Source organism: Miscanthus floridulus, chromosome 3, assembly GCF_019320115.1.
Source record: "Miscanthus floridulus cultivar M001 chromosome 3, ASM1932011v1, whole genome shotgun sequence".
Lineage (NCBI taxonomy): Eukaryota > Viridiplantae > Streptophyta > Magnoliopsida > Poales > Poaceae > Miscanthus > Miscanthus floridulus.
The window spans coordinates 65,755,473-65,827,561 of NC_089582.1; the positions used below are offsets into that span (position 1 = coordinate 65,755,473).

At 45.2% G+C, this 72,089-nt stretch overlaps 2 protein-coding genes and 1 non-coding gene across 10 annotated transcripts; 2 read left to right on the top strand and 1 right to left on the bottom strand.

Moving 5' to 3' along the window:
• Nucleotides 1–29,380: 29,380 nt before the first annotated feature.
• LOC136547668 (small nucleolar RNA R71) lies at nt 29,381–29,489 on the top strand. The gene has a single exon (XR_010781631.1). It is a non-coding gene; the product is annotated as a small nucleolar RNA R71 (small nucleolar RNA).
• Nucleotides 29,490–32,662: 3,173 nt separating this feature from the next.
• On the top strand, nt 32,663–33,963 carry LOC136545896 (peptidyl-prolyl cis-trans isomerase CYP19-3-like). The gene is made up of 2 exons (XM_066537870.1): nt 32,663–32,793; nt 33,201–33,963. Exon 2 carries the CDS (start codon nt 33,230–33,232, stop codon nt 33,755–33,757), a length of 528 nt encoding a protein of 175 aa, XP_066393967.1. The 5' UTR covers nt 32,663–32,793; nt 33,201–33,229; the 3' UTR covers nt 33,758–33,963.
• A 4,183-nt stretch (nt 33,964–38,146) lies between these two features.
• On the bottom strand, nt 38,147–58,903 carry LOC136541753 (F-box protein At5g49610-like). 8 transcript variants are annotated; one of them, XR_010780453.1, is made up of 5 exons: nt 58,818–58,903; nt 57,426–58,735; nt 57,031–57,256; nt 45,584–45,722; nt 38,147–38,613 (listed from the first exon to the last, which is right to left on the bottom strand). XR_010780453.1 is itself a non-coding variant. In XM_066533828.1 (2 exons), exons 1-2 carry the CDS (start codon nt 58,863–58,865, stop codon nt 57,524–57,526), a joined length of 1,260 nt encoding a protein of 419 aa, XP_066389925.1. In that variant the 5' UTR covers nt 58,866–58,903; the 3' UTR covers nt 57,264–57,523. The 8 variants fall into 8 exon arrangements, 1 of the variants encoding a protein (XP_066389925.1); XR_010780457.1 differs by lacking the exon at nt 45,584–45,722; XR_010780458.1 differs by lacking the exons at nt 38,147–38,613; nt 45,584–45,722 and adding an exon at nt 56,475–56,929.
• Nucleotides 58,904–72,089: the final 13,186 nt, after the last annotated feature.

Sequence of the window (72,089 nt, forward strand, 5' to 3'; positions counted from 1 at the left end):
AAAGTGTTGAACCAAAAATAAGATGCAGAGATCAGAAGTGAACCATTTCTCTCAATTCCAGACAGTGAGAGTGTCAAGCATTGGTTTAAATTAGAAATTTCCCAATCTCTAGCTTTCTTTTTAGATACCCTATGGAACCAATCTCTCCATCCTTTAGGCATTTTGGGCTAGTTTCTAAAAGGAGTTTTGGTGTTCCAAGAAGATAAATCTATTACAGATTGTTTGAAGGGGATTTAATTAGTTTCTTGGTTGATAAAATCAGATGGATCAGGATCACCCATAGGTCCAAGATAATAGGCATTAGGCACAACAACTAATGGAATCAAAAATTTCAGTCCTCATTTCCTAGAAACCAGATGGGATGAATTTGAGAAGAAAGAAAAACACAGAGTAGCGGCTAATACTTGAAAGACATAAATCTGAAGGCATAAATGAGGAACATGGTCGCTGGTCGCCATTGTAGCTAAAATAGATCTAAATCTGAGAAAGGTTGTAGAAAGGTCACTAAACAGCAGCTTGGCAGAGCAGAAGATTTGCTAGGGCTAAGGCTTTGGTGGTGGTGGCTTAGACTGTTGAAGCTTGCTCGAGAAAGAAGGAGAAAGTAAGCAGACTGAGCAAGTTGGAAATGATACTGTTGGGGTATTATATAGAATTCGGCCCTAGAAATCAGGAGCCATGCCTATACTTTGGAATGAGCAGTTGCAACACGGTGAATAGATAAATAGAGATTTTGGAATAAAATTATTTTTATCCCAAAATTAGGGGCATGTTTTTACACCAAAATTTAGAAAGAAGAATGCGGGAACTCGAAGCTTCTAAGATTGTGTCATCAAGGAATCAATTAGATGTGAATCAGTATCGGCTGATTTGGATATGATATCAAAATCGGCTATTTTATAGATGACGTCAGCAGATGGCGTCCATAGGCAATGCTTGAATGGCGTCAGGAAGATGTGTTGGGCTCTACAATTAAGGAAAAATTAGGGTCCAAGTTATTGTTAAGTTAGGAAGTTTTCTTTTATTCCAAGAATTATAATGAGTCGCATTTGAGTAGATTCATATTTAGGTTCCAGGTATAAATATTAGACCCCGGTTATTGTAGAACAACACGAAAACTCAATAAATACAATCTTTCTACCTTTCGCCATCGCATTAGGAGTAGGAGTACTATAGATCTCGACGAGTTCTTCAGCAAACAGGGCAGGATCGACTGATCGACCTCCAGCTTGCTTGTGAGTACCATCATGACGTGTATTGTGCTTATAAAGCTGCATCAGCTGATTAATATTTTATGAGATATAATATAAGTTAGTTATCGATCCATATCATTATTTGTAAGGCTGCATCAGTTGAATGATCTCTTACGAATCATAATATAGATCAAAGTGATCGATCTTACATTAAAGAACTTGTTGTTTAATATAATATCACCAGTTATCGAATCTGCTAAGATTAGTAAGATTTTCCTTGCTGCTTTTGGTTGATTAATCAGTTATCGATCTTATTGTAATTAATGTTTTATTAATTATAACAAATCCCTTGATTGAGATAGAGGTAGATCGACATCATATCATCTTAATTGGTGAAAGGTCCAAATGGCTAGAGGGGGGTGAATAGCCTATTAAAAATTTCTACAACAACACTCAACAAATCGGTTAGACAATTATGAGGCGAAGCAACTATTGCGCTAGCCTACTAAAAAGCAAGCCACCTACTACAATTCTAGTTTATATAGTTTCTATCCATACAATAGCTATGACACTACACTAAGTTAGTGTGCTCTCAAAAGCTAACTAAAGAGCCACACTAACCAAACTAACAAGCTCTCACAACTAGCTATGCTAAAGAGCTTGACAACTAGTTTGCTGTAATGTAAAGAGAGTGAGCAAGAAGGTTATACCACCATGTCGAGGAAGGAGCCAATCAATCACAAGAATGAATAACAATGAAGACCAATCATCTTGGAATCAAATGATGACACAATGATTTTTTACCGAGGTTCACTTGCTTGCCGGCAAGCTAGTCCTCATTGTGGTGATTCACTCACTTGGAGGTTCACGCATTAATTGTCATCACATGCCAAACCCTCAATAGGGTGCCACACAACCAACACAAGATGAGGATCACACAAGCCATGAGCAATCCACTAGAGTACCTTTTGGCTCTCCGCCGGGGAAAGGTCAAGAACCCCTCACAATCACCACGATCGAAGCTGAAGACAATCACCAACCTCCACTCAATGATCCTCACTGCTCCAAGTTGTCTAGGTGGTGGTAACCACCAAGAGTAACAAGCAAATCCCATAGTGAAACACAAACACCAAGTGCCTATAGATGCAAACACTCAAGCAATGCACTTGGATTCTCTCCCAATCTCACAAAGATGACGAATCAATGATGGAGATGAGTGGGAGGGCTTTGGCTAAGCTCACAAGGTTGCTATGTCAATGCAAATGGCCAAGAGAGTGAGCTTGAGCCGGCCATGGGGCTTAAATAGAAGCCCCCATGAAATAGAGCTATTGTACCCCTTCACTAGGCACAACACGGGGTGACTAGATGCTCCGGTCATATCAACCGGATGTAGGACCCCAGTGTCCGGTCGCCTAATGCTTGCCACGTGTCCCCTCTCTTGAAATACTGAGCGCCCAATCCTAACGGTGAAGTGATGACCGGGCGCACTGCTGCGAAGTGACCGGACGCTGGACCTCAGCGTCCGGTCTTTTCTAGTAAGCATCCAAAAGCGAGAAATCACGACTGGACTCACCCAGCGTCCAGTCACTCGATGTCTCCTCTATGCGCTGCCACATCAGTAGGACCGGACGTAGCCCTCTAGCGTCCGGTCACTAAGTGACCCAGCGTCCGATCAGAGATCGACGCCAGCGTCTTCGCTGCTTCTACTAATTAGACACGCCGGTCCTTCTGAGACTAGCGTCCGATCACTCACAGTGACCTCTGTGTTTTCTATATAGGGCGCCGGTGGCATAGTCGGACTGTCCGCACTCTATGAGCGGATACTCCATCGGTGAAGTTCCTAACCCTTGCTCAAATGTGCCAACCACCAAGCGTATCACCTTGTGCACATGTGTGTTAGTATATTTTTACAAACATTTTCAAGAGTGTTAGCACTCCACTAGATCCTAAATGCATATGCAATGAGTTAGAGCATCTAGTGGCACTTTGATAACCACATTTTCATATGAGTTTCACCCCTCTTAATAGTACGGCTATCGATCCTAAATATGATCACACTCACTAAATGTCTCGATCACCAAAACAAAATGGCTCCTACCATTTATACCTTTGCCTTGAGCCTTTTGTTTTTCTCTTTCTTCTTTTCAAGTCCAAGCGCTTGATCATCACCATGGCATCACCATTATCATGATCTTCACAATTTCTTCATCACTTGGAGTAGTGCTACCTATCTCATAATCACTTTGATAAACTAGGTTAGCACTTAGGGTTTCATCAATTTACCAAAACCAAACTAGAGCTTTCAATTGGGTGTCCTTTCATCTGGTCACGCTTTAAATCTTATAAGTAATGGCTTAATTCTGCTAGATTGGTTGTTTTATCTCTATTCCAATCAAACATAGTATGCATCCAAAGACATGCCTCAATCTTGAATAAACTCAGTAGTTAATGAGATCTAATCTAATAACACTACCATAGCTGCATCGATCTAGTCGAACCTCACTAGTAAGACTTAAGATTGGAAATCATCGATTAGTGGTTTTATTCATGATCAAGATATATACTCTGTTTGTTTGCTATGACTGCATCGGCTATTTAGCCGATTGCCTATACTCTCACGCATATAGCATGTTTTTATGAATTTGTCAACATATAGATGGTTTCATAGATTCTTTGAATTTAGTTTGTTATCATTATCATAGCTGCATCGATCCGATCAAACCTCACTGTTGATGATAATAGATTAGATTCAGGACTATTTGTATATTCATTTAGATTAGACAATCGATTTGTTTGCATGTTATACTCTTTTTCATCAAACTTATCGGCTCGACACTTTATACTGATCATGTTCCATTTAGCCGATGATGTTTTCTTATATCACTTCTTTGTTGGTTACCAATTCTGTAAACAAAGGCTACATCAATTGACTATTTGGTAGCATATATTGGAATCTTAAGGAAGGATCTTCTAAATTTTCTATTTGGGTGTGTTGTACTTGTTTTTGTCTTGATTAATCAGTCACCATAAATATGCTATGATCCATCGGCATTGGTTATTTTGATTTACGTCATCATCATTTAACATTAGCCGATCATCCTTAATCTAAAGATCTTCGTTTCATGAATACGTTGGATATCGACTATTTAGTCGATAGCCTTATTGAAGTGGCTACATAGCCACATATTTAGAACTGTCCGGAGAAACACCAACATGTTCCACCTTAAATTACTGATAAGATTTCTTCTCCTTGTCAATTGTAGGTCAAATTGACTAGCACGTCGTTGGGTTTTCAGAATCGGCTGGTTCTATGTTGAAGCCAAGCAGATCTCTGGTCTTATTCCGCTCAAATCTTCTAGCTTGCTATGTGTTGATCACATCATCACATTTTTGTGTCAACACTGGTCTAGACAGGGACAAGGGGAAGAATCTAACTTTTGTGCTTCCTCAACAGATGCTTCTCCAAGCTGAACGAGATAGCTGCTGATATGCTCAATGGTTGTCATCTCATCTACCCCAGTAAATTTGGAGAAATCTAGGACTCTATGTGGTGGGAGTTGCACAAGGTCATACCAGGCAGGGTATGGGCGCTGGTAAAAGCCAACTTGTCCTTTAGGCTTCAGACTAAACTGGCTTTGCATCATAACAGTTATCCGGTTGACAAACTCTTCAGCAACCATGCCAATAACTTCTTGTCTAGACTGCCCTTGAGCCTGAGCCTGAGATCCTTGTACTTGGACTTGTTGATTCTAAGCCGAAGACTGCTAGAGTTGATGTGCATTATAATTGTAAGGGTTCTGATTCATAGGATATGGCATAAGCTCATATGTACTGACATTAGAAACCAAGTGGTATCCCTTTGGATAGTCAATCTGGGCATTATGAGTTGCGCATCCCTGCAATCGACTATTGAAGTAATTAGGATCAACATTCCTGATGATCCTTTGCACCGATGGAGCAATTCTTTGGGCCAACTGAGGCGTTTGATAGGAAGTGTTGAATCTTCCCTGAGCCAGCTGTTGCACAACTTGCTGAGTAATTGGGGAGGTTGGCTGCTAGACTATCTACGTGATAGGGGCACTTGGTGATTGCTGAGCTAGTGGCTGCCCCCCTGTCATCTAAACTTTCACCCCTGCTGTTGGTAAGGCTTGACCTTGCCCCTACTGTTTGTAGGGTCTGATCTTAAGCCTATCCTCCTAGAAGCTACTGCACTGGTGGCTGCTGGAACTGCCCACCATTCAGCTGCTGACTAGTATTAGGTATGTTGCTTCCCATAGCCGAAGGATTCAAGCCATTAGAGTATGCTGGTCCAACTTGATCAACTGGCGCTCCAAAGAAAACCTCTTTCATAATGTTTCCAATCGTGTTAGCCAACACCTTATTATGGTTTGTGAAGGCTTCATGGATAGTCTTGTGGACCAAATGAGCAGTGGTCCTTGCTTCAACATCTTTGCTTTGACCATGTAGGAGAACGCATGGCAGGGGAGTCTTTTGAATTACTGAATCACGTGTCCTACTATAAGATAGCAGGCACTTTTCTCTGAATTGCTCTGTCGCTTGCTCAATGAGCACCTTCTGGTCATTAGGCAAGTCTTCAAGGTTGACCTTAAGGATCGTCTAAGTATCCATGCTGACAATTATGGTTGACTTCTGATCAAACGATTATGGTCCCACCGAGCGTGCCAAGATCGTGTGGATGGCAAAAAGTGATGGGGTTGTTCCCCACCGTCACACGAAGCAAGTCGAGAGAAACCACGTGGAGCAGATTCAAACTCTCTTTGGGCTTAAGGGGAGAGTGTCAGACCGGATGGTCATGACCAAGGGTGTGCTAGTCAAATTGACCCTGCAATTGACAAGGAGAGAAAGTTGATTAGTAATTTAAGGTGGAACATGCCAGTGTTGGTCCAAACAGTTCCAAATGTACAGCCAAGTCACCAGCAATATATGGCTATCGACTAGAGAGTCGATATCCAGGATATTCATGATGTAATGTAAACAAAACATGCATATCGACAATTATTATTTACTCAATTGCATGGATCTATCTTAATCGATGATCATGAAAGCATACGAAAGATGTAAGAATAGACATGTAAGCAAGCATGTGAGAGACATACTAGCTTTTAACTAGGATAAGAACAAGTAAAAACATGTAAATAGCCAGAACATCCTCAACAAATCGGGCTATCGGCTAGAACAGTCGATTCCAATGATTATGCCGTACGCCATATGATCACTCATACATTGGATACAAATAAATCTATAAACGACTAGACTTAGTCTATTGTACCACCAACAGGCCGAGTCATCTGATGCAGCATTGATGGTAGGACCCTAGATCATAGACCAGCAATCGATAGATCTACCTACATCACAAAAGAGTCATGAAAGCATGTCGTATGTGCTAGAGCTCAGACCATCAACTAAATAGTCGATGGAGACATAGCGGGTGATTGACGCCATGCTCTTATTAATAGATAGATCTACTAAGCGCTAATGTTCAATCTGACATGCTATCAATAGATCGAGTCATCTGATGCAGCATTGATAGCGGAGTCATACCGGATACTGACGATCAATGGATCTATCTCCTAATGGAACATGACTTCAAACACCCACCATGTATGATCTGGGCTGAGATAGATTGGTCATTGAAATAGGATCTAATGTCAGGAATTGAATTTGATCGTGATAGTAATCAGTGGACGATAGATCAAAATAGATAGGACCAACGAATCTCAATCTAGATCGTGCAATTGGTGATATTGTATTAAACAGTGGACTATCTAACACAATATCGATAACTTTGATTAATACCAATGTTTACAAGAGATAAGTCATCTGTTGTAGCCTTGTAAAAGTTGATATGAATTGATAACTAATCTATACCATGATTTGTAAGAGATTAGTCATCTGTTGTAGCCTTACAAATAACAATATAGATCGATAACTATCTTATACCGTGACTCGCAAGAGATCAGTCATCTATTGTAGCCTTGCAAGTAACAATATAAGTCATGATAGGTGGGGCCCTGCCTCTTGCAGTCTTCTTCGGTGTGGAGTCCTCTAGTGTCCTTTGGAACCTTCTAGAGCTATTTTTGTTATGGATAAGCGCGATTAATTCTGACATTTGGGTCCACCTTGATAGTTTTCTGAATAAACCCTACTGAAAATATAGATTCACCAAAACTCATGGAATTTGTTAGTTTAAACCCCTAAACCTTTGTTGGTGATTATTTTCATGCCCTTATACAAGTTATATTGATGGTTTATAATGGTTGTTAACTACCATCAACAAACCCCCCAAGCTTAACCTTTGCTCGTCCCTGAGCAATGCTAAACTCAGCAATGGATAAGTAGTTTCTTCAATGTTTTCACTCCTCAAAAGTACACATGCGTTCAAACAAGAATTCTCCTCCAAATTAAAACAAACTATTCTGACTTTCAAACTTACCCATATTACCTTCAACCATGGGGCTTCTTAGCCTTCACTTGGGTCTTGAGCAGTTGAAAGACACAACGATCAAGTCAAGCACTATGTCTCAAGTTCTTTGTTCAATCATTATTCTAGAGGTTTTATAGGTTTTCAAAATAAAACTTAGAGCTTACATTGTATGACACTCTCAAGTTTCTCAATATATGTGGTATTTGTAGATCCTGCCAAGGCAATAGTGATGTTATGCCTTTCTCTTCTTACAACTAAGGCTTATGTGGAGCTCATAGGTAGGGAAAAAACATGAAAGAGCATACTTGCAACACATATATTGTAAAGTCAAACCTCAGATCCAAAGAGAGTTGAGTCATATAATCAAATCAAGATGTGCACGTGTGTGGATGTATATGGTGGATATATATGGTGGCTAACCTAATTCTACTATGCTCCTTGAAAACATATCTCTCTTTTGAACTTGGAAATACTTTGCAAGAAAACATGGCTATCTTATTCATCTCTTTTCTTTTTTTCAGGCGGCCATCTGAGTACCTATTGTTTTCAATATCTCGGACACTTGTCCATTTTTTCTCTCTTTTTTTCATGAATAACTTTTGCATAGCCACATGCTTCTTTTGACTGCAACAAAAATTTTTGAGAGATAGCAACAAGAACTTAGAGCATTTATTTGGTGAAAAATCCTATCAAACATATTTTTGGTGTTTACTCCTAGTGTAGGAGTGAAACATTTTATGTGGATCTAGATGGAATGGCATGTTTTTGCGCCTACCCCTAGTGTAGGAGTAGTGCATATGTGGGTGGTGTGTACGTGATCTTGATTTTAAGAGCATGACAAACCTCTCATAAGGGTCAATAAAGCTTGACTAAACTCAATACAAAATAAGAAGCATATATGAGTGGAAGTTTCCCCAATCTAAATAACATATTTGGTTCTGGTAGGAATTCAAACTTTGTCATACAGGAACTCATCATGTAGCATTTTATGTTTTTCAAAAGACAAATCTCCAGAACTTTAGTATCAATTGAAACAAGATAAATAGCAGCTCAGACCTTCTTATATCATATCCATCAATTATCTAGACTTCGATCAAGCATATGCTACCCACGAGTTTCAAGTTTAGAGTAAATTCTTATATCAAAACAGTCTTATCCAAAACTCAGGAGAATTCAAGGCTGAAAACTAGGTACTAAAAAGGAATTACAACGGAGCAACTATTCATCATTTTCATTTCAAGAGATTATCTTCAAAGTCCTTTTATTTATCTCTTTAAACAAAATCAAACTAGACACAAACTTTTTATTTTATTTTCATTTTTAGATCACACCATACTATTATATATTTCTGACAAAGACAAATTTTTATTTTGCTTTTAGTTATGCATCTTTTTTAACTAATATATATAGCAAACTTATAAATAGTAAAATAAAAGGGAAAGAAATACTTATCTCATACACAGGGGATGCCCTTCCCCCAAGCTAGATATTGTCGTGGTCGAATGTTGTAATTGAATGATCCTTCTCAAAGCAAATTTTGCCAGCTGATGTCCTTCTCATCCATGAGTGGAGTTAGGTTCCTTTGAGAGGTTGTACTCCATGTGGAATGAGATGAAGTTGACCGGGTGAAGTTGCTCATGACCATCCTGCAAAAAACTTCAACAAGAACAACAAAACTCATGGAGCGGATTAGGATAAAAGGATTAGCGATTAGCCATCCTAAGATTAGTTGTTCTTGAGGTTGGAAATATTTTTGAAGTGGTAGAATTCAGCAGGATTTTTATCTAGTATTTTTGGATTTTTCTTATTTATTCATAATGCAATATAACTAAATGTATGCATGATTTTTATTTTTATGCCACCACGGTAAATGTTACTTTGAGGAATTATTCACATGGGGCTTAGGATTTTAAAATGCAATGATGATATTTTTATTTTCTTTTCTCAATGCAATGCTAATGCAAAAAAGTAAATATGCTAAAGTAAAAAATAATTCATGCAATGTAAAAAGTAAATATGGATAACTACCGAGTTTACCTCCCGGTGAGGGTTTGGATTTTTAAGTCCTTTGGACAGGACTTTTCTCCAATCTTGTGTATTCTTTGGGTGCATTTGTTGGTCCTGAAGATGGAGACCTTAAGGGTTGCACCTCTTGTGATGGTGACTCTAATGATGATGTTACCTTTTCTTTCCACACCTACTTGGTCTGTGGACTTGATTTTGGCAGAGTAGGTTCATCCTTCATAGATTCTTCATTTTTCTCCCATTCATTCTTGGGGAGTTGATTCTTTCGGCATCAGGATGATCAATGTCTCCTCTTGGAGCGGGTCTTCTTTGGCTGTTCATAAGTGGTATAGCTATTGAAATAGCAGCATACCTTTTCTCCTAAAAATTGGAAGTGGACTGGTCTAGATCCGACGTAGATGTTAAGGAACGGTCTTCCAAGGATGATGGGTACGTCTTCTTCTTCTTCTCCCATGTCAAGAACCATGAAATCGGTAGGTGCATAGTGATCATGTATTCTCACTATGACATCTTTCGCTATTCCCTCTAGAAATCAGATTGATTGGTCTACCATCTGCAATTGTATATATGTAGGGAACAAAGGTTCATCACTAAATAAGTATTCATACGTTACCTTGGACATTATGTTGATACCTGATCCGATGTCACAAAAGGTGTTGTGGAAGATTCTTTGTCCAATGGTACACTTGATCGTTGGTACACCAAGGTCTTCCTTCTTGGCAAGCAATGGTGAAGTGAGGAGGTGGTCGTACTCTGATCGGAGTGTGTTGATCATCTTAACTGATTCTTCTTGTGACTTCCTAGCCCTGTTCTTCCTTCTTCTCCTGTTGTTTTTCTTCTTGGTCACTGTTGTCTCTTCGGGCAAGTACAGCGTTTGTGGATGTCCAAGAGATTGCAAGATACGATTCTTAAAAGTGAATTTCTCTTTCTATCCTTGATTGTGAAGCAAATCTTGGCACTATCCGCGTAGATAATGGCTTTCGCGGTGCTTAGGAAAGGTTGACCCAAGATAATGGGTGCCCTTACATCTCCACCTATTTCCAAAACCACAAAGTCTATGGGTACATATAATTGTCCAACTCAAACAATGGCATCTTCAAGAATTTCCTTGGGGTAGCAGAGTGACTGATCTACAAGCTTTGGCATAATGTTAACACTTGCTCTGAACTTATAGACAACTTCTTGGAATATGTGAGGTCCAATAGCTATGGAGATGACAAGTCTTCCGGGATCACCTTTCTTGTCAGGCAAGGAATAATCTATCCATCTCCCCATCAATGGCTCCATGTAGAAGTATGCTGTATTATGAATACCGACAAGATTTGTAGTTTCTAGATCTTCTGGTTGCCCCAGAATCTTACCTTTGATTCATATTTAGGTTCCAGGTATAAATATTAGACCCCGGTTATTGTAGAACAACACGAAAACTCAATAAATACAATCTTTCTACCTTTCGCCATCGCATTAGGAGTAGGAGTACTATAGATCTCGACGAGTTCTTCAGCAAACAGGGCAGGATCGACTGATCGACCTCCAGCTTGCTTGTGAGTACCATCATGACGTGTATTGTGCTTATAAAGCTGCATCAGCTGATTAATATTTTATGAGATATAATATAAGTTAGTTATCGATCCATATCATTATTTGTAAGGCTGCATCAGTTGAATGATCTCTTACGAATCATAATATAGATCAAAGTGATCGATCTTACATTAAAGAACTTGTTGTTTAATATAATATCACCAGTTATCGAATCTGCTAAGATTAGTAAGATTTTCCTTGCTGCTTTTGGTTGATTAATCAGTTATCGATCTTATTGTAATTAATGTTTTATTAATTATAACAAATCCCTTGATTGAGATAGAGGTAGATCGACATCATATCATCTTAATTGGTGAAAGGTCCAAATGGCTAGAGGGGGGTGAATAGCCTATTAAAAATTTCTACAACAACACTCAACAAATCGGTTAGACAATTATGAGGCGAAGCAACTATTGCGCTAGCCTACTAAAAAGCAAGCCACCTACTACAATTCTAGTTTATATAGTTTCTATCCATACAATAGCTATGACACTACACTAAGTTAGTGTGCTCTCAAAAGCTAACTAAAGAGCCACACTAACCAAACTAACAAGCTCTCACAACTAGCTATGCTAAAGAGCTTGACAACTAGTTTGCTGTAATGTAAAGAGAGTGAGCAAGAAGGTTATACCACCATGTCGAGGAAGGAGCCAATCAATCACAAGAATGAATAACAATGAAGACCAATCATCTTGGAATCAAATGATGACACAATGATTTTTTACCGAGGTTCACTTGCTTGCCGGCAAGCTAGTCCTCATTGTGGTGATTCACTCACTTGGAGGTTCACGCATTAATTGTCATCACATGCCAAACCCTCAATAGGGTGCCACACAACCAACACAAGATGAGGATCACACAAGCCATGAGCAATCCACTAGAGTACCTTTTGGCTCTCCGCCGGGGAAAGGTCAAGAACCCCTCACAATCACCACGATCGAAGCTGAAGACAATCACCAACCTCCACTCAATGATCCTCACTGCTCCAAGTTGTCTAGGTGGTGGTAACCACCAAGAGTAACAAGCAAATCCCATAGTGAAACACAAACACCAAGTGCCTATAGATGCAAACACTCAAGCAATGCACTTGGATTCTCTCCCAATCTCACAAAGATGACGAATCAATGATGGAGATGAGTGGGAGGGCTTTGGCTAAGCTCACAAGGTTGCTATGTCAATGCAAATGGCCAAGAGAGTGAGCTTGAGCCGGCCATGGGGCTTAAATAGAAGCCCCCATGAAATAGAGCTATTGTACCCCTTCACTAGGCACAACACGGGGTGACTAGATGCTCCGGTCATATCAACCGGATGTAGGACCCCAGTGTCCGGTCGCCTAATGCTTGCCACGTGTCCCCTCTCTTGAAATACTGAGCGCCCAATCCTAACGGTGAAGTGATGACCGGGCGCACTGCTGCGAAGTGACCGGACGCTGGACCTCAGCGTCCGGTCTTTTCTAGTAAGCATCCAAAAGCGAGAAATCACGACTGGACTCACCCAGCGTCCAGTCACTCGATGTCTCCTCTATGCGCTGCCACATCAGTAGGACCGGACGTAGCCCTCTAGCGTCCGGTCACTAAGTGACCCAGCGTCCGATCAGAGATCGACGCCAGCGTCTTCGCTGCTTCTACTAATTAGACACGCCGGTCCTTCTGAGACTAGCGTCCGATCACTCACAGTGACCTCTGTGTTTTCTATATAGGGCGCCGGTGGCATAGTCGGACTGTCCGCACTCTATGAGCGGATACTCCATCGGTGAAGTTCCTAACCCTTGCTCAAATGTGCCAACCACCAAGCGTATCACCTTGTGCACATGTGTGTTAGTATATTTTTACAAACATTTTCAAGAGTGTTAGCACTCCACTAGATCCTAAATGCATATGCAATGAGTTAGAGCATCTAGTGGCACTTTGATAACCACATTTTCATATGAGTTTCACCCCTCTTAATAGTACGGCTATCGATCCTAAATATGATCACACTCACTAAATGTCTCGATCACCAAAACAAAATGGCTCCTACCATTTATACCTTTGCCTTGAGCCTTTTGTTTTTCTCTTTCTTCTTTTCAAGTCCAAGCGCTTGATCATCACCATGGCATCACCATTATCATGATCTTCACAATTTCTTCATCACTTGGAGTAGTGCTACCTATCTCATAATCACTTTGATAAACTAGGTTAGCACTTAGGGTTTCATCAATTTACCAAAACCAAACTAGAGCTTTCAATTGGGTGTCCTTTCATCTGGTCACGCTTTAAATCTTATAAGTAATGGCTTAATTCTGCTAGATTGGTTGTTTTATCTCTATTCCAATCAAACATAGTATGCATCCAAAGACATGCCTCAATCTTGAATAAACTCAGTAGTTAATGAGATCTAATCTAATAACACTACCATAGCTGCATCGATCTAGTCGAACCTCACTAGTAAGACTTAAGATTGGAAATCATCGATTAGTGGTTTTATTCATGATCAAGATATATACTCTGTTTGTTTGCTATGACTGCATCGGCTATTTAGCCGATTGCCTATACTCTCACGCATATAGCATGTTTTTATGAATTTGTCAACATATAGATGGTTTCATAGATTCTTTGAATTTAGTTTGTTATCATTATCATAGCTGCATCGATCCGATCAAACCTCACTGTTGATGATAATAGATTAGATTCAGGACTATTTGTATATTCATTTAGATTAGACAATCGATTTGTTTGCATGTTATACTCTTTTTCATCAAACTTATCGGCTCGACACTTTATACTGATCATGTTCCATTTAGCCGATGATGTTTTCTTATATCACTTCTTTGTTGGTTACCAATTCTGTAAACAAAGGCTACATCAATTGACTATTTGGTAGCATATATTGGAATCTTAAGGAAGGATCTTCTAAATTTTCTATTTGGGTGTGTTGTACTTGTTTTTGTCTTGATTAATCAGTCACCATAAATATGCTATGATCCATCGGCATTGGTTATTTTGATTTACGTCATCATCATTTAACATTAGCCGATCATCCTTAATCTAAAGATCTTCGTTTCATGAATACGTTGGATATCGACTATTTAGTCGATAGCCTTATTGAAGTGGCTACATAGCCACATATTTAGAACTGTCCGGAGAAACACCAACATGTTCCACCTTAAATTACTGATAAGATTTCTTCTCCTTGTCAATTGTAGGTCAAATTGACTAGCACGTCGTTGGGTTTTCAGAATCGGCTGGTTCTATGTTGAAGCCAAGCAGATCTCTGGTCTTATTCCGCTCAAATCTTCTAGCTTGCTATGTGTTGATCACATCATCACATTTTTGTGTCAACACTGGTCTAGACAGGGACAAGGGGAAGAATCTAACTTTTGTGCTTCCTCAACAGATGCTTCTCCAAGCTGAACGAGATAGCTGCTGATATGCTCAATGGTTGTCATCTCATCTACCCCAGTAAATTTGGAGAAATCTAGGACTCTATGTGGTGGGAGTTGCACAAGGTCATACCAGGCAGGGTATGGGCGCTGGTAAAAGCCAACTTGTCCTTTAGGCTTCAGACTAAACTGGCTTTGCATCATAACAGTTATCCGGTTGACAAACTCTTCAGCAACCATGCCAATAACTTCTTGTCTAGACTGCCCTTGAGCCTGAGCCTGAGATCCTTGTACTTGGACTTGTTGATTCTAAGCCGAAGACTGCTAGAGTTGATGTGCATTATAATTGTAAGGGTTCTGATTCATAGGATATGGCATAAGCTCATATGTACTGACATTAGAAACCAAGTGGTATCCCTTTGGATAGTCAATCTGGGCATTATGAGTTGCGCATCCCTGCAATCGACTATTGAAGTAATTAGGATCAACATTCCTGATGATCCTTTGCACCGATGGAGCAATTCTTTGGGCCAACTGAGGCGTTTGATAGGAAGTGTTGAATCTTCCCTGAGCCAGCTGTTGCACAACTTGCTGAGTAATTGGGGAGGTTGGCTGCTAGACTATCTACGTGATAGGGGCACTTGGTGATTGCTGAGCTAGTGGCTGCCCCCCTGTCATCTAAACTTTCACCCCTGCTGTTGGTAAGGCTTGACCTTGCCCCTACTGTTTGTAGGGTCTGATCTTAAGCCTATCCTCCTAGAAGCTACTGCACTGGTGGCTGCTGGAACTGCCCACCATTCAGCTGCTGACTAGTATTAGGTATGTTGCTTCCCATAGCCGAAGGATTCAAGCCATTAGAGTATGCTGGTCCAACTTGATCAACTGGCGCTCCAAAGAAAACCTCTTTCATAATGTTTCCAATCGTGTTAGCCAACACCTTATTATGGTTTGTGAAGGCTTCATGGATAGTCTTGTGGACCAAATGAGCAGTGGTCCTTGCTTCAACATCTTTGCTTTGACCATGTAGGAGAACGCATGGCAGGGGAGTCTTTTGAATTACTGAATCACGTGTCCTACTATAAGATAGCAGGCACTTTTCTCTGAATTGCTCTGTCGCTTGCTCAATGAGCACCTTCTGGTCATTAGGCAAGTCTTCAAGGTTGACCTTAAGGATCGTCTAAGTATCCATGCTGACAATTATGGTTGACTTCTGATCAAACGATTATGGTCCCACCGAGCGTGCCAAGATCGTGTGGATGGCAAAAAGTGATGGGGTTGTTCCCCACCGTCACACGAAGCAAGTCGAGAGAAACCACGTGGAGCAGATTCAAACTCTCTTTGGGCTTAAGGGGAGAGTGTCAGACCGGATGGTCATGACCAAGGGTGTGCTAGTCAAATTGACCCTGCAATTGACAAGGAGAGAAAGTTGATTAGTAATTTAAGGTGGAACATGCCAGTGTTGGTCCAAACAGTTCCAAATGTACAGCCAAGTCACCAGCAATATATGGCTATCGACTAGAGAGTCGATATCCAGGATATTCATGATGTAATGTAAACAAAACATGCATATCGACAATTATTATTTACTCAATTGCATGGATCTATCTTAATCGATGATCATGAAAGCATACGAAAGATGTAAGAATAGACATGTAAGCAAGCATGTGAGAGACATACTAGCTTTTAACTAGGATAAGAACAAGTAAAAACATGTAAATAGCCAGAACATCCTCAACAAATCGGGCTATCGGCTAGAACAGTCGATTCCAATGATTATGCCGTACGCCATATGATCACTCATACATTGGATACAAATAAATCTATAAACGACTAGACTTAGTCTATTGTACCACCAACAGGCCGAGTCATCTGATGCAGCATTGATGGTAGGACCCTAGATCATAGACCAGCAATCGATAGATCTACCTACATCACAAAAGAGTCATGAAAGCATGTCGTATGTGCTAGAGCTCAGACCATCAACTAAATAGTCGATGGAGACATAGCGGGTGATTGACGCCATGCTCTTATTAATAGATAGATCTACTAAGCGCTAATGTTCAATCTGACATGCTATCAATAGATCGAGTCATCTGATGCAGCATTGATAGCGGAGTCATACCGGATACTGACGATCAATGGATCTATCTCCTAATGGAACATGACTTCAAACACCCACCATGTATGATCTGGGCTGAGATAGATTGGTCATTGAAATAGGATCTAATGTCAGGAATTGAATTTGATCGTGATAGTAATCAGTGGACGATAGATCAAAATAGATAGGACCAACGAATCTCAATCTAGATCGTGCAATTGGTGATATTGTATTAAACAGTGGACTATCTAACACAATATCGATAACTTTGATTAATACCAATGTTTACAAGAGATAAGTCATCTGTTGTAGCCTTGTAAAAGTTGATATGAATTGATAACTAATCTATACCATGATTTGTAAGAGATTAGTCATCTGTTGTAGCCTTACAAATAACAATATAGATCGATAACTATCTTATACCGTGACTCGCAAGAGATCAGTCATCTATTGTAGCCTTGCAAGTAACAATATAAGTCATGATAGGTGGGGCCCTGCCTCTTGCAGTCTTCTTCGGTGTGGAGTCCTCTAGTGTCCTTTGGAACCTTCTAGAGCTATTTTTGTTATGGATAAGCGCGATTAATTCTGACATTTGGGTCCACCTTGATAGTTTTCTGAATAAACCCTACTGAAAATATAGATTCACCAAAACTCATGGAATTTGTTAGTTTAAACCCCTAAACCTTTGTTGGTGATTATTTTCATGCCCTTATACAAGTTATATTGATGGTTTATAATGGTTGTTAACTACCATCAACAAACCCCCCAAGCTTAACCTTTGCTCGTCCCTGAGCAATGCTAAACTCAGCAATGGATAAGTAGTTTCTTCAATGTTTTCACTCCTCAAAAGTACACATGCGTTCAAACAAGAATTCTCCTCCAAATTAAAACAAACTATTCTGACTTTCAAACTTACCCATATTACCTTCAACCATGGGGCTTCTTAGCCTTCACTTGGGTCTTGAGCAGTTGAAAGACACAACGATCAAGTCAAGCACTATGTCTCAAGTTCTTTGTTCAATCATTATTCTAGAGGTTTTATAGGTTTTCAAAATAAAACTTAGAGCTTACATTGTATGACACTCTCAAGTTTCTCAATATATGTGGTATTTGTAGATCCTGCCAAGGCAATAGTGATGTTATGCCTTTCTCTTCTTACAACTAAGGCTTATGTGGAGCTCATAGGTAGGGAAAAAACATGAAAGAGCATACTTGCAACACATATATTGTAAAGTCAAACCTCAGATCCAAAGAGAGTTGAGTCATATAATCAAATCAAGATGTGCACGTGTGTGGATGTATATGGTGGATATATATGGTGGCTAACCTAATTCTACTATGCTCCTTGAAAACATATCTCTCTTTTGAACTTGGAAATACTTTGCAAGAAAACATGGCTATCTTATTCATCTCTTTTCTTTTTTTCAGGCGGCCATCTGAGTACCTATTGTTTTCAATATCTCGGACACTTGTCCATTTTTTCTCTCTTTTTTTCATGAATAACTTTTGCATAGCCACATGCTTCTTTTGACTGCAACAAAAATTTTTGAGAGATAGCAACAAGAACTTAGAGCATTTATTTGGTGAAAAATCCTATCAAACATATTTTTGGTGTTTACTCCTAGTGTAGGAGTGAAACATTTTATGTGGATCTAGATGGAATGGCATGTTTTTGCGCCTACCCCTAGTGTAGGAGTAGTGCATATGTGGGTGGTGTGTACGTGATCTTGATTTTAAGAGCATGACAAACCTCTCATAAGGGTCAATAAAGCTTGACTAAACTCAATACAAAATAAGAAGCATATATGAGTGGAAGTTTCCCCAATCTAAATAACATATTTGGTTCTGGTAGGAATTCAAACTTTGTCATACAGGAACTCATCATGTAGCATTTTATGTTTTTCAAAAGACAAATCTCCAGAACTTTAGTATCAATTGAAACAAGATAAATAGCAGCTCAGACCTTCTTATATCATATCCATCAATTATCTAGACTTCGATCAAGCATATGCTACCCACGAGTTTCAAGTTTAGAGTAAATTCTTATATCAAAACAGTCTTATCCAAAACTCAGGAGAATTCAAGGCTGAAAACTAGGTACTAAAAAGGAATTACAACGGAGCAACTATTCATCATTTTCATTTCAAGAGATTATCTTCAAAGTCCTTTTATTTATCTCTTTAAACAAAATCAAACTAGACACAAACTTTTTATTTTATTTTCATTTTTAGATCACACCATACTATTATATATTTCTGACAAAGACAAATTTTTATTTTGCTTTTAGTTATGCATCTTTTTTAACTAATATATATAGCAAACTTATAAATAGTAAAATAAAAGGGAAAGAAATACTTATCTCATACACAGGGGATGCCCTTCCCCCAAGCTAGATATTGTCGTGGTCGAATGTTGTAATTGAATGATCCTTCTCAAAGCAAATTTTGCCAGCTGATGTCCTTCTCATCCATGAGTGGAGTTAGGTTCCTTTGAGAGGTTGTACTCCATGTGGAATGAGATGAAGTTGACCGGGTGAAGTTGCTCATGACCATCCTGCAAAAAACTTCAACAAGAACAACAAAACTCATGGAGCGGATTAGGATAAAAGGATTAGCGATTAGCCATCCTAAGATTAGTTGTTCTTGAGGTTGGAAATATTTTTGAAGTGGTAGAATTCAGCAGGATTTTTATCTAGTATTTTTGGATTTTTCTTATTTATTCATAATGCAATATAACTAAATGTATGCATGATTTTTATTTTTATGCCACCACGGTAAATGTTACTTTGAGGAATTATTCACATGGGGCTTAGGATTTTAAAATGCAATGATGATATTTTTATTTTCTTTTCTCAATGCAATGCTAATGCAAAAAAGTAAATATGCTAAAGTAAAAAATAATTCATGCAATGTAAAAAGTAAATATGGATAACTACCGAGTTTACCTCCCGGTGAGGGTTTGGATTTTTAAGTCCTTTGGACAGGACTTTTCTCCAATCTTGTGTATTCTTTGGGTGCATTTGTTGGTCCTGAAGATGGAGACCTTAAGGGTTGCACCTCTTGTGATGGTGACTCTAATGATGATGTTACCTTTTCTTTCCACACCTACTTGGTCTGTGGACTTGATTTTGGCAGAGTAGGTTCATCCTTCATAGATTCTTCATTTTTCTCCCATTCATTCTTGGGGAGTTGATTCTTTCGGCATCAGGATGATCAATGTCTCCTCTTGGAGCGGGTCTTCTTTGGCTGTTCATAAGTGGTATAGCTATTGAAATAGCAGCATACCTTTTCTCCTAAAAATTGGAAGTGGACTGGTCTAGATCCGACGTAGATGTTAAGGAACGGTCTTCCAAGGATGATGGGTACGTCTTCTTCTTCTTCTCCCATGTCAAGAACCATGAAATCGGTAGGTGCATAGTGATCATGTATTCTCACTATGACATCTTTCGCTATTCCCTCTAGAAATCAGATTGATTGGTCTACCATCTGCAATTGTATATATGTAGGGAACAAAGGTTCATCACTAAATAAGTATTCATACGTTACCTTGGACATTATGTTGATACCTGATCCGATGTCACAAAAGGTGTTGTGGAAGATTCTTTGTCCAATGGTACACTTGATCGTTGGTACACCAAGGTCTTCCTTCTTGGCAAGCAATGGTGAAGTGAGGAGGTGGTCGTACTCTGATCGGAGTGTGTTGATCATCTTAACTGATTCTTCTTGTGACTTCCTAGCCCTGTTCTTCCTTCTTCTCCTGTTGTTTTTCTTCTTGGTCACTGTTGTCTCTTCGGGCAAGTACAGCGTTTGTGGATGTCCAAGAGATTGCAAGATACGATTCTTAAAAGTGAATTTCTCTTTCTATCCTTGATTGTGAAGCAAATCTTGGCACTATCCGCGTAGATAATGGCTTTCGCGGTGCTTAGGAAAGGTTGACCCAAGATAATGGGTGCCCTTACATCTCCACCTATTTCCAAAACCACAAAGTCTATGGGTACATATAATTGTCCAACTCAAACAATGGCATCTTCAAGAATTTCCTTGGGGTAGCAGAGTGACTGATCTACAAGCTTTGGCATAATGTTAACACTTGCTCTGAACTTATAGACAACTTCTTGGAATATGTGAGGTCCAATAGCTATGGAGATGACAAGTCTTCCGGGATCACCTTTCTTGTCAGGCAAGGAATAATCTATCCATCTCCCCATCAATGGCTCCATGTAGAAGTATGCTGTATTATGAATACCGACAAGATTTGTAGTTTCTAGATCTTCTGGTTGCCCCAGAATCTTACCTTTATTGGTCGGAGGAACATCGGTCGCCAGCTGAGCTATTTGTTAAAGCTATGCTGGTTTTTAATAACAGAGGAGAAACTATCCATTCTATTATTTATGTTTTCTAAGATTTTATCATTGGAAACTAATTTTCTAGATAAGCCCTCCATAATTTTAGCTTGGCTAGAAATTAGTTCTCTCAAGGGTGGTTGATTATTGAAATTATTGTAATTATTACTTTGATAGTTACCTTGGTAGTTGGGCATTTGTTGCTGATTCCATCCTTGATTCTATTGAGGACAATAGTTGTTATTGTTGATGAAGTTCACATCCTCATGGGTTTCAGGATAGTTGTTGATGAGGACATCACTCCTTTGGATGTACCAGCTGATCCTCCAACCATCATGCAAGGTCCAATGACCCGGGCTCGAATGCGTCAACTCAATTTACAGGTGAGCTCATTCTTAAGCGATCCTTTTTATACTTTTGAGAATAGACTAATACCTAATGATGTTATCTTGCTTAGGAACATTGGAGAGGGTCAAGAGGGACTAAGAGGACATGGAGGAGGTGATGATGACCAGCAAGGACGTCCAACACAAGCTGGAGGCCCAGTCCAACATGAATTCGAGTCTGCCTCGGCCTCCAGGACCAGTCTACCTTAAACTGATCGCCCAGGACGCATCCGGACTCTGTTTTTGATGATCCACAAATGGATGGAAAGCTAATTTGATAAGGAAGCCAATCCAAGTGGTTTCACATCAAAAGTTGTTCAGAATCAATAGGAATCATCAACACAATTCAGCATCCAGAATCTGCCAGGGTGCTGCAACACCGTCTTTTGGTCCGTTGGACCATGTATCGAGTTTGGGCCCATTAGGGGCGCATCCAGGGGTCTTGCACAACCCTAGAGTCTTCATAAATAGCTGCCGCCCCTCCATTAGGGTTTGGGTTTTGCTTAGATTATTCTGTCAAGAAACAGTTTTGCCGTTCTTCGGTTTGTGAGACCCCAACTCGTAAGATTAATCTTTCATCTGTAATTTGGTAGCGTTCTTTCTTGTTCTTGCTTGTGTTCTTCGTTGTGCAGGCAGGGATTAGCCTTCTTGGCGAGGTCAACCTGGTCCGTGACTTGGTTGATAACCAGAGGAGCTGTGGTGCTAAGATTGCAGGGTTCGATCTTTCGATCTGAAGCCGGATCGGTGTGTCATTCTCCGCCACAACGATAGTTACCATCACCTGACGGAAGATCGAGATCTCCATCCCCATTAAGTGGTAATCAGAGCTAAGGTATACCGTCAGGTTTACTTTTATTCCCTAGTTTGAGAGTTTCGCATTCGTCCTATAGTCCAGTGCCATACTTTTATTTCCTATCCTAGAACCTTCCGCGCCGTAGCCTTTGCATATTTCAGTTTCAGAGTTCGTCGTGTTGAGTTTGTGTCCTGGTCGAGGTCTTGTTGCTGGTTAGGTCATGTTAGAGTCCAGTTCGTGTGTTTTCCCCCATCGTTTCCATCAAATCTTGGCTGTTGTGACCAATTTTGCACACATTGTTCCCGTTTTGTCCTCTAATTCGGAGCCAATTCTTAAAACTGGTCCAGTTTTCGCATACGAACTCCGTTTTCGACATTCTATATATGCAAATCGATCAGAAAAAAATTTCGGATCCATCCATCCTTGTCGTGTTGAGGTTCGGAATTTTTAGATTGCCCAAAAAGTGGTCACAAGATCCTTGTTTCGTGGTCATAAGGTTTTTGTCAATTTTCATCCAGTTTTCTGAAAATTCCACAGGCCACGTCTTACACTTGTTTGAGCTCATATTTTCTGTGGTTACTGCTTTTGTGCTCCTAAGTAAAGGAAAAATATCAAAAAAATAAAATAAAAAAGTCAAAATTTCCTAAAAAACAACGACAGCCCAAAAAATAGAAAAAAAGAGAGGGACAAAAGAGGAACAATATCTAGAGGAGCATATAGAGAAGCCTAAAGTGAGCTGTGTTTACATGTGCTGTCTAGTTCCTTGTTTGTGTTGCTGTTTTCATCCACTATACTTGTTTTTCTCATACCTATCACCTTACTATCCATCATACTTTTGTCACAACCTGGTACTTGCAACACTTTAGACCAGCAACGAGAACAAGTACTTTAGACTATAATTCAGTATTACTTTCTATTACTGACTTGTGTGCTAGATATACATATTACTCTTTGTTTGCCTTTCAAGCTCCACAAATTCTTTAGATCAGTACAGACAAAGGGCCTTGCAATCTCAGTACCACTATCTCACAGGTATCACGAATCAGCCGCCGGTTGTACCGCTCACTGCTTGCATTGGTAAGAACTTGGTAAGAGCTTGGTAAGACGCTTCCACTTGCTGTGAAAAGTGACACCACTACAACCACGTAGTCATTTGGTTGGGATAACTTTCACCTGTTTGTTCTTGTTTTTGTGTTTTCAATGGTAGGAGGTGAACAGACTGCAGATAACAATCCTAAGGGTTTCAGCGAGTGTGTTAGCCAAGAGCAACTACAAGCTGTTGTAGAGGATGCCCAAAAAAAGATGAATAAGGCCGTCAGGAAGGCCATCACTGACGCACTCATTAAACTCAACATTGGCAATAGCATGGAGAGATTGGACAAGCGAATTTCCACGCTAACCGACAAGGTTACTGAGTTGGAAACCTTTGTGGCGGGCAACAACAACATTTCCAGCAGCAACACCAATGGTCAAGACACGGTGCATGATGCCACTGGAAACATAGGTCGAGCAGCTATCCGACAAGAGAGATTACGGCAACGTCTTTGCCGCAACACGATAGGTATGGGTGGAGTCCACCACCACCACCATCAAGGTAATAATCACTGTGTGCCTGATGATCCTTATGCTAAGATTAAGTTCACAATATCATCTTTTTTGGGTCATTATGATGCTGAGGGATATCTTGATTGGGAGATGATGGTAGAACAAAAGTTTAGTGCCCACCTTGTACCTAAGCAGCATAGAGTTAGACAAGCTACTAGTGAGTTTAAGGATTTTGCCATTATTTGGTGGAATGGGCTAGCTGCACAGGATGCTTTACCTGGTACATAGGAAGAACTTAAGGTAGCTATGCATGATCGTTTTGTTCCTCCTTCTTATCATAGAGACTTACGTAAGAAATTGATGCGTTTAGAACAAGGAGATAAATCTGTATAGGATTACTATGGTGAGCTCCAAAAGGGATTGATGCGCTGTAGTGTTGTAGAGGGAAACGAAGATGCCATTTATCATTTTTATTCTAGTTTGAGGCATGACATTTAGGACATTGTTGATTATAAAAAATTTAACACTGTCAACCAGTTGTTTCAGTTTGTTATGCTTGCAGAAAAGGAATTGTAGGGGCGTGAACAGCAGGGCAAGAGCAAGGCCAGCACCAGCACATACACGCCACGCTCGACACCATCTTCGGGGTTGACCAAGCCAACCACTTTTCGGATGCCTCCACCAGTGAGCAAGCGACCAATAGCCTCTGGAGTTTCCGCTACACCTAAGACACCTCCCGCATGACCTTCAGATTCAGGTAAAAATTCTTTGCAGGTGCCTACCAAGAGTTCCTCATCCGTTGCATCGACAGGACGCACTTCGAGTATTCAGTGCCACCGCTGCCATGGCATTGGCCATGTGCAGAAGGACTGCCCAAGTCAGCGGGCATATATTGCTACAGAAGATGGTTACATCAGCACATCTGACATTGAGGATGAAGAAGACCAAGATGCAGATGAGGAGGACGGCGAAGTCCTTGGTGATGAGGCCACGGCATCCTATAGGAGCATTATTGTACAGCGGGTGCTCAGCTCACAAGTCCAGCAACCTAAGAAGCTACAACGCCATAACTTGTTCCAGATTTTCTTCGTCATCAGCGACCATCAAGCACGTGTCATTATTGATGGAGGTAGCTGCAACAATTTGGTGAGTTCTGATTTGGTCAAGAAGCTTAGCTTGACCACACGCCCACACCCACGTCCATATCATATTCAGTGGCTAAATGATTCTGGTAAAGCAAAGGTAATACAAACTTGCAGAGTTTTATTTTCTATTGGTTCTTATGCTGATTCTGTTGATTGTGATGTGGTACCTATGCAAGCTTGTTCACTTTTATTGGGTCATCCTTGGGAACATGATAATGATGCTACACACCATGGTAGAAGTAATAAATACACTTTTGTGCATAAAGGAAAGAAAATTACTTTGGTACCTTTGACCCCTGCTCAAATTGTACAAGCTGATAGAGAACGCGTTGCTAGTTTGAATGATGTTCAATCTGAAAATCAGCAAGTTGCTAATTCTATTTTCCCACCTAAAAAGGATAAGTCTACATCTATTTCTAAGGCTGAGGGGATTAAATTGAAGGGTGGTGTTATGCTTGCAACAAAATGTGACTTTGCTGAAATTTTTGATGATGATATTTGCTATGCTTTGGTATGCAAACGAGCTATGTTTTCACTTGATAATATTGTTAGCTCGGTACCTCCTGCTATCACTAACCTTTTGCAGGAGTATGAGGACATTTTTCCAGCTGAGATACCCCCAGGGCTGCCACCTATGAGAGGGATACAGCATCAAATCGATTTGATTCCGGGAGTGACCTTGCCCAACCGAGCTACATATCGAACCAATCCTGAGGAGACTAAGGAAATTCAGTGGCAAGTCCAAGACTTTTTGGACCGCGGGTATGTACGTGAAAGCCTTAGTCCTTGTGTCGTTCCTGTACTTTTGGTTCCTAAGAAAGATGGAAGTTGGCGTATGTGTGTTGATTGTAGAGCCATCAATAATATTACTATTCAGTATCGTCATCCTATTCCTAGGCTAGACGACATGCTTGATGAGTTGTGTGGTTCTATAATTTTCACTAAGATTGACTTGCGAAGTGGCTACCACCAGATTAGAATGAAACTTGGAGATGAATGGAAAACTGCATTTAAAACCAAATTCGGGTTGTATGAGTGGTTAGTTATGCCTTTTGGTCTGACAAATGCACCTAGCACTTTCATGCGCTTAATGAATGAGGTTTTAAGATTTTTTATTGGTCATTTTATGGTAGTTTACTTTGATGATATATTGATTTACAGCAAGTCTTTTGATGAACATATGGATCACTTACGTGCTGTTTTTAATGTCTTACGTGATGCACGTTTATTTGGTAACCTTGAGAAGTGCATCTTTTGCATGGATCGAGTTTCTTTTCTTGGCTATGTTGTAACTCCATAGGAAATTGAGGTGGACGAGATGAAAATTGAAGCCATAAAGAGTTGGCCGGTTCCCCAAACCGTCACACAGGTGAGGAGTTTTCTTGGTCTTGCAGGATTCTACCACCACTTCGTCAAAGATTTCAGCACCATTGCTGCCCCATTGCATGAGTTGACGAAGAAAGGAGTGGTGTTTCATTAGGGAGAGGCACATGAGGAGTCCTTTGACACTTTGAAGGACAAGCTTACACATGCACCATTGCTGCAACTTCCAAATTTTGGTAAGACTTTTGAGCTAGAATGTGATGCTAGTGGAGTTGGCATTAGTGGTGTTTTGATGCAAGATGGTAAACCTATTGCTTACTTTAGTGAAAAATTACATGGTCCTGTTCTTAATTATTCCACATATGATAAAGAATTGTATGCACTTATCCGTTCTTTAGAGACGTGGTGTCATTATTTGTGGCCTAAAGAATTTGTTATTCATTCTGATCATGAATCGCTTAAGTATCTTCGCTCTCAAAATAATCTGAATCATAGGCATGCTAAATGGGTTGAATTTATTGAGTCTTTTCCTTATATTATCAAACACAAGAAAGGGAAGGATAATGTGATTGCTGATGCTTTGTCTAGAAGATATACATTGCTGTCTCAACTTGATTGCCAGATTTTTGGTCTTCAATCCATTAAAGAACAATATGCGCTTGATCCTGATTTTAAGGATGTGTTGCTTAATTATAGAGAGGGACGCACATGGAATAAGTTTATGATCAGCGATGGGTTTTTGTTTAGAGCTAACTGCCTATGCATTCCAGTTGGTTCCGTTTATCTTTTGTTGTTGCAGGAGGCACATAGAGATGGATTGATGGGACATTTTGGTGCCAAGAAGACGGAGGAGGTGCTGTCCACACACTTCTTTTGGCCTAGGATGAGGCATGATGTGGAGCGGTACATGGCTCGGTGTGCCACATGTCAAAAAGCTAAGTCGCGATTGAACCCATATGGTTTGTATATGCCTCTTCCTGTTCCTTTTACTCCTTGGGCAGATATATTTATGGATTTTGTGTTGGGATTACCAAGGACTAAGAGGGGGAGGGATAGTATTTTTGTGGTGGTTGATCATTTTTCTAAGATGGCACATTTTATTCCTTGTTATAAGAGCGACGATGCTGTTCATATTGCTGACCTTTTCTTTCAAGAAATTGTTCGCTTGCATGGTATGCCTTCTACTATTGTTTCAGATCGTGATGCAAAATTTTTGAGTCATTTTTGGCGCACGTTGTGGAATAAATTGGGGACCAAGCTGCTGTTTTCTACAACATGTCATCCCCAAACTGATGGGCAAATTGAGGTTGTGAATCGAACATTGTCCACCATGTTGAGAGCCATTTTGAAGCGCAATTTGAAGATGTGGGAAGAGTGTTTGCCGCATGTGGAGTTTGCATATAACAGGGCGAAACATTCCACCACCAAGGTAAGTCCTTTTCAGGTAGTGTATGGTTTTAACCTCCGTGCTCTTATTGATCTTTTGCCTTTACCTACCACTGAGAGAATACATAGTGATGCTAGAGAGCATGCTGATTTTATTCGTAAGTTGCATGAAACAACTAAAGCAAATATTGAAAGCATGAATGAAAAGTATAGAATTACTAGTAGTAAAGGTAGAAAAGAGATTAAACTTGAACCGGATGATTTGGTTTGGTAACATTTAAGAAAAGATAGATTTCCTGAGCTACGTAAGTCTAAATTAATGCCAAGAGCAGCTGGTCCTTATAAGATTATTGAGAAAATAAATGATAATGCATACAAACTTGAGTTGCCACCCGAGTTCGGGGTTAGTCCCACATTTAACATTACAGATTTGAAACCTTATTTGAGAGAAGAAGATGAGCTTGAGTCGAGGATGAATCCAATTCAAGAAGGGGAGGATGATGAGGACATCACTCCTTTGGATGTACCAGCTGATCCTCCAACCGTCATGCAAGGTCCAATGACCCGGGCTCAAATGCGTCAACTCAATTTACAGGTGAGCTCGTTCTTAAGCGATCCTTTTCATACTTTTGAGAATAGACTACTACCTAATGATGTTATCTTGCTTAGGAACATTGGAGAGGGTCAAGAGGGACTAAGAGGACGTGGAGGAGGTGATGATGACCAGCAAGGACGTCCAACACAAGCCGGAGGCCCAGTCCAACACGAATTCGAGTCTGCCTTGGCCTCCAGGATCAGTCTTCCTTAAACTGGTCGCCCAGGATGCATCCGGACTCCGTTTTCAATGATCCACATATGGATAGAAAGCTAATTTGATAAGGAAGCCAATCCAAGTGGTTTCACATCAAAAGCTATTTGGAATCAATAGGAATCGTCAAAACAAGTCAGCATTCAGAATCTGCCAAGGTGCTACGACACCGTCTTTTGGTCCGTTGGACCATGTATCGAGTTTGAGCCCATTAGGGGCGTGTCCAGGGGTCTTGCACGACCCTAGAGTCTTCATAAACAGCCGTCGCCCCTCCATTAGGGTTTGGGTTTTGCTTAGATTATTCTATCAAGAAACAGTTTCATCGTTCTTCAGTTTGTGAGACCCCAACTCGTGAGATTAATCTTTCATCTGCAATTTGGTTGCGTTCTTTCTTATTCTTGCTTATGTTCTTCATTGTGCAGGCAGGGATTTGCCTTCTTGGCGAGGTCAACCTGGTCCGTGACTTGGTTGATAACTAGAGGAGCTGTGGTGCTAAGATTGCAGGGGTCGATCTTTCGATCTGAAGCTAGATCGGTGTGTCATTCTCTACCACAACGATAGTTACCATCACCTGACGGAAGATCGGGATCCCCGTCCCCATTAGTTGTTCCTGGAATGCCCAGTGTTTCCACATTCTTCATAGGTCATGCAAGAATCATGAATGTGCATAACTTCTTGTTTATCATTAGCTCAGTCTTTAAGCTTCTTCATGAGCAAGTCCATCTTGGCAGACAGCTTGTTTACCTCCTTGAGTTGATGCATACCTCTACATCTCTTGTGGGTCTAAAGATGTTCTTCATTCCAACCTTGATTGGAGGCCATCTTCTCTATAAGAGCTATTGCACTTGGGATTGTGAGTGATAGGAAAGCACCTCCAGCAGCAGCATTCATATTCTCACAGGTACTATTTGTCAATCCATGGTAGAAAGTCTACATGAGTAGCCAATTCTCCATCCCATGATGAGGACATTCTAATATATAGTCTTAAAAGTGTTCCTATGCCTCAAGGACAGATTCATCATGTTGCTACTGAAAACTTGAAATTCTTCCACGTAGAGCATTGGTCTTGCCTATGGGAAAGAACTTTGCTAGGAAGGCAGTGGAGAAGTTCTCCCATGTAGTATTTCTATCTTTGTTGGCATAGAACCATTGCTTTGCTTTCCCCAAAAGTGAAAATGGGAAGAGGCGAAGTAATATGGCATCTCTAGAAACTCCTTTGATGGTGAAAGTGTTGCAAATCTCTAGGAAGTGTTGAAGATGGGCACTCGCATCTTCATGTGCCTTTCCACAAAATTGGCTAGCTAGCACCATGTTGATGAGAGCTAGATTGAGCTCAAAAGCATTGTCTCCAATGTTGATAGACAGTCCAGTATGGATGTTGGCCGTAGTTGGAGCAGAGAACTCACGGAGGGTCTTGTCAGCCATGGCTTCAAAGACTGGTGTTAAGCTTCGCCTTGTCTGGTTGTCTTTTGATTCTAAAGCTAGAACTTTCTTGAGTTTAGCTCTAGTCCTCCTGATTAATGCTTCTGGATCTTCAACGTAGTTTGTCGGAAGGTCAAAACCGGTCATACATTACCCTGCATAAGATATAAAAGTAGACAGAACAAGGGTAAGCCTGTTTGAGCAGAGGTCAATGGTTTTCCTTGATCACATCAATAAGTACAAGTTTATCAATATTCCTTTTTGCCTAGCAACCTTCCACGACAACGACGCCAGAAATGCTTGTTGGTATTTATTAACTTGTCACTTGTTTACATAGCCACCTAATGTTGTTGACATTTCTTAACATCACTTTTGCTAAGTTATCATCCCTAGCTATGATGCCAGAAATGTCGATTGGTACTTCCTAGCATCATTACTAGAATGATAATAAGAAGTACTTTAGTATTTTATGTGGCTAGAAAGAATATATATGTAAATGGAAAAGGATCTACAAGCGCACATATAATTATATCATTGTAGCACTTCACCCGGGAGTATTCCAGGTATCGTTATTTATATTTTTACCATAGAGAAGGACGGGTAGTTGGAATATATTGATAACTTATACATATGATGGACAGATAAACCATAACCAAACTTCTACTCACAACAGGGGTATATCAAGAGATAAATATGATAAGTAATGATAAATGATCACTTAGAGTACTCATTTCTATGGCATTAGCATTACTAAGTAGAAATTAGAGGAATAATTCCTAAGTTATTCTTAATTACAAGTCAAAGCATACGTTGATTAGTGCAACTTAGTAGCCATGGCTATGATCAACTTCATATCTACACATAAGGGATATTACTAAGGAAGATTAAGAACATAGCTTGTCTTTCTTCGTAATTAGATCCTACTTGTCCTATATTTAGGGAGTAGACTACAAAGGACTCAATAAGAGTGTCACATCCGTGATCTACCATATGGCCCGAAAATATAGGGTGCATCCGCAGGTAAATAGCGTATAAGCACCGCGCTTACACAATGTCGACCACTCACCCCTTGTACTTTGGAGCGAGCGCTATACGAACTTATGCTTGAACATGATGATAATCTAACTATACTAAGCATATAATCAAAGTAGACGATGAACATGATAACTAGAAACATGAATAATATTAAGAACAATGTCGAATCAATTGTAGCAAATATATGAATAATGAAAGATACAAAAGAGAATACAAGGGGCTAGCCACGCTCTTGACACGATCAGGAATCATGTCTCCCTCTAGATCTAGCCTTGCTAGCTATGCCCTAAAATATGGTGGAGCTCTAAGGATTATTAGGGTTTCTGTCTTCTCAAATGACTTGATGATTAGGGTTATTAATGCTAGGGGAGGGGGCAGGGGCTGGTATATATAGTTTGTAGCATCTATTTTGAGCCCTCGGATCAAACCGACTTGAAAGGACGGCGTAGATGCAAACCCTAAGGCGGTGGAGAACCAACATTACAACGGGGAGCTGACTAGTAGGCCCCAGGGGCCGGCCGGCCTACAGGTGGGCCCTACCTCTTATAGTCTTCTTCGGTGTGGAGTCCTCTGGTGTCCTTTGGAACCTTCTAGAGCTATTTTCGTCGTGAATAAGCACGATTAATTCTAACGTTTGGGTTCACCTCGATGGTTTTCTGAATAAACCCTGCTGAAAATATAGATTCATCAAAACTCATGGAATTTGTTAGTTTAAACCCCTAAACCTATGTTGGTGATTATTTTCATGCCCTTATATAAGTTATATTGACGATTTATAATGGTTGTTAACTACCGTCAACAAAGACAAAGAGGTCTACTAGGCTATCTGATCTCTAGTTTTCACGCCGCAGGGTGGGGGTACGTGAGGATGCCAGGAGGCGATATTTTTTTATTTTTTATTTGCTTTTACAAAATATCCGTCTAAATCAGAAAATTGCAAAACTACACTAGTATCGCCAATTGAAGCGGTGGGGAATTACATATCGCTGGTTCAACTGACAGAATACCTGTTACCATTTTTTTCTGCCAGGTTATCTTAAAAAATCATAACTCTTGTACATGAGCTCGGATGAAGAAAAAATATGAAAGTTTTAGAGCAAAAAGAGATCTACAACTTTATAGTTTATATGATCATTTCATTTGAGATCATTATGAAATCTAAAACATTATATCGATTATTTTGGTATGCTTCAAATAGAAATATTGTGAACTTAAAGGTGGTAGATTTCATCATCAAATACAATTCTTGAAGAAATTTTATCTTCATACGTGACTATGAAAAATTTATAATTTTTGAAGATGTGCTATGTAATGGTGTGAATAAATGATGTATCAATTTTTGGGTATCAAAATGATCTTAAATGGAAAATCCATGAACCGTAATGTTGTAAATATCTTTTTTTTCTCAATAACTCTCATATAAACTTATTCCTCCGATACAACAGGCAGCAGTAATATAATTTTGCAATTTTTCTATTTAGATTAGACAAAATATTTTAGGAAAAAACGAATTTGCCAGAGGCTTTAGTCCACCGAATCCCACAGGGGTTGGGCTGGGCCAGCACGGCGCCGGATCTCGCGGAACCTGGGTAAGCGACCTTCGTCACTTCCGAGCTCTACTACGCGCCAGGCTGATCAAACAAGGGGTGATTTATGCTAGGGGAGGGGGCAGGAGCTCTACAACAAGGGGTGATTTAGATCGGGGCCTTCTCTGAAATAATTTCAGCTTGTTCCCAGGAAAATGGCGGCCCATTAAAGCCCACCTCCTCTTCACTCAAAAACCCTAAACCCCTCCTCCCTTTCCCTTTATCTTTGCTTGCCTCCCCTGCCCACAAGCCACAGCCGCCGCCGCCTCCTTTTCTTCCCGGCGCCGCCAAGATTCCAAGACCGGCGACCTGTTGAGCTGAGGTGAGCTAAGGTCTCCTTCCTCCCCTTCCCCTCACCTTATCTGATGGGTAGATATTCTGGTACTCTGTTCCTTTCTCGTAGTTAATTTACTGTCGTGTACGTTTCGTCCGAGATTTGATCTCGAACTGTAAGCACATATCGAAGGCTTTCTAGGCGTCAATCGGCCTATTGAGCTCAAAGCTTGTGCCATATGAATCGTCCTCGTCATCTCCACTTCAGATTGACATGATCTCCTGCCACCTTACGTGGAGGCCAGGACTCTCTTGGTCATGTCATATTTAGGATGACGCTGCACACTTTGGTTCCCTTGATGAACAGCAAATCTTTGATTTGATTTCTCCCGGATGCTTTCTTTAACCTGCTTCCGACGATGACACGACACTCCCCTTTGCATTGACGCTTGACAGAGCAGAGCAAAGCCTAGAAGGCATCCGCCATGGCCAAGAACCCCAAGGTGTTCTTCGACATCCTCATCGGCAAGTCCAAGGCCGGCCGCGTCGTGATGGAGCTCTTCGCCGACAAGGTGCCCAAGACGGCCGAGAACTTCCGCTGCCTGTGCACGGGCGAGAATGGCCTGGGCTCGTCGGGGAAGCCGCTGCACTACAAGGGCTCCGCCTTCCACCGCATCATCCCCAGCTTCATGTGCCAGGGCGGCGACTTCACCCGCGGCAACGGCACCGGCGGGGAGTCCATCTACGGCGCCAAGTTCGCCGACGAGAACTTCAAGCTGCGCCACACGGGGCCCGGCGTGCTCTCTATGGCCAACGCGGGGCCCAACACCAACGGCTCCCAGTTCTTCATCTGCACCGCGCAGACGCCCTGGCTTGACAGCAAGCACGTCGTCTTCGGCAAGGTGGTCGATGGCTACGCCGTCGTGCAGAAGATGGAGGCCGTCGGCTCTGGGTCCGGTGCCACGGCCGAGACCGTACTCATCGAGGACTGCGGCCAGCTAGCTGACGACTGAGCCGGGATGGCTCTTTTGTATCGTTTGCATCGTGAAGAAGTACTGCTGCTGGTTGGATTGTGTGAGAAATATTAGTCCGGCTGGAAATTTACGATCGGTTACGACAAGTCACAGCCAAACGAACATGCCATCGGTCATCGGTGTTGAGCCGAGTTTCATGTAGCCAAATGAACGGATAAATAAATTTGATTAGATTAGATTTGTTTTATGATGATGCTCAGACTTTTTATACCACATCGGCATCCGTTGGAAACATTTAGCACCCTGTTCGCTTAGTATCACTCATGTTTATAAGTTATGGTACAGTGTTTTTCTCTTACAACGAAATAGCATCGGTCGGTTTATAAGCCACAGAAACGATCAAGCGAACATGATGACTATTATCTAGAAAAAGAATGCTTTTAGACTTTTCATACCACGTCGGCATCCGTTGGAAATATTTAGGCCTCGTTCAGCTTACCTTCTAATCTGTACTATTTAGCCTATTTTTTCAGTCGGAACAGTGTTTTCTTTCACAATAATTCAACTATAATAATATTTTTCAGTCAATTCAGCTAAGTTTCAATAAACCGAACGGAGCCTCAGTAGTCTCCATCGTTTTAAACCTTCAGCCGAGAGACCGAGGTGCACCGATGGCCCGCTTTGTATCTCCGAGTAAATCACTGTTTAACGCCGCTAAAATCTCCGTTTCCTGCACCGTGCATCGCGCACTCACGCAGCAGCCTCACGCGGCTGCTCTTAATCGTGCGCTCCCTTTTTCTCCCCCAATTTCTTTCCCGCGCCCGCAAAACCCCATTAGATGTCTGTCATCTGTGAAACTCAGCATCCGTGCATCAAAATTTCATTGGTGCCACTTCTCAATTTCGTTTTCAATTTTGTCATGGTCAAAGGAGGATGACAACGTCTGGGTACCTCACCGCATCTTCTTTCTCCACCTCTAATTCATGCTGGATTAGATGCTTGGATTAGAGATTGATTTGAATGAACAGCCACCTGAATCTGGCGATTTGTATCCCATAGATTGGGATGACATCGTTGAGTATGATGGGCCAGCACACGAGCTTGAGATTATGACATGGTTTAGGATGATGGAAGCCAAGGTGCAAATCTACCAATATCTTTATTTTGCCTTCTGTTACTTCTGTCTTTGAATTTATTCTTTCTTTTCATGTGTTGCAACATTTGGTGAGCAAGGAGATGAAGGTGATGATGCAATAGGAGTGCAACTACCTGAAGCCGATGGTGAGCAAGGAGATGAAGGTGATGCTGCAACAGGAGTGCAACTACCAGAAGCCGATGGTCAACAAAATGGGTGATGCTTCATGTATAATTTGTCAGACAACCAATAGTGCCTGCACTTTGTAGCCTGGTTTTAGAGTAGTCCGGTTAGTCTTTTGTCGGAAAGCCAATAGTGTACATATTGTCTGTTATTCAGTGTGCTTTTTTTTCAATAATCAGTGTTTGCACACTCAGTTTAGTCATGTGTCTGCATATTCAGTTCAGTCACCTATTTGCAGGTTCTAGAGAGAAAAAAAGAAAGTTCTATCCTGATGATCTAAAGATCGTCATTTACCTAGAGTTGTTAGCGAGAACAGATCCTCCTATTCTTCGTCCTGGAGTTTCAAAAGCAGTTTCATGTACCTCTGACCACTTGGGAGTCTGGCACCTCGGTGTCGCCGGCAAATGAATCGGCCACAAAACGCACCTCACTCTCAGGCATGTCGATCGTTTCCTCTCCCCTATAGCGGCCAAGTACTCATCGCCACAGACAATCTGGCCAACGTCGTAGTCGTCTTCTTTGTCGCAAGAATCCGGAGCCCAGTTTACTCCACGCACGAACTCCTTCTGAACAGGGACCCTTTGGTGTTCCATCAACTGAGCGTGTTTGGTGAGGGGATTTAGTGGTTGTATCCGCCCCCAATCAAGGGTTTGTGAGAGTTTTTTATTCTATCTCGTGAGAAGCAAAAGGATACTCTAGTAAATTGCGTGTGGCTTGCTGAAGTGCCTCTCTAGTGTGGTTCTTACGGTGCCCATAGTGTGGGCTTGGTGTGTGATGCCAATTAGCACATGAATCACCTAGCTTGGACTCGCCACAACGAAGACGTATGTTGCTGCCAATCAACCAAACCTCAGGGATAAATCTTGGTATTCATATCTTTCTTGCTCAGTTTGATATAAAGCTCTACACTTATAATTCAATTCATTAGTACACTTGTGTAATGCTTGTTTGCTTGTGTAGCTTGTAGTTGTAACTAGTTGTAGTTAGCTCTCTAGTGTAAATGTGTAGTTGATGTGCTTGTGTGATACAACCTAGAGATATGGGTCTGTTCGGCTGGTATTAAAGCCGGCTGAAGCTGTTTTGTTGTGAGAGAAAAATACTGTAGATTCTAGCCGATAAGTTCAAACGAACAGGCCCTATAGGAGGCTTGCTTGCGGTGAATTAGAGCTAGAGCGAGTAGATTCATATGCGTCGTCTTATTTACTAATAAACCTTTGCTCTGGTGTTTTGTGAGATTGTATGAAAATTTTACAGGCTATTCACCTTCTATAGCCATTTAGTTCCTATGACCTGGTGGCATAGGGCAGTGGTGCTTGAGGTCTGCATCACCGACAGCACGAGGTTCTGTGTCTCCAGGAACCAGACGTGGCGTTGCAGCGCCCCGTATTCATGAACAGCGCCGGGATGTATCGCACAACTGTATTTACTTCATGTCGGGGTCGTACGCCGATGCCCACTAAGCGCCCACGAAGCCCGCGAGACCGATGACAAGCACGGACGACGCCCCGTCCTGCTGCAGCGTGGCGCTGCACCGTACCTCTCGCTCCACGCAACGCTCGCGTACATGACTGCGGCGAGGAGGATAAGCCCTGTTTAGTTTCCAAAATTTTTTTACCTCCTATAGTAAAAAAGAGCATGTTTGGACACATGCATAGAGTACTAAATGTAGACGAAAAAAACAAATTGCATAGTTCTTGGTAAAATCGTGAGACGAATCTTTTAAGTCTAATTAGCCCATGAAAACTTAAGTGCTACCGTAACTCACATGTGCTAATGATCGATTAATTAGTATCATTAGATTCATCTCGCGGTTTTCTGATAGGTTCTGTAATTTATTTTTTTATTAGTATCCAAAAACCCCTTCGACATTTTTCTGACACATTTGATGTGACACCTAAAAGTTTTCACCTCTCCATCTAAACACACGGGCGTCGTAGGCTGAAAGAGTAGGAGAGCAGGGACGAGTATTGCACGGCAAAGAGGACGACAAGCGCGAGCATGGCTCGCAGCAGGTGCGAGGACGCCACTGCCCAGACCTTACCTCTGCGACATTTCTCTGCTGTTTCCTCCACTCTGCGATCACAACCACCGAAGCCTCTGCCGAGACGTTCTCTCCATTAATTTAATTTTACTAATTTTCTTTCTTAAATTAATTGTTTGTCAAAATAAAAATAGAAAGTATCTAAAAGTACTATTACTTTCCAACCATCTAAACATATAAATATTAATGTATTTATATATATTTTGTCAAAGTTAAAGTTTTAACTCCTCGGAAAACGAGAACAACACTTATTTTAGGACGAAGGGGGTATTAAGGGGATGCTTAGCAAGACTCCTCTGGAGGAGCCGAAGCCGTTTTAGAGGAGCCACAATTTGTGGCTTCTCAAAACAGCTCCAACTTCTCTGATTTTCATTGGAAAAACGGTTTTTCCTACAAAACGTTTGCTAAAGCTCCTCTGAAAGACCAGAGTCCAAAAGAAACCCTACTAAACAGGACCCGAGTATTGACCCCGTGTCCATAGTGATCTTTGTGCAAGAAGAAAAACAGACAGCAGGAAAAGTGAAAAAGTGCACGTAGCAAAGATAATCAGTCAATCTGGATTGCACAACTGAGCCCCCACCGGCATTTTGACAAGCGGAGTCCTCCCGAAGATAATCAAATAGCTACCAAAAAAAAAAGATAATCAAAGTGTCAGGTCGCTTAAATTGCCTAAATACCTCATTAAGAAACGTGGCCCAAAATATCCACAGTTAGTATAGCTGAAGAGATTAGAAATCAGATGCGATAAGTTCCATTCACTGGTTGTTCCGTTGAGGTTCCTTCTTGATCCCATTGGTTGTTCCAAAGTTCTCATCTTCAGATGACTATTTTTTTTCCTCATAAGGCAACCAGATAATTAAATATTGGAATTTGTCAAACTATGAGCAGTTTGGCATCCTAGCTCAATTGCATGCACATGCAAAAAAAAAGGGCTCATAACCAAAATATTCTTTCAGTACAAACGTGAGCCATGCAATAAGATGGTGATACCTTCTGACTTCTGTATATGCTCCATAGCTTACGCGACATTCAGTCTCCAACATCTCAAAACGTATGAAATGGGGTTTCATTTCTGTACTTGTTTCCTGTACTTTCAGCATTCTGCCTCGAGGATGCCAAGGCTCTAATCTACAGCTTAATTTGGAGAATATCCAACAGAAAAAAAAGTAAAACTTTTGGTGCTAGAGTTTCTGGTGAAGCACCTTCAAAATTGACAAGTATCATACTGCAGAGTGTAGACATAGCTAATATGTGCAGTTGTACATTTTTTTTTTTGAAGTACCTGGCTCAGCTATAGATTTTGTAACAAAGAACAATAATTGTCAGTGCTGAAAGCAAGTAATCAGCGTCTACAAGCAAGTTTGTTTCTGGCTGGAAGTCTCCAATTACAATGAACCAGTTGTTCCCCAGCAGCATAGTGAAAAACATCAGCTAGGGGGCAAAAAAGAGAAATGTGACAGCAACATCCTACAGGTATAAATTTTTTCCATGCCACCAGTGTAGTAACGTGTACACAAGGCATCAGAAGAGACCGAGCTGCACAGAACGAACCGTACATTAAACCACTCTGTTTTCTGTTAAGAGAATCCCACTCTCTGGATTTGGTGAAGGATTCCTCCAAAATTTCAGAATTTACTTCTCACATTTTGACAAGGGAAGACCTTAACTAAATCTGAACAAGTTAATGCAACAGAGCTTTCAGTATAAAATCTTCCCGATACAAACATCATTTGCATGATTGCATCATATGGAAGATACATGCGTTCATTCAAACTAAAAAAACAGGAAAAAAAGGACAAAAGAAACTCATTCGTTGTGAGTAAATAGTGATTTCTCGCTAGTAAGGTCTATAGGGAAAAAATATCCAAGCATAGAAGATTGTGATAATTCTGTGAACACAAAAAAAAAGCATTTGAAAATATAACTTCAACACAGATCATTATAAGTTGGCCAGCATCATTCATTTAGATAACTGGCATAACTAAAGCTAGCTTCCATGCATATGTCAACGCTCAACAGTCTTGCAGTGTTAGTCAGACCTAATGCATCAGAAGAGAAGAGATACTGTCGCTGAGCCAAGGAAGGAGCCGGAGACAATGTGGTTTGCGAAGGAACCAGAGGAAGCGCCACACTCACATTTGGGGAAGAGTTGAGTTGCTGGAGATCAGATCGCATTCTCAGTTGGTCCAGTTAAGGATGTCAGTTGTGGGATAGAATCGAAGCATATTACAATCAGGTTTGCTCTTTCTAATTTGGAACACTCAACATTCAGCACTATTGACCCTAGTGTGCAAATCAGTATTATGAGAAGAAAAGGTAGAGCAGGTAAGGTGAAAAGGTGATCGTAGCAACGGTGATCAGAATCAATCTGAGATTGCAAAAATGGAGCCCACACCGGCATGTTGACAGTCAGTTCAGCCTGAACACTTTTTATCATAATTCAAGGGATGAAGTTATTCAGAGTATTGCCAATTAGATTGTGCCTAAGTAGCAGGCAGATTGGGTAATATTATGAAACGTGAAAAGAAAATCACAGGCGTATGGCACAACGGATCAGAAATCAGATGACATAAGTATCTCATTCAACAAGAAAAGCATTCAAGATCAATCACGCAATATCGATTCCTCTATCCTTTTGGGCTGGCTGATCTCATTAGTCCTTCCAAAGTTCTTGTCGCCATATGGCTAATTCTTTTCCATAAGACGACCAAATAATTCTAAATTTTAGGATTTGTCAAACTATAGGCAGTTTGACATCCTAAGCTCAACTCTGCGGGCAAAGATTGTTTCAGTACAAACATAAGCCATGCAAGGATTCTTTCAGTACAAACATAAGCTCAACTCTACAGATTATACAGTATACACAGAGCTAATTTGTACAGTTGTACCCAATTTATACAGTATGCACAGAGCTAGTTTGTACAGTCGTACCCAATTTATTATTTAATTACCTGGCTCAGCTATAGATTGTTGTAACAAAGAACAATAATTTTCAGTGGCTAAGTATAATACAGGTGTTTTCTACAGCAATGCTGAAAGTAAGTAATTAGCATCTACAAGCAAGTTCTGTTTCTGGCCATAAGTCTCCAATTACAAGGTTCCAGTTATTCCCCAGCAGCATAGTGAATAAACATCAGCTACGGAGCAAATAGGATAAATGTGATAGCTACAGGTTCAAATTTTTCACATGCCTTCAGTGTATTTGTTTTCTGTAAGAAGAATCCCACTCTCTGGATTAGATGAGGGATTCCTCCAATGTTATGACCGGTACGGTCTACAGGCGCAGACACCGTGGCTAGGAGCCCGGCTAAGTCGGCCCAGTTGGTTAGCAAGTCCTAGAATCTAGGATACTTATCTCTTGAGTTTGAGTTAGAGTCGGTTAAAGATTTGCTTGTATAAGTATTGAACAATTATGGTGGAATAGATTAGCCTGGGATTGAGTTTATCTAACCTTGGGCCCTCAGGCGTTACTGTTCACGATCTCCCTATTGCCACCGAGTTCCAGCCAGGCGCCGAGCACGACGCCGCCAGTTCATCGCCGGGGTTTCAAGCCCAGGCCTCTCACCTCCCACTCCTACGCCCTCCGATCCCTAAGCACCAACAATCTGCTATCAGAGACCATGGCCTCCTCTGGTGCTCCTGCCGCTGCGGTGCCCTCCACTGGTAACCACCACGCCGTCGTCGTCCGTTCCTTTCGCCACGTCGGGCGCCCTTCCACCCCCTCCCGCACCACCGACCCTTGAGGACTCCCTGGCCGCCTTGGCAAGCATGCAGCGGCAGATGGGAGAGATGTTCCAAGGCATGCAGCGGCAGATGGCGGAGATGTCCCTGCGCCTGGCGATGGTCGAGAGCCGTCCGGGTCCTTCGATGCCACCACGCTTGCCGTATTCCACCACGCCGCTCCTACAATATGGCATGCAGGGGTATGGGGGCTTTCCGGCGTCAGAGCCGGTCGTCTCAGAGATCCTGCCCTCGCCATCACTGTCGGGTACCACGGCGCCGCTTCCGGCGCCCACGGCTCCTGGCGTCACCTCGCAGCCATCCCCGAAGGGGCTTCCGATTCAGTCGATCCCGTTTCCGTCATCACCGTCGCCGGTCCCGTCGCTGTCCTCCATCCTGAACGGGTCCGATCTACTCTTCTGCTACGATGGTGCATGAACCGCGCCATCACCCTGAGGAACATGGGGACAGCCAGGGCGTTCCCAGGTTCCATAAGTTGTCCTTCCCCACTTACGACGGACAAAGAAGACCCGCTCGGATCGCTCAACCGTTGCGAGTCCTTCCGCGGCCAGCTTACTCGTGAGGCGGACAAGGTTTGGCTCGCGTCCTTCCACATGACGGGATCTGCGACAGCAATGGTATTATGTTTTGGAACGCGACTCCGGCCGCCCGTCCTGGGACAACTTCCGTCTGCTCTGCCACCAGCGTTTCGGGCCTAGCGCTGTCCACCAACCATCTTGCCGACCTCGCTCGCCTACCGTTCGGTGCCTCCGTCGATGCTTACATGGAAGCCTTCTAGGCGTGCTTGGCGCACGCGGGACATCTGGCGCCGCTACAACAAGCACAGCTGTTCACCGGGGGCCTCCCTGAGTATATCCGGGTTGATGTGGAGCTCCATGAACCCCAGGACTTGCACCGCACCATGCGCTTGGCTCGGGCTTATGAGCGTCGCCATGCATCAGCGGCCCTCGCGCTCCCAGCACCACCGAGTCAGTCCTCCTCGGCGCGCTCCGGCTGGACAGACCGCCTTACCGTCGACAGGGAGCGCTACTGCCAGTCATCAGCAGCCTCGGCGTCCTCCCCAAGCCGCCCCTTCAAGCATCTCACGCCGGCAGAGATGGCAGATCGCCGCAAATTGGGCTTGTGTTACAACTGTGATGAACCATACGTGCAGGGACACAAGTGTCCGCGTCTGTTTTACCTTGAAGTGACAGATTATATTGTGGAGGAGCCAGAGTCCGATGAGGATGAACAAATGTCAGACGCCGGCCAAGACAAACCCACCATATCATTATCGGCCATTGCAGGCATCAGGACTGAAGATACTATGCAGGTTTACGTCCAGGTTGGCAACGTGTAGTGCGTGGCGTTGCTTGATTCGGGTTCTACTCACACATTCATCAACAGGGATGTCGCACGTCGCGTTGGCATCCATTTTGAACCGTGCCCAGCTGCCAGAGTCACGATCGCAAATGGTGACCGCGTCGCTTGCCAGGGGCTCGTGCGCAACGTCGGCATACGCATTGCTGAAGAAGTCTTCTCAGTCGACTGCTACACGATTCCATTGGACCGGTGGGACATGGTTCTCGGTGTCAACTTCTTGCGCACCGTCGGACCGATATTGTGGGATTTTGATGACTTGTGCATGGCATTCACCAAGGCCGGGCGGCGCGTGTTCTAGCGCGGTATCGGCTCAACCCGCTATGACGTGCAGTCCACTCGCCGCCTCCATGCTCTCCATGACGCGGGCCGCAACACCGGAACAGCCTTGCTCGACAAGCTCCTCAACTCATTTGAAGATGTGTTCGCCACGCCCGAAGGCTTGCCGCCCGCTCGTGCCTATGATCACCGCATTCATCTCGTGCCAAATGCGCTGCCAGTGGCCGTGCGACCTTACCGCTACCCACAACTACAGAAAGATGAACTGGAATCTCAGTGCGCCGCTATGCTGCAAATGGGGGTAATCCGTCCGAGTACCTCAGCGTTCTCTGCTCCTGTTTTACTTGTCAAAAAACATGACGGCTCCTGGAGGTTCTGCGTGGATTACCGTGCCTTGAACAAGCTCACCATTAAAGACAAATTTCCAATTCCGGTGGTCGAAGAACTGCTGGATGAGCTTCACGGGGCCTGGTTTTTCTCCAAACTGGACTTACGTTCAGGGTACCATCAAGTGCGCATGCATGCTGATGACATTGAGAAGACTGCTTTTCGACCCATGAGGGTCACTTCGAGTTCTTAGTCATGCCCTTCGGGCTGTCCAATGCACCGGCGACATTCCAAAGTCTCATGAACACAGTGCTCCGACCGTTCCTGCGTAAGTTTGTCCTTGTGTTTTTTGACGACATCTTGATCTATAGTCCCTCTTGGTCGACGCATCTGCAGCACATCAACGCCGTCTTGACTGCACTGCGTGACCATCACCTGCGGTTGAAACGCTCGAAATGCGACTTCGCAACGACGTCGGTACATTACTTGGGACATGTCATCTCCGCGGCTGGTGTTGCAATGGATCAGGAGAAGGTTGCAGCCGTCGCTACCTGGCCTCAACCCAGCAACGTGCGTGCGCTCCGGGGGTTCCTCGGCCTCGCCGGGTACTATCGTCAGTTCATTAAAGATTACGGCTCGGTGGCTGCCCCGTTGACGGCGCTTCTCAAGAAGGCTTTCCTGTGGTCGCCCGCAGCCACGGACGCGTTCAACGCCCTCAAGAAGGCCCTGTCCAGTGCACCGGTTCTCCAACTTCCTGATTGGGACAAATCATTCATGGTCGATTGTGATGCATCCGGCTCTAGATTCGGCGCGGTACTCCATCAAGGCGCTGGTGCTCTGGCATTTTTCAGCAGACCCTTTGCAGCTCGGCACCACAAGTTAGCCGCATATGAGAGGGAACTCATCGACCTTGTCCAAGCAGTTCGGCACTGGCGTCCGTATCTGTGGGGCAGACAGTTTATTGTGCGCACAGATCATTATGCATTGAAGTTCTTGTTGGATCAACGGCTCTCGACAGTTCCCCAACATCAGTGGGTTAGTAAGCTCTTTGGGTTTGATTTCACGATTGAATATCGGCGGGGCACTCTCAATGTCGTTGCCGATGCGTTGTCTCGGAGGGAGGTGGACGATCTGCTGCTTCATGCCGTCACGGAGCCTTCCTTTCAGTTATTCGATGATCTACACTGCGAACTGCAGATAGATGATGACCTGCGTGCGCTGCGCGACTCCATTGTGGCGAACCGTGGCGAGCCCTGGCGTCTCGCTGACGGTCTCATCATGCGCGGTGCCCGCGTGTTTGTCCCAGCAACGTCCTCGATCCTCCCCGCTGTTCTCCAGTTGGCGCACGGTGCTGGCCATGAAGGCACACAGAAGACGCTGCAGCGGCTTCGTCAGGAGTTCATGATCGATCATGATCGTCGCCTTGTCCGGGACTTTGTGAGTTCTTGTTTCACGTGTCAGCGTAACAAAACAGAACATCTGCACCCGGCTGGTCTCCTTCAGCCTTTAGAGGTTCCCTCGCAAGTTTGGTTTGATATCTCCAGGGATTTCGTGGAGGGGCTTCCGCCTGTACATGGGAAGAGTGTGATTCTAACGGTGGTTGACAGATTTTCCAAGCAGGCGCATTTTCTTCCGCTGAGTCACCCATACACCGGAGCTTCTGTTGCGGGGTCTTCTATGAGGGTGTCGTCAGACTTCATGGTTTTCCGGCGTCCATTGTTAGTGATCGTTATCTAGTGTTTACGGGGCATGTTTGGCGCGATCTCTTCAAGCTCGCTAGGTCAAGCTCAAGATGAGCACAGCTTTTCATCCGCAAACCGATGGACAGTCCGAGGTGGTCAATCGCACAATTGCTATGTATTTGAGGTGTCTCACTGGCGATCGTCCTCGTTCTTGGCTTCAGTGGCTTCCTTGGGCAGAATATTGTTACAACACTTCATTCCACTCCTCCCTTCGGACGACGCCATTTGAGGTGGTGTATGGCCGGCCTCCACCGCCTCTGTTGCCTTACGCTGCCGGCACGGCACGGACAGACAAGGTGGACAAGCTTCTCTGCGATCGTGACGCGTTTCTCGCCGATGTTCGTGATCGGCTGCTGCAAGCCCAGGAATATGCCAAACGGCATTATGATGCTCACCACCGCCCTCTTCAGTTTGACGTTGACGATTGGGTTCTCCTGCGCCTTCTTCATCGGCCGGCGCAATCTCTGGTGCCGGGCTTCCGTGGCAAGCTTAGTCCACGATTTGCTGGTCCGTTTCAGGTAATTGAGCGCATTGGCGAAGTGGCATATCGTCTGCGTCTTCCGGAGGGAGCTCGGATTCATGATGTGTTCCATGTTGGGGTTCTCAAGCCGTTTCGGGGAACTCCGCCCTCCACTACACCGGCACTTCCTCCTCTTTGTCATGGCCGAGTGCTTCATTGCCCTACACGCATGCTTCATTCTCAGTTGCGGCGCAGTGTGTGGCATGTGTTGGTTCAGTGGGAGAACTTGCCGGAAGATGACGCCACTTGGGAACCCGTGGATGAGTTCCGTGCTCTCTTTCCTTCGTTTCAACTCGAGGACGAGCTGTTTCCGAAGGAGGGGAGAGATGTTATGACCGGTACGGTCTACAAGCGTAGACACCGTGGCTAGGAGCCCGGCTAAGTCAGCCTAGTTGGTTAGCAAGTCCTAGAATCTAGGATACTTATCTCTTGAGTTTGTTACTTGATTAAGTTAGAGTTAAGTCGGTTAAAGATTTGCTTGTATAAGTATTGAACAATTATGATGGAATAGATTAGCCTGGGATTGAGTTTATCTTACCTTGGGCCCTCGGGTGTTACTGTTCATGATCTCCCTATTGCCATCGAGTTCCAGCTAGGCGCTGAGCACGGCGCCGCCAGTTCATCGCCGGGGTTTCAAGCCCAGGCCTCTCACCTCCCACTCCTACGCCCTCCAATCCCTAAGCACCAACATCCAAAATTTCAAAATAGTCCTATTTTGACAAGATAAAATTTTAGAGTTCAGTTCAGGTTTGAATTAAATCCTTGATAACACAAATCCCCTATAAAAGCAGGACCTTAACTAGTTTTGAACAAAATATATGGCTCAACAGATCAGAAATCAGATGTCATAAGTATCTCATTCAAAAAGAATAGCATTCAGGATCAGTCACGCAATATCGATTTCTATATCCTTTGGGCTTGTTCATCTCATTAGTCCTTCAAAGTTCTTATTGTCATGACCAGATAAATTGTAAACTTCAGAATTTGTCAAACTACAGGCAGTCTAACCACCTAAGTGCAACTCTGCATGCACAGTACAAACTTGAGCCATGCAATATGATCTTTAATACCTTCTGTGATATGTTCCATAGCTAACACAACATTCTGTCTCCAACATCATTTTGTTAGTCGCTGAATTCTCACTCTTGGTAGTAGCAGAATTCTTACTCTCATCGAGAGAGGATGATACTAGGAGTTGGGGCAATTTTCTGGTTTATTTCTCATACAACTCATACAAATGCCATGCCAACCTGAGGGGTTGAGGATACATATTTATAGGCTGCTAGCCAGCCAAGCATATGTCAAGATGCTAGTCTAAGATGATAATATGTTGTCCTCTAAGATGTTGTCCTAAGATGCCTCTAATATGCTGTCCTAAGATGCTGTCCAGTCAAGATGCTGCTGTCCTCCGGTCCCTGCTGTCCTCCAGTCAAGGATGCTGGGCAGCAAGACCACCATGCTGTTGCAGCCCCACAAAGACCACAGAGACTTATCCCATCATTCTTCCCCTAAGTCTTATGCGTCGACTTGTGGGAAAGATGAATCATCCCGGTCCTGGAGCAGAGCTCAAGGAACTTGATCCTCCCAAGGGGCTTGGTGAGCAGGTCCGCAAGCTGGTCCTTGGTGTTGATGTAGCTCGCCTTGATGCTCCCTTCCTCCAAACAGCCTCGGATGAAGTGGTACCTCACCCGGATGTGCTTGCTGCATTCATGGAACACGGGGTTCTTTGCCAGGGCCAGAGCGGACTTGCTGTCCACCCTGAGCTCCACCGCTCTAGTGTCTCTGCCGAAGAGATCACTGAGCAGTCGAGCGAGCCAGAGCGCCTGAGTCAAAGCGGTGGAAGCCGCTATGTACTCGGCCTCCCAGCTGAACAGGGCCACCACCTGCTGCTTGACCGACTGCCAGCTAACGAGGCACTTGCTGAGGAAGAAGAGGATCCCGCTCGTGCTCTTGCTGGTGTCGATGTCGCCGATGTGGTCGCTGTCGCTGTACCCGATGAAGTGTGTCGCCCCAGGGCCCCTAGGGTAGTAGAGGCCGTGATCGAGAGTCCCCGCAACGTAGCGGATGATCCTCTTCACAACCTACTGGTGCTCCGTCGTCGGTCACTACATGAACCGACTAACATAGCCGACGAAGAATGCCAAGTCCGGCCGCGTGTGGGCGAGGTAGCGAAGGCTCCCCACAAGACGCCGGTACTGCGTAGCGTCCACCTCCATCATGCTGTCACGGCTCAGCTTCAGCATCTTCTCCATCGGAGTGAGAGCTGGGTTGCAGTCGGTGAGCCCAGCTAGCTCAACGACGCGTTTGGCGTAGGCGGTCTGTCGAAGCGTGATCCCGGAGTCATCCTGGTGCACCTCAATTCCTAGGTAGAAGGAGAGAGGCCTTAGGTCACTCATCTGGAAGGTGGCCTTCATCTCTTCCTTGAATGCCGCCACCTCCGCATCCTTGGTGCCGGTGATCACCAAGTCGTCGACGTAGACACCCACCAACAGAGCATTTCCTCCACTGCCCCGTCGGTAGATGACTGCCTCGTGCGGGCTTTGCTCGAAGCCCATCCCCTTTAGCGTGGAATCCAACTTGGCATTCCACGCCCTCGGTGCCTGCCGCAAGCCATAGAGTGCCTTGCGCAGGCGGAGCACCTTGCCCTCGCCAGGGATCGCAAATCCCGGCGGCTGGTGCACGTAGACCTCCTCCTTCAAGTCGCCGTTAAGGAACGCCGACTTGACGTCCATGTGATGAACACGCCAGCCCTCATGGGCAGCTAGCGCAAGGAGTCGTCGCACGGACTCCATCCGTGCCACGGGGGCAAAGGCGTCGTCGAAGTTGACCCCCTCCTGCTGCACGAAACCTCGTGCCACCAAGCAAGCCTTGTGCTTGACGATGACGCCGGCTTCATCCCTCTTCAGCTTGTACACCCACTTAAGGATGATTGCGCGGTGACCACGAGGAAGGTCAGCAAGCTCCCAGGTGCGGTTCTTCTCGACCGCATCCATCTCCAACCGCATCGCGGCGCACCATGCCGCGTGTCTTTCGACCTCTGCAAACGACCGAGGCTCGCCGTCGTCATACGCAAGGTGCAACTGCGCCTCCAGGTCGTGAGGCACTGGTCCTGGCACCGGCTGGTCGCCGAGAAGATTCTCCATCGTACGGTACCGCAACAGCTCGCCGTCGTGGTACGCGTCGATGCGCTCCTCGTCGTGAGAGAGCGGAGTAGCGAGCTCAACCGGGTTGTGCTCGACACGAGCTGGTGTTGGAGTAGACGTGCCCGGAGAGGTGCCTGTCGGTGCCGGAGTGCGTGGCGGTGCCGGCTGTGGTGGAGCCGACGAAGGACTCATCGCAGCCGAGGTCCTGGCTGGAGAGCGTGGTGCTGTCGGAGTAGCAGGCGCCGGGATCGGTGGAGGCTCGGGGACTGGGGTAGACGCGCTCGCCGAAGAAGAGCTGCCTACTCCCCCAGCTCCCTCGAAGTGGACGTACTCGACAGTGAAGTCGTCGTACGTCGGAGCCGAGCCGTCGTCCACCGCCTTGTCCCACACCCATCCTCGCCCATCGTCGAACACAACGTCGCGCGCCGTGCGCACACGCTGTGTCTTCGGGTCGAGGATGTGGTAGGCCTTCGAGCCCTCCGCGTAGCCGATGAACACTCCCGGAGTGCTCCTGTCGTCGAGCTTGCTGATGTGGCCAAGCTCCTTGGCAAACGCGAGGCAGCCGAAGACCCGCAAGTGGGAGACCGCCGGCTTGCGCCCATGCCAAGCCTCATACGGCGTCCTGCCGTCGAGCGCCTTGGTAGACGAGCGGTTGAGGATGTAGACGGCCGCCACCACCGCCTCTCCCCAGAAGACAGCCGGCATCCCCCTCTGCTTGAGAAAGGCCCGAGCCATCCCCACAACCGTCTGGTTGCGCCGCTCGACGACGCCGTTCTGCTGCGGGCTGTACGGCGCGGAGTAGTGGCGCTGAATGCCCTCATCAGCGCAGTATGACGCGAATTCAGCCACCGTGAATTCGCCGCTGGGGAAAGGGGAGTCGCCTCTGCTTCGTCAACACGCACACGTCGCAGAGCTGCTCCACATGGTCGAGGCACGGCAGGCCTCGCACCATCTCCGTGGCACTGAGCCGCTTCAGGGCCTCGAAGTGAAGGTGCCCGAAACGCTCGTGCCACTGCCACGCCTCGTCGTCCCGACAAGCAGCGAGACAGAGGGGTTGTGTCACCTGCACGTTAAGGACGTAGAGTCGATTTGCGCTTCTGGATACCTTGGCGATAAGGCGGCGACGGCGATCCCAAATCCTCATGACTCCATCCTCAACCACCACGCGGAACCGTTCTCATCCAGCCGTCCCAAGCTGATGATGGAGTTCCTCAACGCGGGGATGTAGTAGACTCCGGTGAGCAGCCTGTGCTCACCAAACACAGTGGTGAAGATGACGGAGCTGACGCCCTTGATCTCCACGCCGGAGGCATCCCCAAACTTGACGGAGCCTCGGACGCCAGAGTCAAGCTCGGTGAAGAACTCCCGTCGACCGGTCATGTGATGGGTGGCACCGGTGTCGAGGCACCACCCGTCAGTCTTGTCGTTGCCGGAGCCGTCGCCGAGCAGGGCGTGTGCTTTTGGCTCGTCAAGGTGGAGGAGAGCCGCTGCGACCGGTGCCGCTGGAGGTAGCTCGATGCTTGCATGTGCCATGAACAGAGCCGGCGCCTCCGCCGCCTGTGCGACGTTGGCCTGGCCGCGTCGTGGCTGTCGACAGTCCTTGGCCCAATGGTCAAGCTGGCCGCAGTTGCGGCAGGCGTCGTCTCGTGCCGGTGGCGCCGCCCTGGGCGCCTCCGCGGGCATCACCCTCGGCACGTCCTCGCGCCCTGGCCTGGGCGTCTCTACGCGCCTTACGCGGCTTGCCACGCTTGCAGCCGCCTGTCGTGGAAGAAGGCTCCCCCTTCTTCCGGTCACCTTAGCTGGCAAGCCACTGCTCCCGAGTGAGAAGGAGCTTCCCGCCAGTGGTGATGGGCCCCGAGAGAGCCTGTGGCTCATCGCTGTCGACGACCTTGAGGCGACCTATCGCCTCCTCGATCGACAGCGTGGAGAGATCCAGCAGAGACTCGATCGAGCGAGCCATCTGCTTGTACTTCTCGGGGACACAGTGGAAGAGCTTTTCGACAGCTCTCTCCTCGCCGTAGGTGTCATCGCCGAACCGCACCATCTTCTACAACAGAGTGTTGAGACGGAGAGCAAAGTCATCAACGTCCTCACCTAGCTTGAAGGTCAGGTTCTCCCACTCCTTGCGAAGTGCCTGCAGTGTGGACTTGCGGGCGCGGTCGCTGCCGATGCGTGCCGCGGCGATGGCGTCCCAAGCCTCCCTGGCAGTCCGCTTGTTGGTAAGCGAGAACTGCGTCTCGGGTGGGACTGCAACGATGAGGGCATCTAGCGCCCGTCGATCCTGGTCGTAGTCGACGTCGCCGTACCGGACTGCCTCCCACATGTGCCGCACCTGGAACTTTACCCTCATCACCGCAGCCCACTCGACGTAGTTGGTCTTGGTGAGGGTAGGCCATGTTGAGCTATGATCCAAATTCAAGTTTGGGCCGAAGCAAAGTGGTCCATTAGCGTTAAGAGAGACTACATCATCTATTAGTTCCGTATTACTAATAGACGAGGGTGTGGGGTTTTTTCTCCCTATATATATGGACCACCTCCCTCATAGACATCATAGATTTGTATACAGGAAGGCCCCTAGGTTAGAGTATCCCCAAGTTGTAAATCTCCGGCGTTTGTAACCTCACCCGATATAGTGAAGATTTGCTGGCTGGTGCCCATGGTTTTTCCCTTCCACCTTGGGAGGGTTTCCACGTTAAAATCTCATGTCTCCTGTATTTGATCTACTGTTCTTCGTCGTTTATATTGCCTATCGTTTATAACAAGTGGTACCAGAGCTTGGTTTGACCTTAGGGTTTCGCGATGGCATCGATGAAGTTTGATCTACCGCTGCTGGATTATAAGACGAGATTTGCACTGTGGCAAGTCAAGATGCGGGCGATTCTGGCACAATCTTTGGATCTTGATGAGGCGCTGGACGGTTTCGGAGGAAAAGGACAGAAGTCATGGACTGCTGAAGAGAAGCGGAAGGATCGTAAGGCTCTGTCTCTGATTCAACTTCATCTACATAATGATATTTTGCAAGAAGTGCTGCAGGAGAAAACTGCCGCAGAACTTTGGCTCAAGCTGGAATCGATCTGTATGTCCAAGGATCTAACCAGTAAGATGCACGTGAAGATGAAGTTGTTCACGCACAAGCTGCAAGAAGGTGGTTCGGTGATGAACCACTTATCGATCTTTAAGGAGATCGTTGCCGACCTAGTGTCGATGGAGGTAAAATATGATGATGAAGATTTAGCTCTTCTACTGTTATGCTCACTGCCTACTTCATTTGCAAATTTTTGAGATACCATACTATTAAGCCGTGATGAACTAACTCTTGTGGAAGTATATGAGGCCCTCCAGACGAGGGAGAAGATGAAAGGTATGGTTCAGTCTGATGTGTCGTCCTCCAAGGGCGAAGTGTTACAGGTTAGAGGCAGGCCCGAGCAGAAAACCTACAACAACAACAATAATCGAGACAAGAGCAAGAATGGTAAAGGCCGTTCGAAGTCCAGAGGCAGGGATAAGTTCTGCAGGTATTGTAAGAAAGATACTCATGTCATTGAGGATTGTTGGAAGCTGCAGAATAAGGAGAAAAGAAACGGTACGTATAAACCGAAAAATAAATCCGATGGTGATGGTAAGGCCTCTGTTGTCTCCGCTGTTGATAATTCTGATTCAGGAGATGTTCTGGTTGTTTTTGCTGGTTGTGTTGCTGGTTGTGATGAATGGATCCTTGATTCTGCATGCTCATTTCATATCTGCTCTAACAGAGATTGGTTCAGTTCTTATGAGTCTGTGCAGAGTGGAGATGTTGTGCATATGGGAGATAACAACCCCCGTGAGATTGTGGGCATTGGCTCCGTTCAGATCAAGATGCATGATGGCATGATACACACACTGAAAGATGTGAGGCACATACCAGGGATGGCCAGAAATCTCATCTCCCTCAGCACACTTGATGCCGAGGGGTACAGACACTCCGGTTCAGGTGGAGTGTGTAAGGTATCAAAAGGCTCTCTCATTTATATGATAGGTGATATGAACTCTGCAAAGTTATATGTTCTTAGAGGAAGTACTTTACATGGTTCCGTCACTGCTGCTGATGTTTCTAATGATGAACCAAGTAAAACTAATCTTTGGCATATACGTCTTGGGCATATGAGTGAACTTGGTATGGCAGAATTGATCAAGAGAGACCTGCTGGATGGCTGCACTGTGGGTAAGATAAAGTTCTGTGAGCACTGTGTTTTTGGTAAACACAAGAGGGTAAAATTCAATGCATCTGTTCATACCACCAAAGGTACACTTGATTATGTACATGCTGATTTGTGGGGGCCGTCTCGTAAGCCCTCTTATGGTGGTGCTCGTTACATGCTTACCATTATTGATGATTACTCTAGAAAAGTGTGGCCTTATTTTCTGAAAAGTAAAGATGATACTTTTGCTGCTTTTAAAGAGTGGAAAGTTATGATAGAAAGGCAAACTGAAAAGAAGGTAAAATTGCTTCGTACTGACAATGACGGTGAATTCTGTTCGGATGCTTTTAATGATTACTGCAGGGAAGAAGGCATTGTTAGGCACCACACCATTCCGTACACTCCTCAGCAGAATGGTGTGGCTGAGCGCATGAACCGAACGATCATCTCGAGGGCTCGTTGCATGTTATCCAATGCTCATATGAACATGCGTTTTTGGGCTGAGGCTGCTAACACTGCTGTTACTTGATCAACCGGTCACCTTCTATCCCACTTAATAAGAAAACTCCCATTGAGGTATGGTCTGGTATGCCTGTTGATTATTCACAGTTGAGAGTTTTCGGTTGCACTGCTTATGCTCATGTTGATAATGGAAAGCTAGAACCTAGAGCCATTAAGTGTCTGTTTCTTGGTTATGGTTCTGGACTTAAAGGATATAAGTTATGGAATTCTGAAACTAAAAAGACTTTCATAAGCAGGAGCGTTGTTTTCAATGAATCTGTTATGTTTAATGACAGCTTGTCCATAGATGTTTCACCAGTTGGTTCTGATGAGGAGCAGGAACATGTTAGCGTGCAGGTGGAGCACGTAGATGATCAGGAAACTGAAATTGTTGATAACAATGTTCATGATATTGTTCAGCACTCACCTCCTGTTTTGTAGCCTCAAAATCAGTCTATTGCAGATCGCAGAACAAAGAGGAGTTGTGGACCTCGTCCACGTTTAATTGAGGAATGTGATATTGTTCATTATGCCTTTAGTTGTGCTGAACAGGTTGAGAACATTCATGAGCCGGCTACATACACTGAAGCTGTTGTTTTTGGTGACCGCGAGAAGTGGATTTCCGCTATGCAAGAAGAGATGCAGTCACTTGAGAAAAATGGCACATGGGATATTGTGCGCTTGCCTAAACATAAGAAGGCCGTTCGTTGCAAATGGATCTTCAAGAGAAAGGATGGTTTGTCTCCTAGTGAGCCTCCAAGATTTAAGGCAAGGTTAGTAGCAAAAGGTTTCAGTCAGATTCCTGGTGTTGATTATAATGATGTGTTCTCTCCAGTTGTAAAGCATAGTTCAATTCGTACATTTTTCGGTATTGTTGCTATGCGAGATTTTGAGCTTGAGCAGTTAGATGTAAAGACTGCGTTTCTTCATGGAGAGCTAGAGGAGAAGATATACATGGACCAGCCAGAAGGGTTCATAGTACCTGGTAAGGAGGATCATGTTTGCAAATTAAAGAGGTCCTTATATGGTTTAAAACAGTCTCCTCGTCAATGGTATAAAAGGTTCGATTCTTTTATGATGTCACATGGTTTTAAGAGGTCTGAATTTAATAGCTGTGTGTACATTAAATTTGTTGATGGATCGCCTATATACTTGTTATATGTTGATGATATGTTAATTGCTGCCAAGAGCAAGAAAGAAATCACTACGTTGAAGAAATTGTTGAGTAGTGAGTTTGAGATGAAGGATCTTGGTGCTGCTAAGAAGATTCTAGGTATGGAAATTACAAGAGACAGAAATTCTGGTTTGTTATTTCTTAGTCAGCAAAGTTACATTAAGAAAGTTCTTCATCGTTTCAACATGCATGATGCAAAGTCTGTTAGTACTCCTATTGCTCCTCATTTCAAATTATCAGCTTTACAATGTGCTAGTACGGATGAGGATTTTGAGTACATGTCAAGAGTTCCATATTCTAGTGTTGTTGGTTCTTTGATGTATACCATGGTTTGCTCTCGTCCTGATTTATCATATGCTATGAGTTTGGTTAGTAGATACATGGCTAATCCTGGTAAAGAACATTGGAAGGCTGTTCAGTGGATTTTCAGGTACCTTCGTAGTACAACAAATGCCTGTTTGAAGTTTGGCAGGACTGATAAGGGACTCACTGGCTACGTGGATTCAGATTTTGCTGCTGATTTGGATAAGAGATCTCTCACAGGTTATGTGTTCACTATTGGTGGTTGTGCTGTGAGTTGGAGGGCAACATTGCAGCCCGTTGGTGCCCTGTCTACCACTGAAGCAGAATACATGGCTATTGCTGAAGCATGTAAAGAATCAGTTTGGTTGAAAGGTTTGTTTGCTGAGCTTTGTGGAGATGATTCTTGCATTAATTTATTTTGTGACAGTCAAAGTGCTATATGTCTCACTAAAGATTAGATGTTCCATGAGAGAACGAAGCACATTGATGTCAAATAACATTATGTTCGTGATGTGGTCGCGCAAGGTAAGCTGAAGATATGCAAGATAAGCACACATGATAATCCTGCTGATATGTTGACAAAGCCAGTTCCTGTTGCTAAGTTTGAGCTTTGCTCAAGCTTAGTTGGTATAACTGTTTAGCCAAAGAGGCTATTTGGCACCGAAAGTATTTCTTTGTTGTTTCAGGGTGAAGGTTCGTTTTATGCTACAAGAAAGAATTTGTCTCAAGGTGGAGTTTGTTGAGCTATGATCCAAATTCAAGTTTGGGCCGAAGCAAAGTGGCCCATTAGCGTTAAGAGAGACTACATCATCTATTAGTTCCGTATTGCTAATAGACAAGGGTGTGGGGTTTTTTCTCCCTATATATACGGACCACCTCCCTCATAGGCATCATAGATTTGTATACGGGAAGGCCCCTAGGTTAGAGTATACCCAAGTTGTAAATCTCCGGCGTTTGTAACCTCACCCGATATAGTGAAGATTTGCTGGCTGGTGCCCGTGGTTTTTTCCTTTCACCTTGGGAGGGTTTTCCACGTTAAAATCTCGTGTCTCCTGTGTTTGATCTACTGTTCTTCGTCGTTTATATTGCCCGTCGTTTATAACAGGTCACCCACCGTTGGGGCCGACGTTCCTAACAACAGCCTGGAAACCGTGGTAATCATGGTACCGATCCGGGGAGAGAGAGCCACGCTGCCTGTGAAGGTCGCGCTCTCCATTGACCCGTCCGCCACCGTTGCCGTGCGCACCTCCTCCAGGAGCGCCACCACCGTGCGCGCCTCCTCCAGGAGCGCCGCCGGCACGTCCACGCCTGTCTGGGCTGCCGCCGCGCTCGAGGGCGTGCGCGGCTCCTCCAGGAGCACCACCGCCATGCGCGCCTCCTCCAGGAGCGCCGCCAGCGCCTGTCTGGGCTGCCGCCACACTCGTGGGCGTGTGCGGCTGCCCCAGGAGCGCCACCGCCGTGCGCGCCTCCTCCAGGAGCGCCGCCAGCGCGTCCGCGCCTGTCTGGGCTGCCGCCACGCTCGTTGGCGTGCGCGGCTGCCCACTGCGCCGCCCGCGCTGCCTCCCTCTCTAGCAGCTCGAGGTCCGCGTCGACGGTGTCGTCAGCAGAAATGGAGCTGCCGATGCTGCCGCGCAGAGCCTCGACCTCCGCTGCCGCCGCACGCGCTGCATCCGCCGCCGCCGCTGCTTCCGCCTCCGCTCTGGCTGTTGCCAGCTCCGCCGCTGCCAGCCTCGACGCCCTTGCCGCCGCTCGCTCGTGTTCCTCTGCCACGGCAAGTTCGGCCTCCTGCCGACGCCGCGTGCTCGAGGCGACCGAATGCTGAGACTGCCCTGCGGACATGACGCGCTACCGGGAGGCTGCTGTGTGGGGAGAGGGCTGCTTCAGACGAGCTGCGCAGAGGGAGAGGAGTGAACAGGAGCGACCGGAGGAGCTGCTGCTGCCAACAACTGGGGCTGTTGTGTGGCTGGGAGAGAAGATAAGCAAGAGATGCTCAGGCTACAGGATAATACGGCTCTAATACCAGTTGTTAGTCGCTGAATTCTCACTCTTGATAGTAGCAGAATTCTTACTCTCATCGAGAGATGATGACACTAGGAGTTAGAGCAATCTTCTGGTTTATTTCTCATACAACTCATACAAATGCCATGCCAACCTGAGGGGTTGGAGATACATATTTATAGGCTGCTAGCCAGCCGAGCATATGCCAAGATGCTAGTCTAAGATGCTAATATGCTGTCCTCTAAGATGCTGTCCTAAGATGCCTCTAATATGCTGTCCTAAGATGCTGTCCAGTCAAGATGCTGCTGTCCTCCAGTCCCTGCTGTCCTCCAGTCAAGGATGCTGGGCAGCAAGACCACCATACTGTTGCAGCCCCACAAAGACTGCTGCAGCCCCACAAAGACCACAGAGACTTATCCCATCACATTTCATCACCATATGAAATGGGAGTTCATTTCTCTTCTGTTTTCTGAACTTTCAGCATTTTGCCTGCAGGTTGCATAGGCTCTAATCTACAACTTAATCTGAAGAAGAATATCCAACATTAGGAGCTTTTTAGAGAGTTGAATCTTTTGGCACCCGAGCTTCTGGTGAAGCACCTTCAATGTTCTTGAGTATCATACACTCATATTGCATAGTATACACAGAGCTAATTTGTACAGTTGTACACAATTCATTTGTAAATTACCTGGCACATCTATGGATGAATCATGACCACATCCCAGTCAAAGCGGCAACGGCCATTCTTTCTTCCAAAGAGCCAGGAGAAGCTCACATTGTCCCTCAGAACCCATCTTTCTGCCACCCTTAGAATAAATAAAAAGAGAAAGGACTAAGGAAGCAGAATCCATTATCACTAGTCGCTTGCCAGTAAGACACAAACACAGATCCAGGCATATAAGTTGATTATAATTCTGCGAGCATGGGAAAAGAACATTTCAACTTCAACGGAAACCATCACAAGGAAACAACATTCATTTATATAGCTAGCACACCTAAAGCCTGGCATGCATCAATTTGTTTGGTGTTAACTGAACCTAAAGTGTTAGAAGGGATACATAAACAACCAGCAAAATGCATCACCTAGTACTAGTAGATCTATACAAGCTGCTAGCTGCTCCATTCTTCGAAGATTAAATTCCGGTTAAGACATCCCATGGAGTATCCCATAAGCAACAATTTCAGTGCTTCTTAGCGAGCGCCGCTGACTCTGCAAAATAAGGAACATATGGGATAATATGCCGACGATAGCCATGTAGACTGCAGAGAGCATGCACTTCCTTCTTATCCATGTCATATGATATCAGCTTACAATTCCAATACTCAGCAAAGATGACCAAACTACGATCTGGATGAATGGCAACCACATCCCAGTCTAAGTGGAAACGGCCGCTCATTCTTCCAAACAGCTGGGAGAAGCTCACATTGTCCCTCAGAACCCATTTTTCTGCATTGTAGTCCTCAAGAACCCAAATGGACAGTTCAGTCATCTGGGAACTGTTTCCCGTACATCCACTCAGGCAATGTAGGTGCCCTTGGGATTGACCAATAAAAACAAGAACACCGCGATCATTTTGTGGCCAGTGCAGGGTCCTAAATGGCCTCCCTTCCCCACCAACTGCAAGTATCATATTCAGGTTTTCAGAAGGGAGGTAGGGATGGTGGGCACGCACGTGCACCATGCCTTTAAAGGGGCACGCTGCCCCTGTGTCCACCTTCATGCCAGGCGGCAGGCCCGGTACACCTTTGAGTTTGAGTTCGAGCCTCCATGCCCCAGCTACAGAAGAGAAGCTGTGCACCTCTGGCAGGTAAGACTTAACTCCAAACCTAAACTGAAACTGGATCAACTGAAAGTGTGGAGAGATAGCCGGGTCAAAAATCAAATAGGTGTCCGGATCACAATCTTGGTTCAGTTTATCATCACTGTTAATCAATGGACATGGAGTCCAGCCGGAGTTGGGCACAGACACCCACTCCTCGGTGGCGGGGTTGCACACAATATAGCCCAGCGAGTAATCATACTTTTCTGAAACCCGTCTGTGCCCAAAGAGGACGAGCCCGTTGCAGGAATCCAAAAGGACGATCTTCTTAATCTCTGGCAACTTCGTCAGGAAGGAGAAGGAAGGGTCGACGAGAGGCACCGGCCTCTCCGGGCAGATGAAACCACCGTAGCTCTCAACTCCGTCGCCGGCGAAAAATCCTTCTAGGGTTTGGGGGAACTTCCGGCAGCGGAGGCGGTCGGCGATGAGGCCGCACCAATTTTTGGAGACGCACTTGCATCGGAAGAGAGGCTTGGCGGGGAGGCGCGAGAAGATCTCCACGAGGGAGTCGTCGGGCGGGCAGGCCACCGCGACCTCGCCACTCTCGGTCTTGGGGCAATCCATGTCGCTTCGCTGAGAAAAGGGAGGAGCCGGAGGTGAGCGGATCTGCCGCGCCAGAGAGGAATGCAGCGTGCGTAGGGTTTGGGGAGCTTACCGGCCGCCGGAGACGGTGGGGGAAGCCGGGAAGGGATGGCGCCACCATGGACAGTGGCCGGTGAAGGAGGAGGAATGAGGGTCTGTTTGTTTGGGTTTTAGCTTTGGTTTTTGGCCTCAAAAATTAAAAACCTAACAAAAAGGATTGTTTTTGGAAACTGGTTTTTTCGAAGCAGCTGTTTTTCCGTAGTACATTTTGGCTTTCTGCTTTTCGAAATTGGTGGAATAAAAAGCTTTTTCATAGTTGTTTTAAGAGAGATAAAAATAAAAGATATATTTTATACTTGTTTAACCAAACAACTTTTAGCTTTTCTATCACTCATAGTCCACAGCAGCTTTCCTACAGCTCACAACCTACAACCGCTTTTTTCCACAGCCACAACTCAACCAAACAAACCCTAATGCCGTTGTGTCCGTGTGTGTGAGAAGCAACGAGGGCGTACTGTATTCACATTTGGGGAAGAGGAATTGCGGCCGCTGAAAAGCATTTATTTATTTATTTATGAATAGTTGGTGGCAAGTGGGAACTACTGTTGCTACAAAATTAATTCCTCAAAGCAACTCTACGTGTGAGGTAAAACAGTTATTTTTTCTTTCTTGACAAAAAAATACTACGTCTTTCCAAAAGAAAAATACAGTTCTAGAAACAGTTATTTCGTGATGAATTAATGATACCAATTCAGTAGGATGAATATTAATAAATTAATAAAATTTATATAAATTTTGTTAAACTTGGTATACTTTAACGTAGCACTATTTTAGAAGTGCATTCTTTTTTAAGGACAAAGTACTATCTCTGACCACGAAAAGATATAATATAATAATATTTATTTTATGAGAAGTCAAATAATTTAATATTTAACTAAACTTATATAAATAATTACTAAAATTATGATAAAAGAGAAGTACTATGAAATATTTTTTTCAAAATAAATATAGTTGGCGACATAAAAGTTAATTATATTCTCTATAAATTCGATAAAGTAAGCTAATGTGATTTACACAATTCTCATAGTTTCTTCTTTTGTAGACGAGGATACGTAGAGCAACTCCACTAGATATTCTATTTCTCTCCCTTATAATTAGCTATAAGAGGTCTTTCAAGAGCAAATTTACTATATAGGAGTCACATGCTGCAACAGATTACTCACAACTCATCCTTAAATCTATTTGCCGGTGCGAAAAGTGACCAACAAGTAAATATTTATAGTTTTGCCGTGCGTTGTGATCGGATGCGACCTAGCACTCAATGACACAGGATTTATACTGGTTCAGGCAATATGCCCTACGTCCAGTTTCAGTCGATCGATGACTTTATTCCTAAGTCCAGGTGCTTAAAGTTTGATGTGGGGTTACAAATAAGTAGGAATAAGAAGGGGGTGTTAAAGGCCCGGTCGAACTCTGAACCGAAGGGCCGAGAGTGACAGTGGCTCTAACGTGCACTAAGTATTGAAGCATATTTTTTATGTAGCTTTAGAGTTCTAGAGCTATTGGGCTATTCGAGTTCTCAGGTTTAGTGCTCAAATCGTCTAGCTTCTCTTTTTTTAGAGAGCTAGAGAGCCAGAAATAGCTAGAGAGTCAGAATGTGTCCAGCTTCCTTTTTAGGAGAGAGCTCATCCCCTTTTATAGTCGAAGTGAATGGGTTCTTACAAGTCAGAGAAAGGGAGAAAGTATACGTGTGCTACCTAGTCTTGTTGCCAACGTTGTCGGGTACGAGACGGTCGCCGGCACCCACAATACTATTCATGTTCAGATGCATGTGGCAGGCTCCACCGTGTTTACCTAGTATGGCAAATATCGGCGCCTACAATATTATTTGGGTTCTGACACGCCTGAAAGGTTGCTGTCGGGTTTATAAACTCGAGGTCCCTCATGGACCAGCTTCCTAACAAAAGCTCGGCCCAACAAATAACGTTGCAAACGATGCGCAACTCTTGGGCCGGCTCAAACACCTAAACAACATGCTAGAAGGACAATCCAATCTTCGACCGGAATGCCTGACCGAGGAGGAACGACGCCCGCATCCGACTCTGGCCCGTCTCTTTGACCGAAAGGCCTCACAAAGGAGGAACAACGCTCGCTTTCGACACCGGCCCACCTCCGGACAGCCTCTCCGACCGAAAGGCCCGGCCAAACACCACTTTTGACTCCGATCCGCGTCTTCGACCAGGGATGCGCCGAACCCCTGCTCATAGCTCTTCTCCAACTGGCGCAATCAGGTCCGACTGGGAACAACCGATAGGGACGCCCGCTCGGTAAGGACCAAGAAACAAATGGAGAAAGTAAGGTAGGGCACTCAAGTTAAACCACAATACCAAGGATCGTACCATGTATACCTACAGGACAGTACCATGCAATCTCCCTGGCATCACAGAACCCAAGCAGTGTTGTAGACGCCGACATTTTCCCTACAATGTTGTGGGAGCGATCAACTTCCATACCAGACAAACACGGTAAGGCTCCCCCTACATGTCTCTGGGCATCAACAGTGTTGTGGGCGCTGACATTTACCATACCAGGCGAATATGGTAAAACCCCCTACAAGCATCAACAATATGGTAGGCACCGACGTCTACCATACCAGAAGAAGACGACGCAACCTTCCACGTGCATCTGACATTAAATAGTATTGTGGGCGCCTACCATCGTCTTGTACCCACCAGCATGGACTACAAGACTTAGTAGCATACGTACTATCTCCCTCTCACTTGTAAGGCCATCCTCTTCATCTATAAAAGGAGATATGCCCTCTTCCAACTGGGGGATCGATCAGCTCACTTACATTGATTCACCCTCTGTAACATTAGACACTCTAAAGTTACTCAGAGCACACGCTCGAATACTTAGCACATAGCGGAGTTCTCATCACTCTCGGCCCTTCAGACCAGAGTCCGACTAGACCTCTTGTACCCCACATGTTTCTCCTTTCTATTTGTAACCCCACAGTAAACTTCAAGCGCCTAGGCTCAAGAATAAAGTCACCAACCAACTCAAACTGGACGTAGGGCACATTGCCTGAACCAATATAAACTCTATGTCATCGAGTGCTAGGCCATATCCGATTGTGCTAAGCCACATTCGATGATAATGTATAGGAAAAACTACAAATATTTACGTGTTGGTCACTTTCTGCACCGACAGTTGGCATTGTTTGTGGGGAAGATGCTATATGTTCACACTTTTGGTCATCGGATGGCCCACTTTTCTGCCACCTTCGCCATGGCGGGCTCAAGAGATATGACTCGCTTCGGCTCGCTGGAGTTTCTCGCACTCCCACCTATTGGGATGCAGATTCCACCCGTCTTCGTGCCATCCTAGGCCTTCCTCTTTGAAAGCCTGGACTTCGTCACCGACTGGCTCGGCGTACTACACTTCCACGAGGAGGCAACCATCCTGGTGCCCATCAGAGGGGCGCCCTCCGTTGGCTCCGAGACACCCAACGACTTCAACGACGAGGCGCCCGTGCTTCATTCCAAGCAAACGCTCTGCTCAAACCCCGCTGTGAGTAATATGCATACTGTTATTTACTCGTTATTTACTATCTTCTGCCGATTATCCGGAGGGACCCCGTTGTCCCTGTCGCGACCGCCATGCGACCGGTTCCCCTACGGCCTCACGTCCCCCACGGATGCGTGACTTGGCACCCACTCCGAACCGACCACCTATACACGAGCAGCTCGGGCCGAACCAAGACGCTCGCAGCGTCATCAGCAACCAGTGTCGGTCCCGGCATGATGATGGCGTCCATCGAGTGGCAGTGATGGCAGGCAACATAGACCCTGGCCAGACCATCGCAAGGAGTGCTGAAACACACCCTAGGTGTATTCGCCGATCGAACGACTGGAGTCCCAGCCCGGATGGCCCAGGACCATGGGCCTTTGGCTGATGCATCCAGAAAGCGCCTTTCTCGCAGTGCTTCAATGGAGGCTGGAACAAAGGCAAGGCTAAGCACGAGGATCAGGATGAGCGTCCCTCCACGCAGAGGGGCAAAAAGAACAAAAAAGATCATCGCTGACCGGCCAACTCCGTGTTGGTCACCGCGACTGATCACATAGGCAAGCAGCCCCAGCAGGGCCTTCTGGACCACTTCAACGAGCTCATGGATAGCCCATGCACCAACAACACCTACCCCGTCAAATAGCTCTATAAGGACTACGAGCTCCTCAAATGTTTCCTACGATAGGCCGGTGGGCCAAAAGGAGACGGTAAAGAGGCGGTAGCTAAGAAATGAGGCACGACAGACAAGGATGGGGATAGCTTCCCCGACCCCAAGGAATGCATCATGATCTTTGAGGGATCCGACACCATTTGCTCCAAGCGCTAGCACAAGGTACGCTACAGGGAGGCATGCGCCACCAAGACAGCCGTCCCCTTCTTCCTAAGCTGGTCGGAATCTCCAATCACCTTTGATCAGAGGGACCATCCCTCCCATGTCGCAAGACCAAGACGCTACCCGCTTGTTGTTGACCCCATCATCTGCAAGAAGCACCTCACCAAGGTGCTAATGGACGGAGACAGTGGCCTCAACATCCTCTACGTCGACACCCTCAATGCCATACGCATCCCCCGGATAGAACTCCACCCAACGAGCTCTTCCTTCCATGGGGTGATCCTGGGAGCGCAGGCATACCCGCTCGGGTAGATCGACCTGCCCGTCATGTTTAGCAACCGAGCCAACTTCCACTCGGAGGTTCTCACCTTCGAAGTGGTGGACTTCCTAGGGTCCTACCACGCCATCTTGGGGTGGCCATGCAACGCCAAATTCATGGCAATCCCCAACTATGCCTACCTCAAGCTAAAGATGCCGAGACCGAATGGCGTCATCACTATGAGCAACACCTTCTCGCACGCCTTCATGTGCGATCGCAAGCATTTTGAGCTCGCCACCATGGCTATCAACTCGTTCGAGCTCTTGTAGCTCGGGGAGTCATCGACCCCAGCAGTCCTAGACTACAACAAACCAACCTCCTCGAAGACCTTCTACCCACTCAAGGAAACCAAGGCGGTGGGATCGACCCCACTAACCCAACCAAGATGGTGCGGATTGGGACCCAGCTCCCGGCCAAATAGGAATGCGAGCTCATCGACTTCCTGTGCGCTAATCGTGATGTCTTCACATGGATGCCATCTGACATGCCAAGCATACCACATGACGTCGTTGAGCACACACTGCACCTCATCCTGGGCTTGAAGCCAGCTAAGCAACGCCTACGTCGCTTTGACGATGAGAGGCGTAGGGCCATAGGTGAAGAGATCACCAAACTCCTGGCATCCAGATTCATCAGAGAGGTTTTCCACTCTGACTAGCTTATCAATCCCGTTCTTATTAAAAAGAAGACCGAGAAATGGAGAATGTACGTTGATTATACTGGCCTCAACAAAGCGTGTCCAAAGGATCACTTTCCTTTGTCGTGCATAGATCAGATAGTCGACTCCACCTCGGGTTATGAGATCCTCTCATTTCTGGATGCCTACTTGGGCTATCACCATATCGTGATGAAAAAGTCTGATCAGCTCGCAACCTCATTCATCACCCCGTATGGTTCGTACTGCTATGTAACCATGCCTTTTGGCCTAAAGAACACTGGTGTCACCTACCAAAGGTGCATGCAGCAATGCTTCACCGACCAAATCGACCCGCTCAATTAGCCTGATCAAGCCGAGCGACCAAAACCAACAATCGCCGTCTATGTTGATGACATAGTGGTCAAAATGGCTCAAGCTTGTGACCTAATCGCAAACTTGGCCGCAACGTTCATGAACCTCCGAAGGTTCAACATCAGATAAAATCCCGAGAAATGTGTTTTCGGGGTTCCAAAGAGGAAGTTGCTTGGATACATTGTGTCCGAGCACAACATCGAGGCAAACCCTGAAAAGATCATGACCATCTCCAACATGATCCCTATACGCAATGTCAAGGGCGTACAAAGGCTCACCGGCTATTTGGCTGCCCTGAGCCAATTCATCTCCTGGCTTAGTGAATGGGGGATGCCATTCTACAAGCTCCTTAAAAAGACAGACGCCTTCGCCTGGACTGAGGAAGCTTAGCAGGCACTAGAGAGCCTCAAAGCATCATTGATGTTGGCCCCAATCCTTGTCGCTCCCGAATGGGGAGAACCTCTCCTCCTCTATGTCGCAGCAAGCAACCATATGGTGAGCGCCGCCCTAGTCGTCGAAAGAGAGGAGCTAGGACACCACCTTAAGGGCCAATGGCCCATATACTTCATTGGAGAGGTACTCATGGACCCCAAGGTCCGGTACCCCTAGGTGCAGAAACTCCTATACGCTATGCTGATGGTGACCCGGAAGCTCATGCACTACTTCACCGACCATAAAGTCACGGTCGTCACTTCATACCCGCTCGGGGACATTGTTCGCAACTGCGATGCCATGGGATGGATCTCTAAGTGGGCACTTGAAGTCATGGGCCACGACATCAGGTATATCCCTTGTACCGCTATTAAATCTTAGGCACTCGTGGACTTTGTCGCTGAATGGACAGAGGTGCAGCTACTGACCCTAGACGTCACCCATGAGTACTGGACAATGTACTTTGATGGGTCCATAATGGTGCTCGGCTCGAGGGTTGGAGTGGTTTTGATCTCCCTAGATGGGAGTAGGCTCCGCTATGCCATCCACCTCCATTTCTTAGCCTCAAACAATGCCTCAAAATATGAGGCCCTCATCAACGGGCTACGCATCGCCATCGAGCTTGGCGCTATATGACTCTACGTCCATGGTGACTCGGAGTTGGTCGTTGACCAAGTCATGAAGGAGTCCTCCTGCAAAAGCCCCCTCATGGTAGCATACTGCCAGGAGGTGCACAAGCTCAAGGACAGATTCTAGGGGATTGAGTTGCATCACGTCCCTCAAAAGGACAACGATGCCACCGATTTTCTCGCAAAATTGGCAACCAGGCGGGATCCGTCTCTGAGCAGGATCTTCATCAACAATCTTCATGAGCCATTCGCCCATGTCCTAAAAGGTCCAATCCAGACACACCCCATTGCCAAGCTGGTGCCCGAGGGCTCTAACCCTAACACCAAGCTAGCGCTCAGGGGCTCTGACCCCAGTGCCTCTGTAATGACATCACCCGCTGACGTTGCCATGTTGGCACTCGATCAAACCGATTGGCGAGCGCCGTTTCTCGCTTACCTCCTCAAGGAGGTTCTCCCACCCAAAAGGACTAAAGCCCGATGAATCGCTCGACGCGCCAAGACCTTCATCACGCTCGCTAACAAACTCTATAGACATAGTCCATCGGGGGTGCTCATGAAGTGCATCCCTACCAACCAGGGAAAGCAACTCCTCCTCAAGGTCCATGCTAAGATCTGCGGACATCACATGGCCCTAAGGTCGCTGGTCGGAAAAGCCTTTCACAAAGGTTTTTACTATCCCACCACACTACGAGATGCAGAGGAGGTCGTCCATAGGTGTGAGGGATGCCAATTCTACGCTCGGCAAACTCATTTGCTGGCATAGGAGCTTCAAACCATCTCCATCACCTAGCTATTCATGGTCTGAGGCCTCGACATGGTAGGACACCTCAAAAAGGGCCCAGGCGACTTCACTCACCTGCTCATAGCAGTCAACAAGTTCACCAAGTGGATACAGGCTAAGCCCATCACCAACATCCGCTCAGAAGAGGCGATCAAATTCTTCCTCGACATCATCTACCGGTTTGGCGTTCTTAACTGCATCATCACTGACCATGGGACTAACTTCATCGAAAAGAAGTTTCTAGACTTCAGTGATGGATACGGCATCAGGATCGATTGGGCCTCGGTCGGACATCCACGTACTAATGGTTAGGTCGAGCGTGCCAATGGCATGGTCCTCCAAGGACTTAAGCCATGTATCTTTGATCGACTCAACAAGTACGCCAGGCGATGGGTCACAGAGGTCCCAGCGATCCTATGGAGCTTGAGAATGACCCCGAACCGATCCACAGGGTCCACACCCTTCTTCCTAGCCTACGGAGCTGAAGCAGTGCTGCCCTCTGACCTCAACCACAGCGCCCCAAGAGTGAAGGCTTTTGACCGCGACCGAGCCATAGAGGCTCAGCAAGACACAGTCGACCTGCTCGAGGAGGCTTGCGAGGCGACTGTCATCCACTCCACTCGCTACCAGCAAACTCTCCGTAGGTACCATGAAAGGAAGATCAAGGGGGAGGATCCTCGAAGTTGGTGATCTCGTGCTCTGGAGGACCCAATCAATGAAGGAGAAACACAAACTCTCTCCACCATGTGAAGGACCCTATACGGTGGCCAAGGTGATCTGACCAGGCACCTACCGACTGAAGGACGACAACGGCAACGTTCTTACCAACACTTGGAACATTGAACAACTACATCATTTTTCCCCTAAATTTGGTCTTACCACTTTTATTCAACACCTGCTCCTGTAAAGCACCCCAGCCCAAACACTTTTAGCCCGGGTCGCTCGGGGGCTTCATGAGGGTACAATACTAAATACTACCTCTCTTTTTTACTATCACATGGTAAAAACTTTTTTCCCGAATGAAAGTGCATTCCATTCCTTCGATTACCCTACATGACTTTGTTCTTACTCCCAACCGAGCGCACCCTGCCATGACCTACGGTTACGAGTAGCTAAGCCTCATGGGCCATGCCCAAGTTCTCAAAAGTTGCAGCCTATGGAACGAATGGGCAGGTGCAAAAAAGAAAGGATAAAAACAAAGCTTTGCTAGGATAAAAACAAGGAACAGATAGTGATTCTATCACAAAATAGAACTGATGTATTCATTGATACAAAAAACTATTCACACAGGGGCTCCCCCATGAACTTAACGATTACATTGGCTGACTACTTCTACTCCAAATACTATTGTGACCGCTCGGTGGCATCGGCTGATGCTAAAGGAGAGGTCACGGCACATACCACCAGACATAACCACCACCGCAAGGCCCCACCCTGTTCCGCTCCCTTGACTCTGGTGAGTGCAATGGGTACCTCAAGGGCCCCACTCGGTTCCACTCCCTCGACTCTGGTGAGTGCAACAGGCACCTCAAGGGCGTCACACCCATAGATGCTCAGCAGAAGAGCATGGAGCTCCTAACCTTCTCATGTAGTCGAGATAGCTCCTAGGCAAGGACACTGCCTACCAAGGTATGGCCACCATAGCTGGAAGATATCTCATCAAACTTTATGAACTAGCCAACCTGAGCCACTGCAAGGACGAAACCTCTGACCAACACAGTCCCGAGCGTCTTCCTCTTCGACAAGGCTCGCCGAAAGGAGTCCACATGTGGCTCCATCCCGACGAAAGCCTCGTAGACAGTGATGAAGCTGGCGACGTGCAGCACCCTCCAGTGCGCCACCTCCTTCGACGAAAGTAGCCCCTTCTCGGCAAAGGTGGCCAACACCACCTCATCTACGCTGGATGGCCTCCAGCTCGACATTGCGCTCAAAAATCATGAACGGGTCTGTGAGTTCTCCTTTCCCTCTCCCTTCCCCTATTTAAGAAGGAGATGCAGCAGTTGAAGAAGGGCAAAGGATTAGGGAGAAAACCCCTCTCCCTTCCCCCATTCAATGCGGATGGGAAACGACGAGACACGCCCTGACCGATGGGACACACCCTGACCGATGGGACGCACCCTGCTTGATAGAACAGCGCCTGGTTAGACACGACGTGGCCTAGGAATGGCCCACCACTACCGCACGACCGGGCATGAGAAACAAAGTGCCACTACATGTAGGCGGCTCTCCGCCTTCCTAGGCGGGACTTGGAAAGACCCAAACAACAAGATCTTCGCTAGGAGAGACCAATGGGCTTCCTGAGTCTAATCGGACTGCTCAGGCGAACGTTGAGAGATAGGTATGGAGCAAAGGGACACCCCATGTGGGCCATGCCGACTCGATCATGAACGATGAGCATGGGTCTCGGTCGGACATTTCCGATTGGAGCTCCTCAAACCCCATCACTCAAATCATCAAGGTAACATTACCGACCCCCACTCTTTCTTTATATAATCATTCATACATCCATATACGCATTCATTCATTCCATACACCCACGCCCCTAGACAATTCTACCTGAATCGCCCGGGGGCTCGGGGGCTAAGGCATCGCATATGCAGTTAAATGAATCACAACGCTCCGTGTTGCGTCATGAAGCGGCATTTGCCTCATTCAACATGGGCAACGACTGACTGGGGTTCAAAGGCTGGCCCACGAAGGGCTCGAGGCCGCCTCACGTCAAACAGAGCCAAGGGAGAAAACACAAATGAGCCCCAAGCAGCCCTCGCCCAGTTTGCCCCAAAGTAGATAGGGTCATCTCAACCTTCTCATTCGATCCTAAACCCCTACCAAACCCATAAAATCTCCATCGAGGGAAGGCTAGCGGGTCACTCGGGTCGATCTCCAGAATGACCTAGGCATCTGTCAGGTTGTAGGTTAAGGAGCAGTGGAATGTCACATGAGGTCTATGCCAACACCATCATGAATGATGGACCCGGATTTCACTCGATCATACCTATTAGCGAGCTCACCGAGCGCGTCACTCGAGCCCGAGCCATCAAGGCAAGCGACGTTAGCTCATCCCCTCCGATTACGAGAAACCGTGGATGGGGTAACGCACAAAACTCAACCGACCCCTACCAAGCTCAACAGGGCTCAGGGGCTTAAGACACCTAAACTGCCTCGGCTGCACCCAACGCGTGCGCCCGATGCTAGGATCCGCGAGCTCCGTCGCCTGATCTCTAAACTGCCTTGTGAAAGCTCTAGTTTGGTTTTGGTTAATTGATGAAACCCTAAGTGCTAACCTAATTTATCAAAGTGATTATGAGATAGGTAGCACTACTCCAAGTGATGAAGCAATGGCGAAGATCATGATGATGGTGATGGCATGGTGATGATCAAATGCTTAAACTTGGAAAAGAAGAAAGAGAAAAACAAAAGGCTCAAGGCAAAGGTAAAATTGTAGGAGCCATTTTGTTTTAGTGATAGAGACACTTAGCGAGTGTAATCACATTTAGGATCGATAGCTGTACTATTAAGAGGGGTGGAACTCGTATCCAAATGCGGTTATCAAAGTGCCACTAGATGCTCTAACTCATTGTATATGCATTTAGGATCTAGTGCAGTGCTAACCCCCTTGAAAATGTTTGTGAAAATATGCTAACACATGTGCACAAGGTGATACACTTGGTGGTTAGCACATTTGAGCAAGGGTTAGAAACTTCACCGGTGGATTGTCAGCCCATAGAGTGCGGATAGTTCGATGATGCCACCGACGCCATAGACAGAAAAGATGAAGGTCACTGTAAGTGACCAGACGCTGGTCTTGGTTGGACTGGCATGTCCAGTCAGTGGCAGCAGAGGGCGGGTGTTTTGGTCTTCGATCGGACGCTGGCACTAAAAGTGATCGGACGCTGGCAGGGTGCGTCCGGTCAGTGCTGACATACGCTGACATGAGACGCACAGAAGAGACATTGACTGACCGGACACTAGGAGAGTCTAGTCGAGTCATGAAAAATCACGTTTGGAACCTTACTGGAAACGACCGAACGCTGAGGTCCAGCGTCCGGTCACTTTCTAACTGACGCGTCCGGTCATCAATTGACCATTGTAATCGGGTGATTAGCGCTTGAAGCTGATGACACATGGCGCACATCGCATGACCGGACGCTGAGGTCCAGCGTTCGATCAATCTGACCGAAGCGTCCGATCGGCCCATGTTCAGTGCAGTGAGGAGACCAACGACTCTATTTCGTGGAAGCTTCTATTTAAGCCCCATGGCCGGCTCAAGCTCACTCTCTTGGCCATTTGCATTGACATAGCAACCTTGTGAGCTTAGCCAAAGCCCTCCCACATATCTTCATCATTGATTCATCATCTTTGTGAGATTGGAAGAGGATCCAAGTGCATTGCTTAAGTGATTGCATCTAGAGGCACTTGGTATTTGTATTTTGTTGCGGATTTTGCTTGTTGCTCTTGGTGGTTGCCACCACCTAGATGGCTTGGTGCAGCGGTGGAGGATTAGCATGAGTTGGTGATTGTTCATGGCCATCTCTGATGATTGTGAGGGGATTTGTACCTTCCCTGATGGAGCGCCAAAAGGTAACTCTAGTGGATTGCTCATGTCATTGAGTTACCTCACTTGTGGGTAGGTTCTTGCGGTGTCCAATCATGTGGATGAGGTTTGTGCAATACCTCTTAGCCGCCAAACCACCAAGTGTTGGTCAACACAACAGGGACATAGCGTGTTGGCAAGCACGTGAACCTGAGAAAAAAATCGGTTGTCTCTTGCCATTTGGTATTCTTCAGGTGATTGATTTAATATTCACATTGTGATTGGTTCACTCCTCTACACGGTAGTATAATCACCCTACTCACTTATTTATATTCTTGCAAACTAGTTGTGGCAAGCTCTTTAGTGTAATTAGAATTAAGAGCTTGCTTTGTTATTTTAAGTTCATCTAGTGGAGTTCTTTAGAGTAGCAAGATTGAGAGCTCTTAGTGAGTAGTAACTTTGCAAGTTGTGTGCCTAGGAATCATTGCAACTAGAATTGTTGGATAGTGTGGCAGAACCTCCTAAGTTATAGGACCCACATGCACCTGTCACTGTCCGACGACCTTTGACATTTATGCATATGTTTCCAATAACTTAAAAAGACTATCGGGTGTCCTCGGGGAATCCCGAATCATCCACGATTTTCGAGCAGGATCACGTTACAGAGTCATTGTAGTATTACAACATTTATTCAAATATCAAAACCAGAGTAAAAACAGCAGAAGTCTTACGATAACATAGTTTACAAACCAGTTATTTCAAACCTTACAAACTAAGTTCTTTAATTATTACAAACCATAGTAGTAGTGGAGTGGCATAATTAATATATACATAACACACAAAATAAACATCCTGTCCAAGGATCACACATTTACTTCTCATCGTCAGAACGAACGATAGTCATGCAGCATGATCCAAAATAGATCTGCTCATGAGGCTCACCTGCAACAAGGGGTCAACGAACCCTGAGTACAAAAGTACTCAACAAGACTTATCTGAAATATTAACTGATAAACTCAGTAATGTAGGCTCAGGGATTCAAGGTATAGCTTTAACAATGATCAAAGTTCTTTTGCGTAAAAGCTCTTTTAACAACATTCTTTATATAGAAAACTTCTCAAGAATTATATATAAAGCTAACACGATCCGCACTGAGATCATGAAACTTCATATTCAGCACCTTCACAAGCCTTATTCAAGTTCCGGTTATTAATTCTACGATGATGAACAGTGAGTTGA

Coding starts and splice junctions, on each gene's coding strand:
- LOC136545896 (XM_066537870.1), top strand. CDS start 33,230: ATGGCCAAGAACCCCAAGGTGTTCTTCGACATCCTCATCGGCAAGTCC.
- LOC136541753 (XM_066533828.1), bottom strand. CDS start 58,865: ATGGTGGCGCCATCCCTTCCCGGCTTCCCCCACCGTCTCCGGCGGCCG. Junction 58,736..58,817: donor CCCACCGTCTCCGGCGGCCG/GTAAGCTCCCCA, acceptor CCCTTTTCTCAG/CGAAGCGACATGGATTGCCC.